At 43.3% G+C, this 72089-nt stretch overlaps 4 protein-coding genes and 2 pseudogenes across 5 annotated transcripts in view; 3 read left to right on the top strand and 3 right to left on the bottom strand.

The window, feature by feature from the left end:
- LOC139024618 (DNA repair protein XRCC4-like) overlaps positions 1-1755 on the bottom strand; it is a 14901-nt gene extending 13146 nt beyond the window's left edge. Inside the window, exon 1 of the mRNA XM_070439504.1 lies at positions 1599-1755. Coding sequence (XP_070295605.1) covers positions 1599-1755 — 157 coding nt within the window. The remainder of the gene's footprint in view (positions 1-1598) is intronic.
- Positions 1756-3341: 1586 nt separating this feature from the next.
- Positions 3342-7688, top strand: LOC111960882 (protein kish-A-like). The gene is made up of 4 exons (XM_070439499.1): positions 3342-3365; positions 4619-4728; positions 7253-7287; positions 7444-7688. The coding sequence occupies exons 1-4, from the start codon at positions 3342-3344 to the stop codon at positions 7686-7688; spliced, it is 414 nt and encodes a 137-aa protein (XP_070295600.1).
- A 15208-nt stretch (positions 7689-22896) lies between these two features.
- LOC139024611 (ubiquitin-like-conjugating enzyme ATG10) lies at positions 22897-27853 on the bottom strand (annotated as a pseudogene).
- Positions 27854-32919: 5066 nt separating this feature from the next.
- On the top strand, positions 32920-45288 carry LOC111961784 (acetyl-coenzyme A thioesterase). The gene is made up of 12 exons (XM_023984309.2): positions 32920-33490; positions 34175-34200; positions 34372-34378; positions 34480-34731; positions 37066-37243; positions 37443-37562; positions 37662-37932; positions 38686-38769; positions 38917-39050; positions 39130-39258; positions 39370-39496; positions 44851-45288. Exons 1-12 carry the CDS (start codon positions 33163-33165, stop codon positions 44989-44991), a joined length of 1797 nt encoding a protein of 598 aa, XP_023840077.2. The 5' UTR covers positions 32920-33162; the 3' UTR covers positions 44992-45288.
- A 553-nt stretch (positions 45289-45841) lies between these two features.
- LOC111960881 (zinc finger CCHC domain-containing protein 9-like) lies at positions 45842-47636 on the bottom strand (annotated as a pseudogene).
- Positions 47637-52024: 4388 nt separating this feature from the next.
- On the top strand, positions 52025-57077 carry LOC111961112 (low choriolytic enzyme). Of its 2 annotated transcripts, XM_023983226.2 has the most exons (11): positions 52025-52181; positions 52329-52394; positions 52562-52618; positions 52763-52831; positions 52958-53007; positions 54678-54759; positions 54867-54981; positions 55136-55308; positions 56223-56304; positions 56576-56697; positions 56807-57077. In XM_023983226.2, exons 1-11 carry the CDS (start codon positions 52148-52150, stop codon positions 56809-56811), a joined length of 855 nt encoding a protein of 284 aa, XP_023838994.1. In that variant the 5' UTR covers positions 52025-52147; the 3' UTR covers positions 56812-57077. The 2 variants fall into 2 exon arrangements, with proteins under 2 accessions (XP_023838994.1, XP_023838995.1); XM_023983227.2 differs by lacking the exon at positions 52763-52831 and having other exon boundaries at positions 52026-52181.
- The last annotated feature ends 15012 nt before the right edge of the window (positions 57078-72089 follow it).

The raw sequence follows: 72089 nt of genomic DNA, 5'->3' as shown, positions 1-72089 counted from the left end.
TGTTGCAAGGGCTGAATGACCAGACATTAGACATGGACCCTTTAATAATAATGAGTCATATCTCTATGATGAATTAATTCATATTTATTATTAACTGTTGAGCAACAGAAAAATGTTAGGCGCTTTTTCCTCAGGGATGATACACCACAGTGTGTTCTGTGAACGGCCTTGTCCAAAACTCTCCTTTCTGAAACAGTCAATTCTATTCATTTCCATTTTCTACTGAAACACATGCACTAGGATTTCCATTCTATCATGACATTATTACTATGGCAACACAGCACGAAGCAGATGTGTGTGTGTGTGCGTGTGGTCGACCTCTGAGCACACTGACCGTCACTAAGCTGTTAGTTGGCTGTGTGTGTGTGTTTACCTCCATAGTGATAGTACTGTATTCTACTTTACAACGTGATGAGGATAATTTTCCTGTCAAAGCACAGAGTGGGAGGAAGACATGAATATCTTAGGATGACATCACAGAGCCTTATGTTAGCACTCGGAAACAACAACAAACACTCCTGAATGATCCATCAACTGTAGTACCAATACAACCCTGCTGTTGGTATGATTGCCTGACTGACTTGTGTGTTTTAATATAATGTGAAGCTGCAAGCCGAATTTCCCAAGGTTGCGATAATAACATACCGGTATTGCATCACACCACTGGCCTACAGGTATATGACACTCTTAATGAATGGCAACCTCCTAGAGCCTAGTGGTACTTCACCACATTAAAATGCCTTCCTGGGTTCAATGCCTTCCTGGGCTCAATGCCTTCCTGGGTTCAATGCCTTCCTGGGCTCAATGCCTTCCTGGGCTCAATGCCTTCCTGGGTTCAATGCCTTCCTGGGCTCAATGCCTTCCTGGGCTCAATGCCTTCCTGGGCTCAGTGCCTTCCTGGGCTCAATGCCTTCCTGGGCTCAATGCCTTCCTGGGCTCAATGCCTTCCTGGGCTCAATGCCTTCCTGGGTTCAATGCCTTCCTGGGCTCAATGCCTTCCTGGGTTCAATGCCTTCCTGGGCTCAATGCCTTCCTGGTATCAATGCCTTCCTGGGTGCTAGTTAGAGCTCAATAAGTGCTTGTTAGAGGGTCCTGAGAAAACAATGAGGACATGAGATATGATATAAGATACGACATAAGGTTTTCGGCTACACAGTTTGGTCTCACGTCCATTAACTTCTCTTAAAGATAACATCATATAAAAACATCATAAGTGTTGATTCTCATGATGAAATCACATTAACCTGAAAATGTATTTGACACTGTACACAGATTCGATATCACATGACAAATGGCTATCTTGCTAACATAAACATTTAAGGAGATATTTTGCCCAAATTACAAAATTACAGTGGTTTCCTTACCTTATAAACAGTCTTTGGACAAGGTTTGACAGCAATCCATACTTTGGTTTTATTTTCCCTGGCACTGTTTCCAAATGCTAATATTTTCACGTCATGGTTCCGATATTAGCATTTTTAAGCATCATGTCCAAGGGTTAAGTTTCGGGAAGGGTTACAGTTCGGGAAAGTCATTAAATCCCTTAACTTGTTGGGGCAGAAAACACAGCCTATGTTATGACTTGCCACACCACTCACGGAATAGGCCGGGGTTAGAGGTCAAGGTGAAGCTGTAGTCAGTAGAGGAGGTTCCAGTCCCACTCAGGGCCTGCTGGAGGTCTTGGATGTAACATTCTGTCTGCACTTCCAACTCCTCTGCCTCCTCCCTCTCTGCATCCTCTGATACTACAGACATGAACAGAGGGTGGGAGGTAGGTTGTAAGGAAGGAAGGGAGGGAGATTCAGGTGATTATTTAGATAGGTGTGTGTGTGTGTTTGTTTACCTGCTCCTCTCCATGTGTTATGTCCGCCAGTCAGCGGTAACAAAAAAACAGAACCTAAGTCCCGCCCCCTCCACTCACAGGAAGTATCTGACTCTGAGAAAATACAGACCTCACACACCATCACACGCATCTAACACACACACACCTGCAGAAAAACAACTGTCTGTAATTCTGTTTAAGTAACAAAGTATTGAGAAAAAAATCCACAGACATTATTTCATAATTTTCCTGGCAGGGAGGTAGCACAGGCTGCGTTAGACAACAGCCAAACAGTAAAACGCTCTGCCTCACCTTGGACAAGCCAGCAAACCACCATCAAATACACTACTTCTCACACACAAATACCTTCTAGCCTAGTACTTCCACAGTGCAGTTGTTTTTCATAAACACTTTTTATATAGCATTGCTGTATTTACTCAAAAAAAACTTAGCAGCTGCACTATCAAAGACTGTACCGAACCCACAGGATGGGTCTGCTAGGGACCTGGATAGGGTTTGGGGGGCTTAAGGGGGTGTGGGGGGGGGTATCAAGGGGGGTAATTAGAGAGTGGTATCGAGGGGGTTTGGATCTGTAAACCATCAGGCAGTGACTGGCAGCCCCACTGGATTTGTCATCACAGCTTCAGAAACTGTAACAGGCCCTTATGTTTCCTTCCTAACTACGGAGCTGAGAGGAGAGTTGAGAGGAGAGTAATTAACGGTTCCCCTCAGACTCTCACTAGGCCTATACTCTGTTACACCAAGAAGTTGCACACAGTAGAGCTCAGTGACCGTGATGTAAGTTTAGATGTGCAGCATTGTAAATGTGGACCATGGAGCTTAACCCACCCTGTTGTAAAGTCATTCATTAACCCCTAGTAACATAGCATCTACACACTAGCCGGCCAGTAATGACAGACAGACTGACAGACACACACCAGCCGGCCAGTAATGACAGACAGACTGACAAACAGACACACACAATCTGTAATAAAACACACAGACACCTTCACAATCACATGCACGCACAACCTCTGAATAATGACAGACACAATGACAGAAAGAGAGAGCACAGGAACTTCAAAAGAACAGGAGAAATTGAAAATACTAAACACAGGTGCTTCTATTTCAGCCACCAAACAATCCACAGCTATGTACAACTCTGTAATAGCAGGCGTTAGCTTCTCCTACCCATCTAACAAAGTCACAATTCATGAGTTTGTCCACCACTTAGTGCCACTGCCACAGACTGAAAACGCCACACTCCTCTGTTAAAATGTGTGTTTTTCTGTCCCTCCTCTTTCCTGCTCACACTGGTCCTGAAACAACCTCTGTTCTCCGAGTTTCCTCAATCCCTCTTCTCTTGGTAATTAATAGATTCTGTCACTAAAACAACACCATTAAAGGAGAGAAGGAGAATGTAAATGCACCATCTTGGCTTCAGATATTATCTTGGCTAACATAGCTATGGATTGTTCTACATCCTACCCTGATTCAGATATACACTCATTGTCTTGGCATGCTTGATTCAATAGCTCTTGAGGTGAGAATATATAAAACTAACTTTACCTAGGTGCCGAACCAAAACAAATACCGACCGGCTCTCTAAAAAGTCATGTAAACAATACTTTCCTATGGATATTTTGCCTCAAATTTCGAGCAGCCGAAGGACAAAGCGCACAGAGAACCGGTAAAGTAAGTTTAAATATAATTGTATCCAACATTCTGGCTTGTAAGGAACATATACACGATTTTGAAGGCATTCGTTTCAGGCTGTATATACCAATGAATTGTGTATTACAGCCTGATTAATCAGACTATTGTAGGGTTCGGGTAGACTAGACTAAAGTGAGGTCTAGGTTTTGGGACTGGGCCATTGACAAGGATCAGGGCTGTACAGCAAATCCCCCATGTGGAGGTGGTGAAGTGTTGAAGGGACAAGAGGCCACAGTTCCGAAGAAGATATGGCGGTGGATGAACCACAACCAGTTGCAAATGTTATATGTTAATCATGTGATCTGGATACACTTATTGTGAATAAGGTGGATTTTGTAGCATTTATAGCCACAGTTATTAACGGTACAAGTGTCCTAGAAGCTAGACATTATATCTGCAGCCGACAAGTTTCCTTAACGGCAGAAGCACTGCAAGGACTACTGTCGCCAGGAAATGTCCCGCCCTCACAGGATCCTTTGGAGCCTGTGTAGGGACCTGATTAAAACAGAAAAGCAGGCTGATTTAGTTTAATGAAAATGTCATTATTGATAGTTATTATTATTGATGGCAAAGCGCCGCGGTTTCAGTTCGTCTCTTGTTCCGTTCACGTCATCTGTGTGCGACGCTACGGGAATTGTGAGGTGGCAGCTAGTTAGTTAGCGGACCTACCTCCGACATGGTGAGTTGTTGAATTAAAGTCTTAAACATCAGCATAGATGTAATAACGTCAATCGCCGCATTAAGGTATGTTTTGTGTATTATTGTTAAGACGAGGTTTCCCTCAAACTGTCAGGAACGTGTCCCACTGAAAGGTCGAGGCTAGCGTTTAGCACAATTACATAAACCTGGAAACCTGTGACAACTTAAAAAACCTCCAACATCCAATTGTAGTAACAGACTTGAAGTAGCCTGTTTGTATTTAGCTGTGATCGAACTAAACAATTTTATGACTTTACAATAGCTATGTCATTACATTAAATAATGTATAATTTAGCTACCCTGCTTATGTGGAGTCATAAATGCATCCTAGAAAGATGATGGATGTTGAACCAGCGATAACCGCTCTCATTCCCTCTCTAGTCTGCCATATTTAACTTCCAGAGCCTGCTGACAGTGATCCTATTGCTCAGCTGTACCTGTGCCTATCTCAGAGCCATGGCACCCAGTCTCCTGGACAAGAACAAGACCGGGTACTTACTGACAGTATTAGCCCGCTGAACTAAAGCTCTAGGTCTTACCTCAGAAACCTAGCTGGCCCCTAGCCTGCCAGAGAAGAATACAACGGGGTATGTACTAGAGCTGGGCGATATATGGACAAATGTCCATATTATGATAAGTTGCCTGAATTGATGCGATAACGATAAATGGAAAGATACGTTTATAACATTAATGTGCACCAATTTTTTTTTTTTTATGATCCTTTAAACTACTACGTACTACTAGTTTGATTAACAGTCACCCATATTAACAAATGTATTTAATTTAAAACATCACATTTTTCTAGTATAGGCTATTTATCGTAATGAACAGTATCAGCAAAATGCCAGCGATATGTTATGGTTGGTGTCTAAACTTTTGGTTTATTGTCCCAGCTCTAGTATGTACTGACAGTGTTATCCCACTGAGCTAAAGCCCTAGTTGTTAACTACCCATCCACCGTCCTGGACTTAGCCTGCTAGAGCCAATGTCCCAGTATTTTTCTTCTCTATCACACTAAAACACCCACACAGACAGTGATGTTCATCCACTGAGTTAAAGCCTAGAGGCCTATATTTGTTAGCTTCTGAAAGACAACATTCAGGGAAAGCGATGTTACCCCAACGGCCAACTTTAACCCCAGCAGTAATCCATCTCTGATACACTAACATCATTGCTCAACCCATGATGCCTGTCCAAGCACTCTCACCATTCTGGGAACCCATAACCAAATCTCACACTTGGTAGCCAGCTAACTACCTCGAGAGACTATTCTGTCTGTCACTGACTCTTCGCATGTGTAGGTCTCTACTCAGATCCTCTGGCTGTGTTGACTATTCCACTTCATCCATGTAATGCTCTGGGGAGGAGAGTAGAGCTTTGTGTTTTTATGTGTTCCTTTAGAGGATAGGAAGTGTTTGCAGCTACTAGCGGTGATAAACAAGATTATATCACTATCATAAACTAGACAAGTGACTGTTTCTGAATCTGAGTGGGTTTGGTATTTGGGGCCACATCATACATACACATCACATTAGTTCAATGTTGTTCTTGGTGGGGGGAACCTAAGTGCTGATAACATCACAACAGTTCAGTCTTTCTTTCTCTCTTTTCACAACTGTGTTTTCCCTCTTTCCTCTGAGCGATGGAGGCTAAGGCAACAAGCTGTGTGCCACATGTTGGGTTAGGGGGAAATTAGGGGATTGTGAGCCAGTGATCTGAGCTCGGAAAACACACACTCTCCAAGACAAATTAGAATGACACACTGCCTGGGCATTACAGTGCTGGCGTTAACGCACATCTTTTCCACTTTCTAAATGTGTTCTACTAATCTAAATATTGGATATTGTTATTTGTGTTATTTCTAAGGGGACTGGTATCATTCAGCAGTGATATGGTGCTGAGTGTGTTTAGACAAGCAACTGAACCAGCTCTTCTCTTCTTTTGGCTAAAGAAAAGAAAGGGAAAGGAAGGGAAGAAAAGACAAGATGGGGTAAAATAGGAAGAGTGCTGGCTGAACCAATGTGAGTCTCTCCAGTAGCGGTTCTGGTGGGCTAAAGCTTTTCTACACAGACAGAGATGAGTGATGGAGAGAGAGGATAGTGTGTTCTGTTGTGGGTTTAAAACTCCAGTGCAGACCGACTCCGACTGCAGTGCAGACCGAGTGCTTACACGCAGTCTACACTCTGACCTCTGACCTTTGTCACAGAGCAGAGGTTGTGCTCAGTCCCAATTCTCTCACATGGTTTCTTGTCTGTTCTTCCTCATACATACATGGGACTGGGTTTTATTTTCCCGCTGCACTTCTTTCGCATATCTGTTTTTATTTCTGAGGTCAAGAAGAAAATGAGACATATGCCGGGGGGGAGCTCTGACTGGGGAAATAGTTTTGAACGGTCATCAAACTCGGGCATCTTTCTAGAACTCAGACTTTCTGACCTGAAGATCACTGAAGTCATGATTTGACCTAGTTTCTTTCCAAGTTCCCAGTTGTCTTGAAAGCACCAAAATAAATAAACTAAACACAGGAAAGGAGAAAAGGAAGGAAGCTGTTTGAGGTGGTTGGGACATGACCTTGGAGACAGTGGGTGGTTAGTCTGGAGAAATTGTCCTACCAACCCTTTAGGCCTGTCATGGCCACTTCAGACTCGGTCACATTCTCTCTTTTACTAACAATACTTAACTCTGCCTCCCCTCTCCCTCCTCCTCTATGGCCGCTACTGAGGGGAAGGAAATTAATTCAACTGTCTGATCCCCCTAATCATCCCCATCAAGATATGGACACACATCATTTCCATCTGCCAGTTCAGTTGAGGGCTAGTGGGCTAATTAGTAGCCTCTAGCATCACCTTACATTCACCCACTCAGTCAGTCCACATGTGTGTTTACTAAACTGAGGACCCCCTGATGTGTCAGTTCACTGACTGTCCTCTTCCTTACAGTATATATGGACTGTCTGTATCTCTCTTGATCTACTCTTTACCTAGCTAATTCAAATTACTTCTTTCTTTTTTTCAGCCTCTTGGGTATCTTCTGGAAATGTGCTAGAATAGGTACGTTGAACCCAGATCTAGAAGACATGTGCTGATGGCCATCTATAAGTTGTTGCACTTTTATAACCCAGTGTTGAAATACTGTGGCCAGAGGTTTTTCTGTTAGCTTCTGAAATCTCCAGTCATCACCTCTGACCTCTACCATCTGCCCCCCAGGTGAGAGGAAGAGTCCGTACGTGGCGGTTTGTTGTGTCATCATGGCCCTCTCCATCCTCTTCTCCAACTACCCACCCTGCCCCGCCCTGCACACTGGGATTCCTAGTGGCGGAATAAAGAAGACTGAGTCATTCAGGAGAAGCAGCAGCAGTATCTCCACTCTCACAGAGGAGGCCTGTACGGGACACAGCTGTGTTTCTCTTCGGTGGGGGGCCGCGGGGGTCGCGGTTAATGGACTGTTGTAACACATAGGGACCCACTCTGGAGAAAAACACAAGCCTCCCTCTTCCATCCCTCCTTCTCCATCACTCCCTCCATCCTTCTCCTGGTGGCCATTTCACAGTTTAGCCTCAATCAGTTGTTAACCAACGGCCTCCTGGATCTCTCTGTAAACATTGACAGTTGTTGTCCTCTGGTATTAACCGTAGGGATTGCCCCATGTTTTTCACTGCACTCTGATTTGTAATGAGGTCCATATGGTAGATGGACAGATTTTGGGCAGGAGTGTTTTGATAGTTGACTGTTTTTCTGTACATAAGACTCCATTGATTAGACTATTGGACAGTTGTGCCTTACTGTAACCCAGGATTCCGTTTTTTCATTGATCACTGGGGGTATGTCACGAAGTGGCTAAATTTCAGAAACATTAACCCTGTATTCAACTTAAATTCTCATTCAGAAAATAAGTATTTGATTAGTGTTAACTAGCTAACTGATTGATCTTGTTTTGGTGAAACGCGACCCTGTGGTAGTGTTCCAGGTTGTCTTTATTGCAGTCGTTAGATCTGATGGTCTGTGCAGGGCGACAGGCCGTGAGGCCGATACGTAAGCTTATTAAAGATCAGTGATACTATCAAGAGCAGTGTGCGGTTTCCTTTTTCCCTCATCTTGTCTAATTGTTACCATGCACCTGCAAAAAAGGTTGCTCAGATGTGCGAGTGCCTTTTGAATTACTGTGTAGCGCGACTGAAATCAATAGGACCTGGAACGTGCCCATTATGACACCACTACAGCCAAACTGTCATTAAATCTGAAGTAAAGACAACTGTTGTTGTCTCCTGAGGGATTCTCTTCCTGTTTGACTTGTTGCCTGTACATACAACAGACAGAATCTCCTAATACACATTAAGAAACTGGAAAACAGGCCAAATCTCTACTACATAATGGCTACACACACACTGGAGCCCGACCCTTAATCAAAGCCTGGTATTCTAGAACAATGGTTGTATTTGCAGTTCTTTAGTATAGTTTTTCCCCCTCGGAAGGCTGGGGTGATTTGCGTTAGGGGGACTGTTCTCGAGGGATTGGCTTTAGGGGGACTGTCGTGGAGGGATTGGTGTTGAGGGGGACTGTCCTGAAGGGACTGGTGGGATTGGTGTTGGGTGGGGGGCTGGTGTGGAGGGATTGGCAGTGGTACTGGAGTTTGTTAGGTTGATGTGGGTCAACAAATGAACTCAACTCCAGCCAACGTCTGGATAATTTATTGGATAATTTATTTCATTTGGCAGGTCAGACGTGTCTCCCATCTAGGTATGGTCCAACAGCAGAGACGAACATCTTTTAATGTCAGTAGGCTAGTCGATGATGCTTCGGAGGGGGGTCAGGTAGTAGTGGTGCGCGGGGCGGCAGGTAGCCTAGTGGTTAGAAAATTGGGCCAGTAACCAAAATGTTGCTAGATCGAATCGCCGAGCTGATAAGGTAAACATCTGTCGTTCTGCGCTGAACAAGGCAGTTAACCCACTGTTCCTAGGCCGTCATTGAAAATAATAATTTGTTCTTAACTGACCTGCATAGTTAAATAAAGGTTCAATTAAAAAAAGAACCCGCACGACTACGACTATGCAATAACCTGAAAATCTGAGGCCCGCACTCGACTGTAACCCTCTAATTTAGAAAATGCGTGGTAGGCTACAGTCAGACGGCGGAACAATGCTTTTTGAATCTTTGTCTGGTTTTTAAATGTTTCCGCTTAGGATTTCAGACGTTTTGGTAGGCTATTTGTTAGTCAACTTAGATACATGCAACTTCTCTTCTGCTATTGTTTCCCTAGTCGCAATAAAACCTTGCTCACCAGAATGTCATAAATCAATAGAATGAATGTTTCAATCTAGTTGACATCGGTAAAGTAATTTTATCTCTGCTTCTTTTGCAGCGCAAAGATGTTTAGGGCTCGTGGAGAAATTGCAAACAAAAAAATTGAAAGATTTTTTTAGCAAAATGTCCAAATGACAACAGTTTGACTGGTTGTTTGGAAATAGAAAGCGGTGAAAACAAGCCAACATGTTTCTGATTAGATTTCAGTTTGGCTTGGATGCATATTTTATGTGGTTGAAATACTATCAGCTTTTATGATGCTGATAAAGATAGTCTCTGTAGAGGTGCTAGCTGTGCATCCGCATTCTCTCTAGATGCTGAAAGAAAGAAATCCTATTTCTCCACTCCTGTTCCCTAGCCTACATTTGGTGTATCATTTTACTGCAAGAAATGCTTAATTCTGCAGGAGTTAATATTAATGTGAGAGGTTAGACCTACAGTCAGTGTCCAGATTTGTTTCTACACATGCACACACTGGCAAAGATTTCTAGCTGGAAAAAGTGAGTGATAGAGGGCTTTGCATAGGCACTTTCTTGTGTTTTTTTTTGTGGGACTGGGAAAAAAATGCTTGGAATGTAAAATAACATTATTAACCAGTTCCCATGCTTTTAAAATAATGGTTCTGTTCTGGAACAGTATAGATCACTTCGGTTCTGATTCTGTTCCTCATGTTCTTATTTTCTGGGTGTTGATTCTGTTTCCTGAAACGGTTCCAACCCCTACTGCTAACACAACCTACTGCTGATTGGTTTATTGAGTTCATAAGTTCTCTGTTACTTGTGCAGGGAATCAGTTAGTTAGTTGACAGGAGTGGACCCTTTGAATACTGGGTTGACTGACTGTACTGTAGGGGTCCTGCTGTATACTGTCATTTTTGTGTCAGAGAGGCCTACAGTGCTGTGACCTACCTAACCTAAATCCTGTTGAATATTATGCTGACCAAACACATCAACTACAGCATGTTTACCACTGGCCTACAGCAAACAGCCTGATGGACAGAATAAGCTTAAACACAACACACCACACACACACACACACACACACACACACACACACACACACACACACACACACACACACACACACACACACACTTGTTAACCTCGTTAACCCTGGCAGAACAGGGTCTGAGTGTCTGATCTCGACTCCAAGCTCCTCACTTTCATCTCTCTTCCTCTCTTCTGCCCAGGGGAACCTTCCTTCCGTCTCCATTTAGCATCACTCCACTCACAGGCCCTAAACTATCCTTCCGCCCCTGATGGCTTCACACATACACACATATGTGTGTACATATATATATATACACACACACCCTGGTCTAAATGGCTTCCAGGATGAGCTGGAGGTAATGAAGACTTTTTGTCGTCTGCCTCGGGTCTCAGGGGATGAAAGACATGTACAGTCACTATCTAGCCATTCTAGAAAGAATAAATGTGGCTAAATTGGCCGTATCATCAGAGCTGATGAGCAAGTGTAGTAAGAGCTATCTGATGTTAATTTAATTGTAATTGGTGGTTTGAAGTTGCAGTGGTAATTCTGTGTGTTGTAGACCCTGTTTGTAGAACTGACTCACTGGTCACCTTGCACTCCTTTATTCCTTTGGCTCAGAGGAACATGCACTTCCATGGCTATTTATGCTGATGGGGATGAGGACTGACTTATGTACTTTTCACCATGATTAATTCCAGGGTTCAGGGCTAATGTTTCTGTTTTGGATTCACCATTTTATTTTAAGTTCAATGAAGAGTTCCCTGTGGTGAAACAGGGCCATTTTAATGATGAGTTCCCTGTGGTGAAACGGGGCCATTTTAATGAAGAGTTCCCTGTGCTACTGTGGTGAAACAGGACCATTTTAGAGCTAGGGAGTTAGAACACTGCTACTTGTTACTGTGAGAAACAACAGGGCAGAAGTAGTGGGCCAGAACGCACACACCACCTTGGCTACTGCTAAGCTGTGAGGATAAATTCTGCTGACATTAACTACCTTGTTTGTCCAGTGTCTTTAGCCCTTCTGTGCAGTGTGAGGGTAGAATGATGGGCACAGACACCTCTAGAGTCAGCTCAGTGTGTGTGTGCGCTTGCGTGTGCATGCATGCGTCTGTTACTCCTTACTGTGTAGAGTTAGAGTGACTGCCTATTGTGGTGACAGAACTGGACTCAGACTCAGCCATTGGCTCAGCAGATCTAGTAACTTCAGCCTTCAGACACCACGGAGAGGGATCTGTAAAGAGATGGAGTTTGGAATCATGTGTAAGCTCTGTAACCCAGATACAGTGCTGTCAGATCTTGCAGTTTCTATCTCTTTCCAGGGTCTGTAGTGTGTTTGCCAGTGTTTATGTATGTGACTTAAAAGAGAGGGTGATGGATACAGAGGGAGCCAGGTCAGACAGACTTTTAGGCAGGGTTTTAGACAGCTAGCTACACAGCTGGGAGAAATGAGGCTGACCTAGCACCCCTGACTCTGCTCTATCCCCCCTCCAGTCTCTAACAGACTCCACTAATAACGGTTTCACTGAGACTATGGGACTCTATTAAACCTTTCTTCAGTTTTTAACAGTGTTAAACAGTAACAGAAGAAGGCGTTCACTGTGGTTTATCTGGCCAGTTAGTTTCTCAAAGCAGCACTGTGTCCACATGTCTTTATTAAACGTACTTTAACACAGAGGCCTGGGATGGAGCATCTGAGGTCTACTGTGTGTTCCAGTCCCATTAGTCCTTGCTGACTAACACACGTACATGCACACCCACTTACACAACGCTAGCTAATGTTCCCATAACGCTTCCCTAATGTTTGCTAACGTTATAGGAGAGGATTCTGGGCCAAGGTGATTAAGCTGTGAAGTTTGGCCTACTCAACAGATTCTCATCTCCATCAAACTCGCCAGTCTTCTCTCGACCTCTCTCTTTCTCTCTCTCGGGGAAACTACAATAGTTTAGAGTCTAGAAACTGAAGCTGGGGACTTAAGACCATCCTCGATTCTAGGAATGGAAAGGTATGTAGTAGGTTTTCACCATAATAGAGAAATCCGAGGGACAGAGGGAAAGAAAGAGATGGGAGAAGGAGCAGAAGGAGGGAAATTATGGCTTTGGGGAGACATCTGGGGGTACTGCAACTTGTCTTAAATTAAACCACGAAACCTGACAAGGCCTCTTCCTTAGTGAATGGACCCTCTGTGCTTTTGTTATGAGCCCCCCACCTCAAAACTCCTCACCCCATCTGGACCCTCCCCCACCACCCCTGGATGAAACGTTTGGGTGAGTTGCTTAATCAACATCACAGATATGTGAGCTGGCAGGAACCTCTGGCTTGACTCCAGCCTTGATTCCCCCACCCACCCCAGCCCACAGTTTCACTTCTCCACACTGAGGGTGTGCATTAGGCCTTGTGAAACTCAACAGTGTGGTGCCCATTCGGGAGTGCACTCCAGGACTCCATCTTGGCTCTGAACCAATATAGTTTGTTTGATGATGGGGACACTGACTGCCAGAGAAATAGATGGGACTGGAAAAGAGCTTCAAGCTGTCTCGTGGTTATGCGCATGCACACAAACATGCGCTCACAGACACGCATGGATGTACGCACGCACTCACACACACACACACGCCGTTGAGGGTCTGAAGAATTCTCAGGTCATCTGGCCTTTGATTTCACCAATCTCTGCAAACACTTTTCCCCACAAAGGGTGATTGTGCTGAATAAGGGAGGTAAAATGTGTCATTGGCCAACACTAAACAGCTCAACTACTCAATTGAAGTCATTTGAAGCCATTACTGTATACCAGAGTTGGGGGTCAATTCAGTTTTCAATTGAAATACCTAGTGAGTTTCAATCCAAGGTGCATTATAGAGCAGCACATTGCCCTAGACTTTTAAAAGTAATGTATGCCGACACATGCAGTTTTTACCTTGCAAACATCTGAGAAATTGTCTTTAAAACCTCTACGGGATCGGTGTCACTAAACTGGGATGGTTGTTGCTAACGTTCGCTAATGTGACTAGAATGACGTTGTATACAACAGCCAACTTTCCAGGACATAGACATGTCTTATGGGCAGAAAGCTTAAATTGTTGTTAATCTAACAGTGTCTTATTAACAGTAGCTACTACAGTGAAAAAATACCATGCTATTGTTTGAGTGCACAACAACAACAACTTTTATCACATCAACTGGTTTGATGCATTCACCTCTGACGGTAAATAATGTACTTACATTCAGTAATCTTGCTCTGATTTGTCGTCCTGAGGGTCCCAGAGATAAAATGTATCATAGTTTTGTTTGATAAAATCAATTTTTATGTTCAAATGTAGGAACTGGGGTCTACAGTCTGACCCCATTGTTGTCTCTGGCTCCACACCCACCCTGCCTGGCCATCTAGATGTGTGTACGTTAGTGTATAAGCTAATGATCGATCATGTGTGACATTCCTGCGAGTGTGTAAACTTAAATTTTTTATTACCATAGCAGTTTTGTATGTTCTCTATAGTTATGTAATTGACCAATTTGGCACATTTGGGCAAACTCCTGGCAGACGTGATACAAAATATTGTGCACTTATGTAATTCTTCACTGGTCAGTTTAAAACTTTGCACACACAATGCTGCCATCTGGTGGCCAATCTAAATTACACCTAGACTCCTATCTGAAAGTATGGCCTTTCTCTTGCATTTCAAAAAAATTAACACATTTTTTCTTTGTATTATCTTTTACCAGACCTAATGTGTTATATTCTACTACACTAACTTCCCTAATGTTTGCTAAAGTTATAGGAGAGGAGTCTGGGTCAAGGTGATTAAGCTGTGAAGTTTGGCCTACTCAACAGATTCTCATCTCCGTCAGAAATTCGCCCGTCTCCTCTCGACCTCTCTCTTTCTCTCAGGGGGAAACTACTACAGTTCAGAGTCTAGAAACTGAAGCTGTGGACTTAGTTAAGACTGGCCCCAAGGTTGAGGTAATCATTGAGGGCCTGGAATTTGGGACCAAATACTAAACTTTGACTACTTTAATACACATTCTGTATAAGCAAATTTGACACAAAACTTTGTCCCCTAAAATGGGGGGGATTATGAACAGTGCATTCAGAAAGTATTCAGACCCCTTGACTTTCCCAAATGTTATGTTACAGCCTTATTCTAAAATAGATTTTTTTTTAATTAACTGAAATCACATTCACATAAGTATTCAGTACTTTGTTTAAGCACTTTTGGCAGTGATTACAACCTCAAGTCTTCTTGGGTATGTTCTTGAGAGTTTCTCCCATTCTTCTCTGCAGATCCTCTCAAGCTCTGTCAGGTTGGATGGGGAGTGTTGCTGCACAGCTATTTTCAGGTCTCTCCAGAGATGTTTGATCGGGTTCAAGTTCGGGCTTTGGCTTGGCCACTCAAGGACATTCAGAGACTTGTCCCAAAGCCATTCCTGCGTTGTCTTGGCTGTGTGCTTAGGGTTGTTGTCCTGTTGGAAGGTGAACCTTTGCCCCAGTCTGAGGTCCTGAGCACTTTGGAGCAGGTTTTCATCAAGGATCTCTCTGTACTTTGCTCCGTTCATCTTTCCCGCAATCCTGACTAGTCTCCCAGTCTCTGCCGCTGTATAACATCCCCACAAACATGCTTCACCGAGGGGATTTTTTGTACCCTTCCCCGGATTTGTGCCTCGACACAGTCCTGTCTCTGAGCTCTATGGACAATTCCTTCAACCACGACCTGGTCTTTGCTCTGACATGCACTGTCAACTGTGGGACTTTATTTAGACAGGTGTGCCTTTCCAAATCATGTCCAATCAATTGAATTTACCACAGGTGGACTCCAATCAAGTTGTAGAAACATCTCATGGATGATCAATGGAAACAGGATGCACCTGAGCTCAATTTCAAGTCTCATAGCAAAGGGTCTGAATACTTATGTAAATAAGGTATTTCTGTTTTCTATTTTTAATAAATTAGCAACATTTCTAAAGTTCTGTCATTGCTTTCTCATTCTGCGGTATTGTGTGTAGATTCCTGCGATTTTGAATTTATTTAATCCATTTTAGAGTAAGGCTGTAACGTAACAAAATGTGGGAAAAGTCAAGGGGTCTTAATACTTTACAAAGCCAAAAATATAAATGCAACATGCAACAATTTCAAGGAATTTACTGAGTTACTTCATAAAAGGAAATCCAGCAATTGAAATTAATTCATTATGCCTTAATCTATGGATTTCAAATGACTGGGCAGTGGCGCATCCATGGGAGGTTATAGGCCCACCCACTTGGGAGCCAGGTCCAGCCAATCAGGAGTTTTTCCCCACAAAAAGGGTTTATACAGACAGAAATACTTCTCAGCACTCTGGATGTGGAGGTCCTGGGCTGGCAGTTGTGAGGCCGGGTGGATGATCTGCCAAATTCTCTAAAACGACATTGGAGGAGGCTTATGTTAGAGAAATGAACATTTCATTCTCTGGAAACAGCTCTGTTGGACATTCCTGCAGTATGTCAATTACACGCTCCATCAAAACTTGAGACATCTGTGGCGTTGTGTGACAAAACTGCACATTTTAGAGTGGCCTTTTATTGTCCCCCAGCACAAGGTGCACCTTTGTAATGATCACTCTGTTTAATCAGCTTCTTGATATGCCACACCTGTCAGGTGGATGGATTATCTTGGCAAAGGAGAAATGCTCACTAACAGGGATGTAAACAAATTTGTTCACAAAATGTATGAGAAATAAGCTTTTTGTGCATATGGAACATTTTGTGGATTTTTTATTTCAACTCATGAAACATGGGACCAACACTTTACATGTTGTGTTTTATATTTTTGTTCAGTATACAAAAAGTGCTGTAAAATTACCCTTAAATGAAAGTTGACAGTCTGCATGTTAACCTCATAGTGATTGTATTATGTGTGTTTTTGTTTAACCATCCTTGTGGGTACCAAGGATGGGGGTTAGGGTTACAATTAGGGTTATGGTTAGAATTAAGGTTAGGAGTTAGGGTTAGTTATAGTTTTAAGATTAGGGGTTTTTGGTTAAAGTTATGTTCGGTTAGGGAAAATAGGATTTTGGATGGGAATCAATTCTTTGTCCCCACAAGGATAGCAATACAAAACGCTGTGTGTGTTTTAGTACAAAGCCGTTGGTGGTTCTGATGTATTCAGACATGAATTCTGAGATAGTGAGAGAATAGGAGAGATGATGATATGGCAATGATGATATGGAAAGAAAGAACTAAAGGAGTAAAATGAAGATGTGTAATAAACGAGACTATACCGTCCACAGATAAGGTCAGTGTCAGCTGTCTGTGTCTGTCTGTCGGGTTGGAACCTAAATTACTTAACAATCGTTCTGAGCAGAACCCCTATGTATTTATTTCCGTTCCAATATTCAGACCAGAATTCTAAAGTTCTGAACCGGGTCGAACGGTTCATATAGTTTTTATTTAGCTCATTAATTTACAACACCAATTAGTGTGGATAGAGCAGCATGCTATGGAATGGCCAAGCTAGTTGTTTACATGTTTGATGGACAGATAAGTACAGGCGTGCGATGCGATTGCAATTCCACGGGTGGGGAAAGAGAGCGAGAGAGGGGTGGGGCATGGAGGGGGCTCGGCTTGAAGCACTGAGCGTCATGATATGATGTGTGTTGGAATGTGTTTAGGCTATTACATAATTTCTTCAATGCATTACAGAAGAGGGTCCACAAATATATATATAAAAAAGTGGAATTTCTATTTTCTTCAATGTTATTATGAATATTGATTAGAGGTCGATGGATTAATCGGAATGGCCAATTTAATTAGGGCTGATTTCAAGTTTTCATAATCGGAAATCGGTATTTTTGGACACCGATTTGGCCGTTTTTAATTTAATTTTTATGTTTTAGATGAATTTTTTTACACCTATTTAACTAGGCAAGTCAGTTAAGAATTAAGAACACATTCTTATTTTCAATGACGGCCTAGGAACGGTGGGTTAACTGCCTTGTTCAGGGGCAGAACGACAGATTTTTACCTTGTCAGCTCGGGGATTCAATCTTGCAACCTTACGGTTAACTAGTCCAACGCTCTAACCACCTGCCTTACATTGCACTCCACGAGGAGCCTGCCTGTTACACGAATGCAGTAAGAAGCCAAGGTAAGTTGCTAGCTAGCATTAAACTTATCTTATAAAAAACAATCAATCAATCATAATCACTAGTTAACTACACATGGTTGGTGATATTACTAGTTTATCTAGCGTTTCCTTCATTGCGCACCGCATATATGCATTCGCGAAAAAGGACTGTCGTTGCTTCAACGTGTACCTAACCATAAACATCCATGCCTTTCTTAAAATCAATACACGAGTATATATTTTTAAACCTGCATATTTAGTTAATATTGCCTGCTAACATGAATTTCTTTTAACTAGGGTAATTGTGTCACTACTCTTGCAACAGAGTCAGGGTATATGCAGCAGTTTGGGCCGCCTGGCTCGTTGCGAACTGTGTGAAGACTATTTCTTCCTAACAAAGACAGCCAACTTCGCCAAACGGGGGATGATTTAACAAAAGCGCATTTGTACCTGACCATAAACATCAATTCCTTTCTTAAAATCAATACACAGAAGTATATATTTTTAAACCTGCATATTTAGCTAAAAGAAATCCAGGTTAGCAAGCAATATTAACCAGTTGAAATTGTGTCACTTCTCTTGCGTTCATTGCACGCAGAGTCAGGGTATATGCAACAGTTTGGGCCGCCTGGCTCGTTGCGAACTAATTTGCCAGAATTTTATGTAATTATGACATAACATTGAAGGTTGTGCAATGTAACAGGAATATTTAGACTTATGGATGCCACCCGTTAGATAAAATACGGAACGGTTCCGTATTTCACTGAAAGAATAAACGTTTTGTTTTCAAAATGATAGTTTCCGGATTCGACCATATTAATGACCAAAGGCTCGTATTTCTGTGTGTTATTATGTTATAATRAAGTCTATGATTRGATATTTGATAGAGCAGRCTGKCTGAGCGATYGTAGGCAGCAGCAGGCTCGTAAGCATTCATTCAAACAGCACTTTCGTGSGTTTTGCCAMCAGCTCTTCGCAATGCTTCAAGCATTGAGCTGTTTATGACTTCAAGCCTATCAACTCCCGAGATTAGGCTGGTGTAACCGATGTGAAATGGCTAGCTAGTTAGCGGAGTGCGCGCTAATAGTGTTTCAATCGGTGAAGTCACTCGCTCTGAGACTTGGAGTAGTTGTTCCCCTTGCTCTGCAAGGGCCGCGGCTTTTGTGGAGCGATGGGTGACGATGCTTTGAGGGTGGCTGTTGTCGATGTGTTCCTGGTTTGAGCCCAGGTAGTGGCGAGGAGAGGGACGGAAGCTATACTGTTACACTGGCAATAATAAAGTGCCTATAAGAACATCCAATAGTCAAAGGTATATGAAATACAAATGGTATAGAGAGAAATAGTCCTATAATAACTACAACCTAAAACTTCTTACCTGGGATTATTGAAGACTCATGTTAAAAGGAACCACCAGCTTTCATATGTTCTCATATTCTGAGCAAGGAACTTAATCGTTAGCTTTCTTACATGGCACATATTGCACTTTTACTTTCTTCAACACTGTTTTTGCATTATTTAAACCAAATTGAACATGTTTCATTATTTATTTGAGGCTAAATTGATTTTATTGATGTATTATATTAAGTTAAAATAAGTGTTCATTATTGTTGTAATTGTCATTATTACAAATACATTCAAAAAATCGGCCGATTAATCGGTATCGGCTTTTTTTGTCCGCCAATAATCGGTATCGGCGTTGAAAAATCATAATCGGTCGACCTCTAATATTGATAGCAACAGAAGAAACACATTTTGAATGACATACATACAGTATAAAAGATGAGAATCTCTTTCTAATGATGGCAACTTTATTTCTCAACTCCTAATATTGAGCAGATTACACTCACTGGAGTATCTGACATAGGCTTTGGAAAGCACCCACGAATGCCACTGGCTGCCTCTAAGCTTTCATGACTTGGACATACATTTTGGCCAACACATGGCTAACCTGATTTTAAACAGCTGCTCTTAGCGAAAATGCGTTTGGAGTTACTTTTCTAGACATTAGGAATATTTTGTGACAAAATAACATTACTAACCGGTTCTCAAGATTTGAAAATAACGGTTATGTTCCATAACACTAGACATCACTTTTTTTGTTGTTTTTGGTTCTGTTCCCTGAACCGGTTACAACCCCTAGTGTGTATGTCTGTGTGTCAGTAACTCTCTCCAGATGGGTCTCTTCCGTGTGCTGTAGTCTGGATCAGAGGGGGGGGGGGGGATGTGTGTGTTTTTGTTAACACAACCAGCATGACTCCCAACCTCCTGTATACCACTGTGTTTGTGTGTATGTTGTGACCAAGAGAATGACAAAGAAATAGGGGGATAAAAAGAAAGAGGGACCAAATAAGAAAGGCGGAGAGAAAGTGTCCTGTATGAGAGCTCTGACATCATCAGTGTCATGGGACTCTTTTCTGGCTTCAATGGGACTAACACACACACACACTGTGTCTTCTGTGTCTCAGCGTGCTAGCAATGGTATAATCCCCAATAGTTTGTTTCCCACAGTAAAGAGGTTAGAGTGGAACCAGGAAACTGATTATCTGCTGTTTCATAAAGAGAGGAAGAGATGTCATTATCACAGCACTTTATTAAAGGAAACAAGTCTTAGAGAAAATGAAAATATTGTCAGAAGATTATAGCATTCATTGAAGCTAAAGCTTACTTTGTTATCAATGGAAAATCTAATCAGGTTATAAAAGCAGGAAGGAGAGCGAGACTGAGAGAATTGTTTCACTCTGTATGTGAAAAGCTGTGTGCTTGGCTTACTGAGCCTAGTGTCTGTAGGCTGTAGCTCGGTGGGCTAACACTGTCTTGAGTTACATGATTTCCACAGGTGAACCCAGTGGGTCATATATGCAGAACTAAATCTGCAGTGTATCGGTATATAGTAGTGCATACATACAGCCTGTAGTACAGTAACTACAGTTCACTGGTGCTCATCCATCCTATTCACTGTTTCCCAGGCTCAAAATCAGCTACGGCTCAGTCACAAAATCTACTGTTTATTTTTTTTCTCTGCCGTTGATTCGGGAATCAGTGCTCTGAAAATCACCAGGACCTCTCGCTAAGTTCATACTTTGTGTGTGTGTGTCAGAAACAGCCATGTGGTACCAATTGTTGTTTATCCAGGGTTGGCATTGAGCAACTCCTGCCCTTAAATGTTCACATAGCGCTAACATGAATAATATGCATGTCAATCTCTCATGGCTCAAAGGAGAGGAGCGATTGACTTCATCACTACTTGTTTTTTGTAAGAAGTATTGACATGTTGAATGCACTGAGCTTTCTGTTTAACCTACGAGCACACAGCTCAGACACCTATGCATACCCCACAAGACATGTCACCAGAGGTCTCTGGTGTCCAGAACAGACTATGGGAGGCACACAGTACTACATAGAACCATGGCTACATTGAACTCTATTCCACATCAAGTAACTCACACAAGCAATAAAATCAGATTTAAAAAAAACAACTGATAAAAATACATCTTATGGAACAGCGAGGACTGTGAAGAGTCACACACACAGGTACAAACACACATACAATCACACATAACATACAAACTATACATACACATGTACACCTGGATTGTGTGTTGTAGTGGCTGGAGGGCACACACGTAATGTATTGTGAAATATGTTGTAAAATCTATTAGAATATTAATTATTTTTATTATAATGTATATTGCTGCCTTAATTTTTGCTGGACCCCAGGAATAGTAACTGCTGCCTTGGCAACAGCTAATGGGGATCCATAATAAATACAAACAATGCATTATTTTAAAACATGGATAACTGATTACACACACACTAATCTAACATTGTCAGAGCTCCACTGGGACATTTATATTAGCATTTATGTGTTAGGGGCAGATTGGACAGATTGTGTGTGTGTGTGACTAAGGGCCCCATAGTCATTACCACAAGAGTGGCTGACGTACTCTGTATTTACCTGATGACTGACTTCTGCTCCTTCTTAAACATACAATATCGCCATCTTTGCATTAGCTATAACAGCCCTACTGTATCTACTGTGTTCATTGGCATGTAGCTTCACTAGATGCAATCATACATGCTGTGTTATTTCAGGGCTTGAGATGGGAGAGTTTCCATTATACACAGCCGTTATTGGTGTTACAACATACAGTGGGGAGAACATTACTTAAAAATCATACAATGTGATTTTCTGGATTTTTGTTTTAGATTCCGTCTCTCACAGTTGAAGTGTACCTATGATAAAAATGACAGACCTCTACATGCTTTGTAAGTAGGAAAACCTGCAAAATCGGCAGTGTATCAAATACTTGTTCTCCCCACTGTATATACATTCAACATGCAACAATTTCTAAATCAATGCAAATCGACAATGTTGTTCTATGAGAAACAGGCCTGGCTCTCAATCAATGGAGACAATATGTTAGAAAACTTTATTCCCAAGAAATGTCAAAGTTACAAAATGATTGTTGGCCATGTTAGGTGATAATGAGAGGAGTATTTATAGAGGTTAGAGGACATCGGAAACACATCTGTAATGGCTGATTTCATCTTCAGTCCCCCAGACAGAGATACAATATACTTTATTTGTGTTATTCCAAAACAAATTTGACGAGGATAGAGTTGCTCCCATAGAAATGAATAAATATCTCTTTGATTGCTCCATGGTTGTCTAGTCTCCTATGACCAGGTCTGCTCTGTCTCTGACAGAAGGAAAGGTGTCTGTTTCCTTTTCACAGAGATCAGCGCTCATGCACATAGTGGACTCTGTTCCAATCTACTTGTCTTCGGGATCCCGCTCCTTTAATCCATCACCCGGCTGAATCATCCTAGCAGTTCTGACATGGCTGAAACATTGTAATGTTTCTTTCTCAACAGTAGGTGTCAGCAGTGCGTCACACTGGTTCTCTACAGATCTGCTGGGCATCGGTCTCTGTCACTGGTTTTGACCAGATGGAAGACAGTTTTTGTCAGATTTGACTTTTTGTATCCGATTAGGAGAATTTATGCAGCAGGTTAGGATAATTAACGTAGCAGGTTAGGATAATTGGGTTAAGGTTAAAAGGGTTTGAGTAAAAATGCAAAACAATTACACTTGATGTTATTTTGACAAAAACTGTATCCCTTCTAGCCATGACTCTCCTCTTCTGCCCACTGGACAGGCCACATCAACACGCCTCTCCCAAGCTGTAGCCGAATGTGGTTCCAGTGGAAATTCACTTTCGTGTCACGTGTTGTCCACGCTAGATGTGACGCTTGTTTGTGAGAGGTCCACTCAGTCTGTCTGTGTCCCTAGGGCAGGGGGCTGTGGAGGGAGGGAGTGTGTGGTGTGCAGCAGATACCTGTTTACAGTAGCTGAAAGGAATGTCAAGTCCCGCTATAGGACCCACCACACTGAGCCAGCTCACTATGTAGTTCACCTGTCTGTACAGAGAGAGGAAGAGGGAAAAGGTCACACACAATATACAGGTGTAATACTCAGCGGCAGGTCGCTTAGCCGTTAGAGCATTGGGCTAGGAACCAAAAGGTCGCTAGTTTGAATTCCCGAGCCAACGAGGAAAAATCTGTCTATGCCCTTGAGCAAGGCACTAAACCCTAATTGCTCCAGGGTCGCTGTTGATAATGGTGGTTTCATGCATGTTAACATTAGAAGCCTACTCCCTAAGTTTGTTTTGCTCACTGCTTTAGCACACCCAGCTAAACCGGATGTCTTAGCCGTGTCTGAATCCTGGCTTAGGAAAACCACCAAAAACACTGAAATCTCCATCGCCAACTATAACATTTTCCGCCAAGATAGAACTGCCAAAGGGGGCAGTGTTGCAATCTACTGCAAAGATAGCCTGCAGAGTTCTGTATTACTATCTAAGTCTGTACCCACACAATTCAAGCTTCTACTTCTAAAAATGCACCTTTCCAGAAACAAGTCTCTCACTGTTGCTGCTTGCTATAGACCTCCCTCTGCCCCCAGCTGTGCCCTCGARACCATATGTGAATTGATTGCCCCCCATCTATCTTCTGAGCTCGTGCTACTAGGTGACCTAAACTGGGACATGCTTAACACCCCGGCCATCCTACAATCCAAGCTTGATGCCCTCAATCTCACACAAATTATCAATGAACCTACCATGTACCTGTCTCTTATACACATCTAGATGTGTATAAGAGACAGTAGATATAGTTCTTGGTTCACTCCAGACCTGTCTGCCCTTGACCAGCACAAAAACATCCTGTGGCGTTCTGCAATAGCATCGAACAGCCCCCGTGATATGCAACTTTTCAATGAAGTTAGGAACAAATATACACAGGCAGTTAGGAGAGCTAAGGCTAGCTTTTTCAAACAGAAATGTGCATCCTGTAGTACTAACTCAAAACAGTTCTGGGACACTGTAAAGTCAATGGAGAATAAGAGCACCTCCTCCCAGCTGCCCACTGCTCTGAGGCTAGGAAACACTGTCACCACTGATAAATCCACTATAATTGAGAATTTCAATAAGCATTTCTCTACGGCTGGCCATGCTTTCCACCTAGCTACCCCTACCCCGGTCAACTGCCCGGCACCCTCCACAGCAACCCGCCAAAGCCCCCACCATTTCTCCTTTACCCAAATCCAGATAGTTCTGAAAGAGCTGCAAAATCTGGACCCCTACAAATCAGCCGGGCTAGACAATCTGGACCCTCTCTTTCTAAAATGATCTGCCGAAATTGTTGCAACCCCTATTACTAGCCTGTTCAACCTCTCTTTCGTATCGTCTGAGATTCCCAAAGATTGGAAAGCTGCCGCGGTCATCCCCCTCTTCAAAGGGGGTGACACTCTAGACCCAAACTGCTACAGACCTATATCTATCCTACCCTGTCTTTCTAAGGTCTTCGAAAGCCAAGTCAACAAACAGATTACCGACCATTTCGAATCCCACCATACCTTCTCCGCTATGCAATCTGGTTTCAGAGCTGGTCATGGGTGCACCTCAGCCACGCTCAAGGTCCTAAACGACATCATAACCGCCATCGATAAGAGACATTACTGTGCAGCCGTATTCATCGACCTGGCCAAGGCTTTCGACTCTGTCAATCACCACATTCTTATTGGTAGACTTGACAGCCTTGGTTTCTCAAATGATTACCTCGCCTGGTTTACCAACTACTTCTCTGATAGAGTTCAGTGTGTCAAATCGGAGGGCCTGTTGTCCGGACCTCTGGCAATCTCTATGGGGGTGCCACAGGGTTCAATCCTCGGGCCGACTCTCTTCTCTGTATACATCAATGATGTCGCTCTTGCTGCTGGTGATTCTCTGATCCACCTCTACGCAGACGACACCATTCTGTATACTTCTGGCCCCTCTTTGGACACTGTGTTAACTAACCTCCAGACGAGCTTCAATGCCATACAACTCTCCTTCCGTGGCCTCCAACTGCTCTTAAACGCAAGTAAAACGAAATGCATGCTATTCAATCGATCACTGCCCACACCTGCCCGCACGTCCAGCATCACTACTCTGGACGGCTCTGACTTAGAATACGTGGACAACTACAAATACCTAGGTGTCTGGTTAAACTGTAAACTCTCCTTCCAGACTCACATTAAGCATCTCCAATCCAAAATTAAATCTAGAATTGGCTTCCTATATCGCAACAAAGCATCCTTCACTCATGCTGCAAACATACCGTCATGAAACTGACCATCCTACTGATCCTCGACTTCGGTGATATCATCTATAAAATTGCCTCCAACACTCTACTCAACAAATTGGATGCAGTCTATCACAGTGCCATCCGTCACCAAAGCCCCATACACTACCCACCATTGCAACCTGTACGCTCTCGTTGGTTGGCCCTCGCTTCATATTCGTCGCCAAACCCACTGGCTACAGGTTATCTACAAGTCTCTGCTAGGTAAAGCCCCACCTTATCTCAGCTCACTGGTCACCATAGTAGCACCCACTCGTAGCACGCGCTCCATCAGGTATATCTCACTGGTCACCCCCAAAGCCAATTCCTCCTTTGGTCATCTTTCCTTCCAGTTCTCTGCTGCCAATGACTGGAACAAACTGCAAAAATCACTGAAGCTGGAGACTCATATCTACCTCACTAGCTTTAAGCACCAGCTGTCAGAGCAGCTCACAGATCACTGCACCTGTACATAGCCCATCTGTAAACAGCCCATCTATCTACCTCATCCCCATACTGTATGTATTTATTTATCTTGCTCCTTTGCACACCAGTATCTCTACTTGCACATTCATCTTCTGCACATCTACCATTCCAGTGTTTTAATTGCTATATTGTAATTACTTCGCCACCATGGCCTATTTATTGCCTTAACTCCCTTATCTTACCTCATTTGCACTCACTGTATATAGACTTTATGTTTTCTTTTGTTCTACTGTATTATTTAGTATGTTTTGTTTATTCCATGTGTAACTCTGTTGTTGTTTGTCGAATTGCTATGCTTTATCTTGGCCAGGTCGCAGTTGCAAATGAGAACTTGTTCTCAACTAGCCTACCTGGTTAAATAAAGGTGAAATAAAATGTTAATAAAAAAAAATAATGGCAGACCCTTGCTGTGAACCCACTCTCCAAGGGTGTGTCAGGGGGAATTGTATATACAAAAATTCACACATGCATATTAATAAACACTTGTGAAATAGTACAAATATAAGCCCCCTTCTAATTATTATTATTATTATTACTCTCAGATATAATGTGGGTTGAGTCTGACTCATAGCTTTTCCTCCAGGGCAGCTTGACCTACAGGCTTCATAAACACTTCTGTCCTGCAGGGTTGGAGCACAAAGAATGACTGGCAAATGAGAGTCAGGAGAAAAAGATAACCAAAGAAGTGTTGAGTGAGTGAAAGGTAGATGGGAGGGGGGGGGGATAAAGAAAGGGATTGGAGAGATATGTGTAGAGGGAGGAAAAGGAGGAGAGCGGTACCAACCTGTTGTGTGATGATATCCCAGGGTCTATTCTGTAGTCTATCTGTAGTTAGTATTAACACTGTCCCATACCTCCTCTAAACACACCCTCCTACCCTTAGAGAGATGCATCAAAGCAGAATCTTCACAGAGAGATGGAAAGAAAGGGGGAAGAGAAAGACTGGATGAGAAGAAAATAAAACTTTCTCTTGTAAATCAGCCAGTGTTGTCTGGCTGCATACCAGGGGTTGAGGCTCTGAAGTAGAGGACAGGAGTGAAGTAGCTGCAGGAGTAGAGGATGTGGTGTTCATACTGAACAACACCACTACTGCTGCCCTCCTGTGTACAACACACTGATCCACCATCTTCATCATCATCATAGAGGTGCTGGTGCCGGTCTGAACGGGTTCCTTGCTGGTCCTGGTCTCTGTTAGATCTGGTTCTGCCGGTCCCCAGTGCAGTCTTCCTCAGGTAGCCATCCTCAGAACCCTTGTATCAGTTACATGTATTTTATAAAACCCTTTGTACATTAGTAGTTGTCAGAAAGTGCTTTACAGTCAGTTACCCAGCCTAGCACAGTGGTCAGGAAAAACTCCCTAGAGGGAACAAACCTAGAGGAAGCCAGTTTAGGGGTGGCCCATCCAGGCAGTCTTAAAACAGGACTCTAACCTTTCCTTATTCAGAAAACAGCTACTCATCTCTGAAGAGGAGATGGGGGAGATATGAAAGAGATGAGGGCGATATGAAAGAGATGGGGTACAGGAGGAGATGAGGGAGATATGAAAGAGATGGGGTACAGGAGGAGATGAGGATGAGAGAGATGGGGTACAAGAGGAGATTGGGGAGAGGATGAGAGAGATGGGGTACAGGAGGAGATCAGGGAGATATGAGAGTTGTGGTACAGGAGGAGATGAGGATGAGAGAGATGGGGTACAGGAGGAGAGATGAGGAGATATGAGAGAGTTGGGTTACAGAGGAGAATGGAGATATATGAGAGAGTTGGGGTACAGGAGGAGATTGGGGAGATTGAGAGTTGGGGTAACAGGGAGGAGATGAGAGAGATGGGGTACAGGAGGAGATCAGGGCTGGTAGTTTACTGTACAGCTGGTAGTTTACTGAAACTACGCTGAACAAAAACATGCAACATGCAACAATTTCTAAGATTTTACTGAGTTACAGTTCATAAAAGGACATCAGTCAATTTATGTAAATGAATTAGGCCCTAATCTATGGATTTCACATGACTGGGAATACGGAAATGCATCTGTTGCTCACAGATATGGTGGTCACACTATCTGGTGTGACCACCAATTGCCTCATGCTGCACAATACACTTCGCATAGAGTTGATCAGGCTGTTGATTGTGGTCTGTGTAATGTTAACCCACTCCTCTTCAATGGCTGTGTGAACTTGCTGGAAATTGGCAGGAACTGGAACACGCTGTCTTACACGTCGATCCAGAGCATCCCAAATATGCGTAATGGGTGACATGTCTGAGTATGCAGGCCATGGAAGAACTGGGACATTTTCATTTCAGCTTCCAGGAATTGCGTACAGATCCCTGCGACATGGGGCCGTGCATTATCATGCTGAAACATCTCTGTGCATTCAAATTGCCATCGATAAAATGCAATTGTGTTCATTGTCCGTAGCCTATGCCTGCCCATACCATAACCCCACAGGCACCATGGGGCACTCTAATCACAACATTGACATCAGCAAACCGCTCGCCCACACGACGCCATACACGCCGAACTACAGTCAGGTCAAGACCCTGGTAAAGACGACGAGCACGCAGATGACCTTCCCTGAAACGGTACACTGGCACGCTTCTCCAGCGTCGGCCATCAAAGGTGAGCATTTGCCCACGACGCTGAACTAGTCAGGTCAAGACCTTGGTGAGGAGAACGAGCACACAGATGAGCTTCCCCGAGACGGTTTCTGACAGTTGTTGCAGAAATTCTTCAGTTGTGCAAACCCACAGTTTCATCAGTTGTCCCGGTGGCTGGACCCAGATGATCCCGCAGGTGAAGAAGCCAGATGGGGAGGTCCTGGGCTGGCGTGGTTACACGTAGTCTGAGGTAGTGAGGCCGGTTGGACGTACTGCTAAATTCTCTAAAACAACATTGGAGGCGGCTTATGGTTCAGAAAGGATCATTCAATTCTCTGGTAACAGCTCTGGTGGACATTTCTGCAGTCAGAATGCCAATTGCACACTCCTTCAAAACTTGAGATGTGTTGGGTGACAGAACTGCACTTTTTAGAGTGGCCTTTTATTGTCCGCAGCACAAGGTGCACCTGTGTAATGATCATGCTGTTTAATCAGCTCCTTGATATGCCACACCTGTCAGGTGGATACATTATCTTGGAAAGGGAGAAATGCTCACTAACAGGGCTGGAAACACATTTGTGCACAAAATTTGAGAGAAATAATATTTTTGTTCAAACTTTCTGGTTTGTTTTATTTCAGCTCATGAAACCTGGGACCAACACTTTACATATTGCATTTATATTTTTGTTCAGTGTAGCTAGCTAGCATGCATGCTTTGTGTATTCTTGTCGCAATATTGCGGTTCTACATTGATGTAGCTAACTAGCTAGATTGTAAACCTTAAAATATTTGACCAACGTTCAACAATCCTGGAAGTGAGAAGGCAATATCGGTCTGCTTTCAAGCTTGTTTGACACCGAAGCGACATCAAGTGATCTGCTGTGGGAGGGGCAAACAACAGAGATTTTATAACAGAGATTTTGGTTGAAAGCAGAACTTAAAAGTTAACACAGACATCAGCTTTAGGGAACGGTAATATGATGGCCAACAATAAAGGTTGCAAATGACATCAGCTGTGCGGGTGATTTTATGTGATTTGTTTATTAAGGAGAGATCAGCTGGCAATAACCTGGTAGTCATCGATGTTTGCAATAGGCCCATTCTGTTCAAGGTTTTCAATGTTTCTGAGGAAGTTTAACAAACTAAAAGAGCACTCTCAAAACAAAACACGTTTCTTACCAAGGCTCCGGGATCTCGTTTGCGGAGGGGGAATGAGACAACAGCCAATCAGATTTGGAGGTTACACCGTGCCCCTTCTCCTATACTGACGGAGTTTCAAGATAATGTCCCCAACAGATGGTTTCACTAATTTATCTTTCAGGATGAGGGAATTAATTTAATTCCTTCATGTATTAATTTGCCTAGATAATTTAACAACACAGAGTTTGTCATTCCACAGCTAGTGTTTGTTTTATTGCTATCTTGATCAGGGGCCTGGATGATAGCGAAGAGCACCTTTTGTTTCGCTGGGCACATACTCTATTCAACATCTAGTCCTCGTTGTTTCAACGTCATTTCACTGTAAATGACTTGGAAACAATTTTGATTCAACCAGTGTGTGCCCAGTGCGGTAACCTGCCCACTTGACCCAGTTCCTGACCAAACAGTAGATTGAAGATACACTACATGACCATATCAGCCTCCACTCTTCTGGCAAGGCTTTCCACTAGATGTTGGAACATTGCTAAGCATTAGTGTGGTCGGGCACTGATGTTGGGTGATTAGGTCTGGCTCGCAGTCAGCGTTCCAATTCATCCCAAAGGTGTTCGGTGGGGTTGAGGTCAGGGCTCTGTGCAGGCCAGTCAATTTCTTCCATACCAATCTCGACAAACCATTTCTGTATGGACCTGGCTTTGTGCATGGGGGCATAGTCATACTGAAACAGTAAAGGGCCTTCCCCAAACTGTTGCCACAAAGTTGGAAGCACAGAATCGTCTACAATGTCATTTTATGCTGTAGCGTTAACATTTCCCTTCACTGGAACTAAGGGGCCTAGTCGGAACCATGAAAAACAGCCCCAGACCATTATTCCTCCTCCACCAGACTTTACAGTTGTCACTATGCATTGGGGCAGGTCGCGTTCTCCTGGCATCCGCCAAACCCAGATTTGTCCATCAGACTGCCAGATGGTGAAGCGTGATTCATCACTCCAGAGAACACATTTCCACTGCTCCAGAGTCCATTGGCAGTGAGCTTTACACCACTCCAGCCGACGCTTGGCATTGCACATGGTGATCTTAGGCTTGTATGCGGCTGCTCGGTCACTCCCCAAGAACAGTTATTGTGCTGATGTTGCTTCCAGAGGCAGTTTGGAACTCGGGAGTGAGTGTTGCAAACGAGGACAGACACACTTCAGCGGTCCCGTTCTGTGACCTTATGTCGCCTACCACTACGCGTTGCTGCTCCTAGACATTTCCACTTCAAATTAACAGCACTGACCGTTGACTGGGGCAGCTCTAGCAGGGCAGAAATTTGACAAACTGACTTCTTGGAAAGGTGGCATCCTATGACAGTGCCACGTTGAAAGTCACTGAGCTCTTCAGTAAGGCCATTCTACACTGTTTACCTATAGAGATTGCATGGCTGTGTGCTAGATTTTATACACCTGTCAGCAACGGATGTGGCTGAAAAAGCCGAATTAACTCATTTGAAGGGGTGTCCACATTTGTATATATAGTGATTTAATAATTCTCAGTAAGCAATGTCCAACTGATGGCCCCATGTCCCCTACAAGTTAGAATGACACTCCATATCACAGGGTCTCTGCTAATAAATGTTTCAAATTTGAATAAAAAGTCTGTATGAATGAAGAAAACACCACTTACAAAGATAGCTTCCAATAGGAAATTAGATCAGTGATTCTTGAAAGCTGGGACAATCCTTTTCCGACAGGGAAAAATGTTTATAGTTGAAAAATATACATATCTTGTTGCATTATTTGAGCTTAACATTTTAATTTAGGGGAATCTATGAGGGAAAATATTTTTTGGGGATATTCTCAAAATACTGGTGATATTATTAATTTCCATGTTGGCTCTGTGCATGGAAATACCCTTGTCCGGAGCAAAGGATACCAATTTCTAACTCTCCCAAAAAGGGTTTAAAATTCTAAAACCTGTCAATAATGGATATGAACAGAAAAATTATCATATGTAGTTTCTTGCAATAGCCCCATTTGACTTTAAATAATATTTCTCTCCAAATGTTGATTCCTAAAAGATGTGTTGGGAGATTTGGTTAACTCCATCAGATTTGCCTATAACCCTAAATTAATCAGAATTGAGCAGGGTCAGCCATACCGTAAGGACCCCTTTTGAATAATCTAATTTTAGAATTAAATAATCAAGGCATTTAAACACTTGTTGAACAAGAATTGTACAATTCTGACGGAGTGTGTCTGACGGAGTGTGTCTGACGGAGTGTGTCTGACGGAGTGTGTCTGACGGAGTGTGTCTGACGAGTGGTCTGACTGGAGCGAGGGGCGGAGGTGTGTCTGACGGGTGTCTACGTAGTGTGTCTGACGGAGTGGTGACGCGCGGACTAGGTTGGGATGTGTCTGACGGAGTGTGTCTGACGGAGGTGTCTACGAGTGTGTCTGACGGAGTGTGTCTGACGGAGTGTGGTCTACGAGCAACGGGATGGTCTGCCGGAGTGACTGTCTGACGAGTGTGTCTGACGGAGAGTGTGTCTGACGGAGTGTGTCTGACGGTGTGTCTGAGTGTGTCTGACGGAGGTGTCTGACGGAGTGTGTCTGAGTGTGTCTGACGGAGTGTGTCTGACGGAGTGTGTCTGACGAGTGTGTCTGACGGAGTGTGTCTGACGGAGTGTGTCTGACGGGGTGTGTCTGACGGAGTGTGTCTGACGGCAGTGTGTCTGACGGATGTGTCTGACGAGTGTGTCTGACGAGGTGTGGTCTGACGGAGTGTGTCCTGACGGAGACCTGAATGTGTCTGACGGAGTGTGTCTGACGGAGTGTGTCTGACGGAGTGTGTCTGACGGAGTGTGTCTGACGGAGTGTGTCTGACGGAGTGTGTCTGATGGAGTGTGTCTGACGGAGTGTGTCTGACGGAGTGTGTCTGACGGAGTTGACATAAATCCAGTTAGTTGCATTTTATGAGAGAAATGTGGAGGTTGTTCCTTTACATGGTGTGATAGCTGATACTTTGGTCTATCTTCAAGGTCTGCTTGCTAGCTAGCATCCGAAGTTGTATGTAAAAAATAAAAAACAAGCTGTATGATTTAATTTTCTCTGTTTCTCCTAAAACTCCATGATAAGGTAGGCTATAATCATCCCTTGTAGTTACTGCAGTCTGCAGATAGATATTATTGGTCTATTCTGGGGTCACGAGTACTATCAGCACACCGGGCTGTCAGAGTCCATCTGTAGTGTGTGTTATGTATGTGTGTGCGCACGCACGTCTGTGTACCAGCCAAGTCTCAGGAATGTAGAGGATTGTGTGTCATATCATATGACTGAGTTTAGCGCTGTTTGGTGACAGTTTCCTGTCCAGTTTTCCATCTCCCTTGCCAGACCCCCCAAAGTCGGAGTGTGTCATCAAATTGAGCGAGAACTATGATTGAAACTCATTGCCACAGTGTGTAACGGTGTGTGTTTACGTCATAGGGCTTAGAGCCGCAGATAAGATTTACCACAGATAAGATTTACAGACGGAGAGAGGGAAGGAGGGAGGGACAGAGTGGTGTTACACTGCCATCTCACTCACTTGCTCTCACTCAGGGACTCAGATAGGCTGGTATACTGATTTTCTCTACACTTACTCAGAGAAGCAACAGGGTCATGATGACCCAAAGCCTCCAGAATGGCTTCACTCTGGACAACCACTACCTCCAGGATCTGAAGGGGCCTGTCCCTGTGCCCACTCAATATGCTCCGAGCCTGGGTGTACACCGGGGGTCATGCCCTGTGGAGCCCCATAAGGACCAAGAGATCCAGAGGCATCGGTGTGCTCAGGCTGCTCCTCTCCTGGGTTCATGTCGTGTGCAAACCCCTGCTCCTATGGAAGTCCAGATGTGTCAGTCTATACAGCCATGCCATGCAGATCACCAAGGAGACCTGAGTGCTGGGCAGCTACTCAAATGGATGGACACAATCGCCTGCCTCGCTGGTCAGTATTGTGTGTGTGTGTGTGTGTGTTTCCATGCAAAGAAGACAGAAAAGTAGACGATGTAAAGTTCATGGAAACTTTACACTGCTATTCCCATCTGTATCTAAATATCAGGTGGAGAGTTTCCTCTGGTGTAAATGCTGAGCAAATGTTAACAATATAGAGACTAGGAACAGTGTTAGAGTTCAGGAATAGAAACTGATTAGATGTCAGGGGTAGTATCTGCCACCTCACACACACACCCCCACACACACCACCTCAGTTACACAAGTAGGGTGTGTGTGACAGAGCTGACCTTCAGTGGCCATTGCTGGACAGACAGGGTAACAGCAGTGCACTGACCCCTCACCTCTAACATTCCCTACGTGTGTGTGGTGTGTGTGTGTGTGGTGTGTGTGTGTGTGTGTGTGTGGTGGTGTGTGTGTGTGTGTGTGTGTGTGTGGTGTGTGTGTGGGTGTGTGTGTGGTGTGTGGTGTGTGTGTGTGGGTGTGTGTGGTGGTGTGGCGCGCACGGCACAATCACACACTAATAAGAGATTTATTGTTTATCCCCCATGAGGATGTTTAAGGATTGGCATGTCATGTATTGTGTTCGGGCCACAGTTGGAGAGATGAAACATAGATACTGTAAAATATAAAGATTAACAATGTCAGATAACTTTGTTGTGTGTGTGTGTCCCTTTAGCTGAGCGTCATGCTGGATTGGTGCATGTGTGAACACTATCATGGATGAATCCAGTTTGAAGAGCACTGGAAGGTACGCGTCAATTCAATCAGTCAATCATAATTGCATATACGTTTTTAAATATTTTTATGTTGTTTTGAGGGTTGGTCAGGTGTCACCATCAAGTCTAAAGTCGAACAGAGCGTTCACTGCACTAGCATGGAGGTAAGATAACACACATGCACACGCCACACACACACTTAAGCAATGCATGTACAAAGTTTATATATCATTGCTTAGTATAATATAACATTGTGTGTGTGTAGGTTTGGCCAAATCGTGGTGTTCAGTGCAGGATGTTGAGGGAAAGGTGGAGAGGTTGGTATGTTTGTGGCCTACTCCACTTTGTTGGAAAGCCAGCGGGACCACGAAGGTGTTGTTGCGGCCAGTGGAGGATCTGTGTTCTGCAGAGGAGGAGCTGAGTATTCACCGCATTCCTGGCCTCAGAGAGCGAGACTTTCGCTTTACAATGAACAGACCTTTAGTACCTGCTACAAGACTACCACCACTAGCCAACGGTCAGTCTCTCTGTCTATCTCGCTCTCTTTCTCTAGACTCTCTCTCTGTATTTCTCTCTCTCTTTTAGACCTTCTCTCTCTAACCCTCCTCTCTCGCTCCCTTCTCACTATCTGTGTGTGTGTGTGTGGTGTGTGGTGTGTGTGTGTGTGTGTGTGTGTTGTGTGTGTGTGTGTGTGTGTGTGTGTGTCAGCCTGGGATATTATATCGTTATCTTGACTTAGGTTATCTTGTTCTGAGAGGAACTATAATTGCCCCATGAACTCATTTTCAATGGGCAAATATAAACAAATAAATACCTTTGTAGCTGAGAAAGAGGAGAGATAGAGAGAGTTTGTTTGATACAGTGCTCTGATGGAAAGGGCGAAGAGTCAGCAAGAGGACAGAGAAAGACATCCACACTCACATACACACCAACACAAAGAGAAGAGCCAACATCTTTTTTTCCTTTCAGATCCACTGGGCACAAACTGGTTGAATCAACGTTGTTTCAACGTAATTTTTCAATGTGTTTTGACGTGAAAACCACGTGGGGAAGAAAAGTGTTTCTAAAAACACTAATCAATGTAAACTGATGTTGTTAGAGTGAAATTTCAACCACAGTATTATGACATCATGGTAACCACATTTCAAAATACAAAAACCTTGTATAAATTGTACTTTTAAAACAATGTCAGATTTTCTAAGTTATATCCACTATCCAGACAAAAACTATAGGCTGGGCAGCACCTCCTACTGGAAAATGTATCTATCTACAGCTACATGTTGGTCTCACATCCAAGGTATTAACTAAGCCCAGCTGTTATATCTGTTACCAATGTGCTATCGTGAGAATGATTGTCGAAAGATCTCCACTTAAAAACAAAATAGATTCACTGTTACCATCAAAGTCATTCCAAAGGGCAGGTTCAACAGAGCAAATGAAATGTGACCATACTTTATCAATCATCAATGATGCTATTTAAGCCTATATAGCATTTACAAAGACATCAACAGGAATTGTTTGATTGAACCCAGTAATCAACTAAAAATAGACAATACAATAGGCCTAGGGTTTCAAGCTTGATTTAAAATGTAGTGATATTGAATTGTGTTTTATTGTCAACGCAACCATATATCAACATTTGAAGGATATGTATCGTCTGCTTGGATAGTTCCATCTGAGCCACTGACTTAGTCTGGCTTTAATTACAGTTTGTCTACAAATTAATAATTTATATGTTGGAGTCACGTCTCCATCTCAACCAAAAATCAAAGTTAGAGAATAGGACTAAATCAAATCAAACTATATTTGAAGTTCATTAAGAGTTTGATTTGATTTAGTCCCATTCTGTAACTTAGATTTTTGGTTGAGATGGAGATGTGACTCCAACATATTAATTATTAATTTGTAGACAAACTGGAATTAAAGCCAGACTAAGTCAGTGGCTCAGATGGAACTATCCAAGCAGACGTTATGTGTTGACAACCAAACATAATTCACAATCACTTTTAAAATACAATAAATAGTGTGTTAACTTGTTGATAAGTTAACACATGTTATATTAGATTCATGTCTCCAACTCAACCAAACATAACAGTGGCTCAGATGGAACTATCCAAGCAGTAGATATGTCTTTTTAATGTTGATATTTGGTTGCGTTGTCAACCAAACACAAATCAATACAACTTTTGTAATAGGGCAAATAGCCTAAAGTTATGTAACATTCAACCTTAAAATGCGTAACACATCCATGGCCACATTTTGAGGTTACTATGACTATACATATCTTCTTATGTAATAATATAAATCATGCAAGTTTAAGATAGCGGGTCTGTGGAGATCTTCACAATTGCTGTTATAATCTGCGCAATATCTCAAACAGCATGATCACTTGCACCATGATGTACTTTTAATGTAATCTCAACTGGAATCCAGGTCATTTGGTTCTGCTATTAGATGAAGTACAGTGATATCACATTAATCTGTTGAATAAATAAACTAAATATCTGACATTTTATTCCCAATTGAACTTTGCTGTGCTTTTAAATGGTTGAAAATGTGGTGATAACACATTTGGAAATTCAACCAACCTTTGGCTGTCTTTTTGAGTGGGTGAATATAGGTTGTAAACTCATTGATCAACGTCTCAACCAAATATTACCCAATTATCCACGTTGAAATGACGCAGTGTGCCCAGTGGGTTATCTATGTGTAATGCTCTCTGTAAGAGCCACATGATGAAACAACTTACATGTCTGTCTGGGGGCTATTGCTGAATTGGTGATTAGTTGTACTAGACGTGTCATTGCATCTCTTTTTAATCCCCATGTCTGTACCTGTACCTCCACATCAGGTAACTATTCCTCTCCAGGTGTGTGTAGCAGGAGAGACCCGCTGTCTGCTGTGTCCACAGAGTTCACGCGTGTAGAGAGCATCGAGCTGGTACTGCCTCCACATGCTAATCACCATGGCAACACCTTCGGAGGACAGATCATGGCCTGGATGGAGAACGCAGCCACAGTGGCAGCCAGGTAGACACACACACACACACACACACACACAGTGCACACACACACACACACACCACACACACAACCACACAACACACACACACACACACACACACACACTCACACTCACACTCACACTCACCTCACACTCACACTCACACATGCACACACTCACACATGCCACACACGCAACTAACCCTCTCTGTCTCTCTCTCTCCAGTCGTCTGTGTGGCTGCTTCCCCTCTCTGAGGTCTGTAGACATGTTCCGCTTCAGGGGTCCTTCCTCTGTAGGAGACAGACTGGTCTTTAAGGCTGTGGTCAACAACACATTTAACAACAGGTAACATGTCTAGTCATCTGTCTTACCTTTCAGATAATGGGATCCTATGGAAATGTAATTAGCACAGTATTTAAAATGTGTGTGCGTCTGTGTGTATAGTATCGAGGTAGGTGTCCGAGTGGAGGCCTATAACTGTGAGGAGTGGACCACGAACAAACCGCGTCACATCAACAGTGCCTTCCTCATCTACCAGCTGGCTAACACACCTGGTGACGTACCTGCCTTCCCCCAAGTCACATACACCACCCAGGACGGGGAGAGGAGATATCTGTCTGCCATTGTCAGGAAGAGAATACGCATGGCTAGAAAGCACATCCTGTCCTGTAAGGAGGAGGCTCCTCTCTCTGTCCCCTGGGATAAAAGCAATCAGGTACTACAACCATGTAATGAACATGACACTACCAGCACCCATTGTTCTAGCTAAGCTAGCCTTGTTACCTGACTGTTCTTGCATTCAACCACATTGCTGCCATGCAGTGGTGTAAAGTACTTAAGTAGTACTTTAAAGTATTTTTACTTAAGTATTTTTGGGGCGTATTTGTACTTGACACGACTATTTATATTTTTGACTAATTTTACTTCACTACATTCCTAAAGAAAGTAATGTACTTTTTACTCCATACATTTTTCCTAACACCCAAAAGTACTCGTTACATTTTGAATGCTGAGCAGGACAGGATTATTGTATTTTAAAAGTGATAGTGAATTAATGGTTGAATTCGCACACTTATCAAGGGAACATCCCTGGTCATCCCTACTGCCTCTGATCTGGCGGACTCACTAAACACAAATGCTTTGTTTGTAAAGGATGTTGGAGTGTGCCGCTGGCTATCTGTAAATTACCCTGGTTTGCTCAGTATAAGGAATTTGAAATCATTTATACTTTTACTTTTGATACTTACGTATATTTAAAACCAAATACCTTTAGACTTTTTCTCAAGTAGTATTTTACTGGGTGACTTTCACTTTTCATTTTCTATTAAGGTATCTTTACTTCTACTCAAGTATGACAACTGAGAACTTTTTCTACCACAGCTGCCATGCCAGATGACAAGTTGGTTGAAGCTGAGGTACACTCATTATTTCTCAGCTGACTGTCTCTCTCTCCTATCGCCCCCTGCAGGTGTATCTGGGCTATAACAACGTAGCAGCTCTGACTGTACTGGCTGGGAAACAAGACTGGGAAGCCAGCAGCATCAGTGACAGAGTAAGAAACACACAAATGCTTGAACGGAGGCAATTTATGGCAATTTTGTAAAGGAGATTCTCTGTCCTTTTTGGAGTTGGACACCATTTTGCTTTTACGTTGTCCTTACTTACCTTACAACTTACTGTTGTATGTTTGTGTATCCAGGTCGCTGTGTATGTCCATGAGGAGGTGGAGCTGCTTTGTGTCCAAGTTCAGATGGAGGTCATGACCTCTGCCCTCCATGCATTCACATTACTGGCTGACCTCACGCTGCGACCTCTTTGGGACAAACACTACCTGTAAGTATGACCGACACAGAGCTTTATGTTCATTAAACTAACTAAACCTTTAACCTCTCACACCCCCTTCTTTCTGTAGGAGCTGTGAGGAGGTGGAGAGGGCGGATGAGGAAGAGACAGTATATCACATTAAATGCCCCCCCATCAATGGAGGCAAGAGCCGCGACTTTGTGTTCCTGCTATCAAAGAGGCAGCCCTGCAAAGACGGGTAAGGTTTCCTTCAGAATAATGTTTGTGTGTGTGTGTTCCTGTCTTCCACAGTGGTGATGGTTATGTGATCATTCTGATTTCTGTAACTATATGTGTGTTTCTTCTACAGTGACCCCTATGTGGTGGCCCTGAGGTCTGTAACTGTGACAACAGTTCCCCCTGTGGAGGGTTTCCTCCGTAGCGAGGCCAAGTGTGCCGGTTTCCTCATCCACAGTCTGGGACTCAACAGCTGCAAGGTGAGGCAGACACACCTACACACTGACTGCCTACGACACTCCCGTGGACCTCCGTGTAGTCTTGCTTTGTATGATTTTGTTTTGGCTTTCTCATTTGCCTAGTTGACACACACTACCTTCTCGTCAAGGTCTATTCCTATCTAGTGATGGGAAGTTTGGCTCATTTTACTGACTTTGATCTTTTTGAGTCTTTCAGTTAAAAGAACAAATCTTTAAACTCATTTTGTTCATTTGATTCAGTAAGACCCAGTGCATGCAAGAGCCCCTACCGGCGAACGATGAACTGAAACCTCGAGTCATGAGTCTACAAGCCTCTCAGTCACATCTCAGTCACCAGAAAAGGCTTATTGGCGCTGTCATTTGTGACAGTCTTGCAAAATTTTGCTAGTCATACATATACGATTATTCCTTGATTCCTTTGAAACGAGGTCTAGTTGTGGCCACAACAGGACTAGATTGTGAATGATTCTTGGTGTCGTGCAACTGCTTGACTGCTGTGAGGGTGATAAGCACAATATCGTTTGCGAACTGCAGAAGCCCCCCCAAACGATTCAATCTCCAGTTCGAGTTTGTTCAGCAGAGGCTGTGTATGTTTCGCTTCGACAAAGCTGTGTCCATCATAACATTCCATAATCAATTAATTGCATTCATATTTGCACCATGAGATCAATTATCAGTTCTAAACATGTATTTTTCTTCTCTATGCTACCTGCAGCATGGCCTATTGTCCTACGTGCATATGTGTCAGACAGTTGTTGGTGAGAGCACGTCTCCAGAGCCACTGAGCTGGAGGAGCGCTTATCAATCCTGCTGTAGAATTCATTGCAGCCAGCAGGTCAAACAAATTACTACGGCCAGCAGGTCAAACAAATTACTACGGCCAGCAGGTCAAACAAATTACTACGGCCAGCAGGTCAAACAAATTACTACGGCCAGCACGTCANGGTCAAACAAATTACTACGGCCAGCAGGTCAAACAAATTACTACGGCCACCAGGTCAAACAAATTACTACGGCCAGCAGGTCAAACAAATTACTATAATGAATGTGTTACTCAGAAAAACGAATCAGGACTCTCGATTCAGTAAAAAGCGTTGTTGGCGAACTGCACATCACTAACACGCACACATACACGGCAGAGGCCATTAACTCCTACAGTCCCAACCCTGACACCGGCACATTTTGGACTTCTAACCCCTTTAAAACATTGTGTGTTTGAGCTACAGACTTCTGGGTTGGATTTGTCTATTTTTTTCTGCATCCATAGGTACCAACTACTAGTCTGTGTGATTAACGGAGGCTGAGTTAGAGAGGTGTTTGTGAGACAAGGGCGGATTCCGAAGGGGCCAGGACATTTTACAAAAACGTCTGTAGAGTCCGAGTGGTTTGCGCTACAAACTATTAAAAGCTATCTATGAAAACCTGAGACTCCCTCGAGATCACACATGTTTTGCTCTATGACTCTCAGAAGCCACACAAGAGTCATTAGAAGGTAAGGGGTTCCTCTACGTAGAAGATCATAGGAAATCCCAGGACATATCAAATAAAATCAAAGTTTATTTGTCACGTGCGCCGAATACAACAGGTGTAGACCTTACAGTGAAATGCTTACTTACAGGCTCTAACCAACAGTGCAAAAAAGGTATTAGGTGAACAATAGGTAAGTAAAGAAATAAAAAGACAGTGAAAAATAACAGTAGTGAGGCTATATACAGTAGGGAGGCTATAACAGTAGCGAGGCTATATACAGGCACCGGTTAGTCGGGCTGATTGAGGTAGTATGTACATGTAGATATGGTTAAAGTGACTATGCATATATGATAAAGAGAGAGTAGCAGAAGCGTAAAAGAGGGGGTGGCGGGTGGTGGGACATAATGCAGATAACCCGGTTAGCCAATGTGCGGGGGCACTGGTTGGTCGGGCCAATTTGAGGTAGTATTTACATGAATGTATAGTTAAAGTGACTATGCATATATGATAAACAGAGAGTAGCAGCAGCGTAAAAGAGGGGTTGAGGGGGGGCACACAATGCAAATCAAATCAAATCAAGTTTATTTTATATAACCCTTCGTACATCAGCTAATATCTCAAAGTGCTGTACAGACACCCAGCCTAAAACCCCAAACAGCAAGCAATGCAGGTGTAGAAGCACGGTGGCTAGGAAAAACTCCCTAGAAAGGCCAAAACCTAGGAAGAAACCTAGAGAGGAACCAGGCTATGAGGGGTGGCCAGTCCTCTTCTGGCTGTGCTGGGTGGAGATTATAACAGAACTATGCCAAGATGTTCAAAATGTTCATAAGTGACAAGCATGGTCAAATAATAATCATGAATAAATTTTCAGTTGGCTTTCATAGCCGATCATCAAGAGTTGAAAAATAGCAGGTCGGGACAGGTGGCGGTTCCATAACCGCAGGCAGAACAGCTGAAACTGGAATAGCAGCAAGGCCAGGTGGACTGGGGACAGCAAGGAGCCATCACGCCCGGCAGCCCGACGCACGGTCCCAGGGCTCAGGTCTCCGACGAGAAGAAAGAGAGAGAGAAGGAGAGAATTAGAGAGCAAGATTTTCAAAATGTTCATAAATGACAAGCATGGTCAAATAATAATCAGGAATAATGTCAGTTGCTTTTCATAGCGATCATAAGAAATTGAAACAGCAGGTCGTGGACAGGTAGGGGTTCCATAACGCAGGCAGAACAGTTGAAACTGGAATAGGCAGCAGGGCCAGGCGGACTGGGGACAGCAAGGAGTCTCATGCCCGGTAGTCCTGAGTATGTCCTAGGGCTCCGGTCCTCCGAGAGAGAAAAGAAAGAGAGAAGGAGAGATTAGAGAGAGCCAAGATTTTCAAAATGTTCATAAATGACAGCATGGTCAATAATAATCAGGAAATAAAAGTCAGTTGGCTTTTCATAGCCGATCATTAAGAGTTGAACAGGTAGGGGTTCCATAACAGCAGGCAGAACATTTGAAATTGGAACAGCAGCAAGGCCAGGTGGCTGGGACAGCAAGGAGTCATCATGCCCGTTTGCCGTGACGTATGGTCTAGGGCTCAGTGTTCTCCGAGAGAGAGAAGAAAGAGAGAACGAGAGAATTAGAGAGAGCATACTTAAATTCACACAGGACACTGGATAAGATAGGAGAAGTACCCCAGGTATAACCAACTGACCCTAGCCCCCGACACATAAACTACTGCAGCATAAATACTGGAGGCTGAGACAGGAGGGGTCAGGAGACACTGTGGCCCCATCCGATGATACCCCGGACAGGGCCAAACAGGAAGGATATAACCCCACCCACTCTGCCAAAGCACAGCCCCCACACACCTAGAGGGATATCTTCAACCACCAACTTACAATCCTGAGACAAGGCCGAGTATAGCCCACAAGATCTCCACCACAGCACAAACCAAGGGGGGGCGCCAACCAGACAGGAAGATCACGTCAGTAACTCAACCCACTCAAGTGACGCACCCCTCCTAGGGACGGCATGAAAGAGCACCAGTAAGCCAGTGACTCAGCCCCTGTAATAGGGTTAGGGGCAGAGAATCCAGTGGAGAGGGGAACCGGCCAGGCAGAGACAGCAAGGGCGGTTCGTTGCTCCAGAGCCTTTCCGTTCACCTTCACACTCCTGGGCCAGACTACACTCAATCATATGACCTTACTGAAAGATAAGTCTTCTGTAAAGACTTAAAGGTTGAGACCGAGTCTGCGTCTCTCACATGGGTAGGCAGACTATTCCATAAAAATGGAGATCTATAGGAGAAAGCCCTGCCTCCCGCTGTTTGCTTAGAAATTCTAGGGACAATTAGGAGGCCTGCGTCTTGTGACCGTAGCGTACGTGTAGGTATGTACGGCAGGACCAACTCGGAAAGATAGGTAGGAGCAAGCCCATGTAACGCTTTATAGGTTAACAGTAAAACCTTGAAATCAAGTTTCAAGTTTATTTTATATAGCCCTTTGTACATCAGCTAATATCTCGAAGTTAGAAATCAGCCCTTGCCTTAACAGGAAGCCAGTGTAGGGAGGCTAGCACTGGAGTAATATGATCAAATTCCGGGTAGTCCGGGTAGCCATTTGATTACCTGTTCAGGAGTCTTATGGCTTGGGGGTAAAAACTGTTGGGAAGCCTTTTTGTCCTAGACTTGGCACTCTGGTACCGCTTGCCATGCGGTAGTAGAGAGAACAGTCTATGACTGGGGTGACTGGGGTCTTTGACAATTTTTAGGGCCTTCCTCTGACACCGCCTGGTGTAGAGGTCCTGGATGGCAGGCAGCTTAGCCCCAGTGATGTACTGGGCCGTACGCACTACCCTCTGTAGTGCCTTGCGGTCGGAGGCCGAGCAATTCCCGTACCAGGCAGTGATGTAACCAGTCAGGATGCTCTCGATGTTGCAGCTGTAGAACCTTTGAGGATCTGAGGACTCATGCCAAATCTTTTTAGTTTCCTCAGGGGGAATAGGCTTTGTCGTGCCCGCTTCACGACTGTGTTGGTGTGTTTGGACCATTCTAGTTTGTTGGTGATGACACCAAGGAACTTGAAGGTCTCAACCTGCTCCACTACAGTCCCGTCGATGAGAATGGGGGTGTGCTCGGTCTTCCTTTTCCTGTAGTCCACAATCATCTCCTTAGTCTTGGTTACGCTGAGGGTTAGGTTGTTATTCTGGCACCACCCGGCCAGGTCTCTGACCTCCTCCCTTTCGGCTGTCTCGTTGTTGTCGGTGATCAGGCCTACCACTGTTGTGTCGTCTGCAAACTTACTGATGGTGTTGGAGTCGTGCCTGGCCTTGGAGGCGTGGATGAACAGGGAGTACTGGAGGGGACTGAGCACGCACATCTGAGGGGCTCCAGTGTTGAGGATCAGCGTGGCAGATGTGTTGCTACCTACCCTCACCACCTAGTGTCTATAATACTGCAATAAGCTCACATAGTTGCTGTCACAAACTCCAAACAGTTGTCACTCACTAGTTGGATATTAATTTCCCAGAGCAAACCATCTGTACTTACAGCATTCTTATAAATTATTTTTTCTTTTTTCTTTGGCGTATCTTTTTTTATTGACATTTTTCAATAAAATTCATGAATGCAACTGTTTATTTCAAATTGGGTTATACTTGTAGCCCTAGTTTCCTGAAAAGAAAATGGTGGAACAATTCATTGTGAGGCTAAATATAAAGTCATGCAGATAAATGAAAGTCATTTAAATGAAATCTGATTTTTGCTGAGGTCTCGGGACTTATAGGGTTAATAAGCACAGTATAATAACTTGTTAGCTTTCATCACGTCTTCATTAGCCCTCCATAGACCTCACAATTCATAAAATGTTAACACCAGGTGTGCATGTCTTATTTTGTGTTCCAGGTGTGTTACTACAACCAGGTGACGTCAGGTGTTTTGCCGTATGTAGCAGGTAACCTGGCAGGCTGGTCCAAGTCTATGGAGGAGACGGCTAGCGCATGTACCACCTTCCTGGAGAGAGACCTCGTCACTAGCCTCTTCTGACTCACACACTAAGCATGAGTCTGTGATGGTGAACTGACACAGCAGCACAGATTCTAACAATATAGAAATGTCCATGGCTGCTAATACAGGTGTTACATTTATAGTTACCCAAAATGTATTTGTGATGTTTATGTAACAATTCAGAGCAAATTTAGCTCATGTATGTTGTGTAGGTCTTATTTCATGAATTCTTCTATAAATATTTCAGATGTTGATGCGAGTAATGTACAGTAACATAATGATACTCATAATGATAAAACCTATTCTGTAAATAACAAATAAAATCTATATGTTTTACTTTAGATTTTTCTCTTTGACAGCTGGGGATGGAAGAGAGAGAATACACTAAACAGGAAACACATAACAAAGAGGGCTAGCAGACATAAACACATCTTTAGATACAGGAGAGGACAGAGGGACTGTTTAACTCCTCCTTTATTAAAAGGAAATTCATCATATACAAAATAAATTCATAATATCAGTTGAACTTATCATATCATTCACATAGATCCAACACACCTCTCCTTCTCCTGTGACATCAGACCAAGGCACTACTCGGGCTGCTCAAGAACGTTTGGGGGAAATGTGTCGTTCAGTACAAGCCATTACGGAACATAGCAAATGTTTAATCGAACTGAACACACCCCTGTTAGCTGGTGTACAGCACACCACAGTCTCCAGTCTAATCTAGTCTAGTCCCATCCATATGAATCATATGCATTCCAAAAACACAGTCCACGTTGTGAGAACACAGAACTCTTTCAAGAGAAGCTATCAATTTCCTCTGACTATGGATCTGTGGATGTTGTTTTTTTAAAGCTCTGAGCGAGAACAGTGACCTTCATGGATTTAGTCCTGGGATGTGCAATCTGCTCTGTGCTAGTCAGTCCTGTCCAATCTGGTGAGTCCTTTGGGTTGATTGGCAGGTCAGAAGACCACTACCATGGCCTGTTTGGGAAGGAGTTTCTTCACAGGCACGTGCACTTCCTCATGGTCAGCACTCATGTTATTGAACAGCCAGCCCAAGGTCACTTGGTTAGCTACAGGAGTATTGGACAAACACACGTCAGTCAAGTAACATCTTGGAGTGCATTAAGGACAGAAACTGTACAGAACTTTCCGATAGAAATAGATGAAATAGAACAGACTAGAAGGACATACAGATAGAAATATATTGTATAGAGCTGACAAGAGAGGGATATTCAGAGAGAAATATATTGTAGAATATGTTACTAACATGCAGCCTGGTACTCAGGACAGTACTTCTGGAAGTGTTCTACTGAACCACACACAAGACAACATCCTTCTACAGATAAGGAGAAGAGACAATGTTATGGATTGTCTGTTTGATGTATTTGCATAGTTTAGTACTGTGAGAGTGTGTGTGTGTGTGTGTGTGTGTGTGTGACTACTGCACCTGCGGTGTACAGTCCTTTGGGGTTGTCTGGGCAGGACCTGGACATGTGACCAGTCTTACCACAGATGAAACTCTTGGCATATGGGCATTCACCAGAGAGAGGGAGATCACAAATGAGTCAGGAGCCGCAACAAAACAGCACACGATTCTACCATTCGTCTCAGACAACACACACACTCACACATAGGTACAACAAACAACACACTGATGGATACATACTCTCCCCCTCTAATATCTCTCCCTTCCTAAGCCCCCCCTTCTCTCTTTTTCCTTCTTATACGATAGTGCGACAGCTTATTGAGGCACACATCCAGGGCTGGGTCTATTTTAGCGTGGCAGCTTTAGATCTCGTGTTCAGTGGATCCACAGATGTCCCTTCCCATATCCTGTCTCTGTCTGCCTCTGGGACAGTCAGCCAATCCATAGCCAGGATTCCTACAGTTAAAACACAGATGGAGAAGGGGAGACAGAGAGACAGAGAGGGAGAGAGAGAGAGATAAGAAGGAATGAAGAGATAGGAGAGGTTGTGTGTCACTATGTCCTATAGTCCAATGTGAATTATTGGGGTAGCCCCGACTGGGACTCGAACGTGCTGTTTAGATTTCTTTTTGCCCGCGCTACAGATGGCTATATCGGTCCGCTAATACAGGACTAGTAAAGGCCCAGTGCACTACTTTTGTGAAATAATATTTTTCTTATAATATATTTTTCTTAAAGTTGCACTATGCAGAAATCGCTACAACTTTCTTGGTTGCTAAAATTCTGATAGTTTGCCTAATTTCAGTTTGTGACAAAATAAGCTAGTATAGTGTAGAGAATCAATCTAAACCACTGTGAAATATATTTTCCATAACCAAAAATATTGTTTTTTTTCAACTGTTTGAAGCTGGTGTACAAAACCTAAAGTAAAATATGCAAAAACAAAACTTAAGAACGGGAAGCATAGAAATAGTACACAAAGAACAGATCTACCACTTCTTAGACTTGCTTTCAAGTAGAATGATAGATTTCTAACTCACATTTCTATGTGAATTTGGTCAGGTCGCCCAAAAAGTTACATATTGCCACTTTCATTTCTGATTTCTCAAGCGGTGCTGCAGCACCCTCAGCACCCCTGCCTCCCACAGCTGTGTCAACCTCCTCTCCCTCCTGTTCTAAGCTGGCTCCCGGGTGTGGCCTCAGCAGGTTTGTATTTGTGGAAGTTGTTGGCTCTGGCCCATCGCGTCATGTCTCAAACACCTGGGGTACACAAATAGAGAGAGATGAGGGAGAGACAGATGAGAGAGATTAGAGAAATGTCCCTCTAGAATAACAAAGGCAGTGATTTATGATTTTTTTTTGGAGCAGAATGTATTTCACAGCATTTCAGAAACTGATACATTTAGTTAAATAATGTGATCAGAATAAATGTAGCTTGAATAAACTATTGCTGCGTTCCTTTGCTAGTCGGAACAAGGTACCTGAAATTTCCGACTTGCTTACAGCTGGAACGCAGTACGTGTATACGGTAGTGTAAAGTACTTAACTCTTGGCGCACGGATCCCTTTAGCGGGACACTTGTCATCAACAACCGCTGAATTGCAGAGCGCCAAATTCAAAAAAAAATTGCTAAAAATATTTATATTCATGAAATCACAAGTGCAATATAGCAAAACACAGCTTAGCTTGTTGTTAATCCACCTGTCATGTCAGATTTTGAAAATATGCTCTACAGCGAAAGCAATCCAAGCGTTTGTGTGAGTTTATCGATCACTAGACAAAACATTACGAACAGCTAGCAGCAATGTAGATTGGTCACGAAAGTCAGAAAAGCAATAAAATGAATCGCTTACCTTTGATGATCTTCGGATGTTTGCACTCACGAGACTCCCCGTTACACAATAAATGTTCCTTTTCTTCGATAAAGATGATTTTTATATCCAAAAATCTCCATTTGGTTTGCGCGTTATGTTCAGTAATCCACAGGCTCGTGCCGGTCATGAAGGCAGACGAAAATTCCAAATAGAATCCGTAAAGTTCGTAGAAACATGTCAAACGTTTTTTATAATCAATCCTCAGGTTGTTTTTAACATAAATGATCGATAATATTTCAACCGGAGGGTAAACTATTCAATAGAAGACAGAAATAAAATGTTGAGCTACAACTTTCGAGCGCAATAACTAATCAAGGACACTGACGCGATTTGATAAATCTCGCTCATTTTTCAGAATAAAAGCTTGAAACTATGTCTAAAGACTGTTCACACCCTGAGGAAGCCATAGGAAAAGGAATCGGGTTGATATCCCTTTAAATGAAGGAAAGGCAGGCAATGGAACAGGGATTTTTCAAAATAAGAGGCACTTCCGGGTTGGATTTCCTCAGGTTTTCTCCTGCAAAATCAGTTCTGTTATACTCACAGACAATATTTTGACAGTTTTGGAAACTATAGAGTGTTTTCTATCCTAATCTGTCAATTATATGCATATTCTAGCATCTGGGCCTGAGACATAGGCCATTTACATTGGGAACGTTATTTTTCCAAACATTAAAATTCTGCCTCCTAGCGTCAAGAAGTTTTTAAGAACTTTTAAAACCAGATACTTTTAGACTTTTACTCAAGTAGTAATTCACTGGGTTACTTTTACTTGAGTCTATTAAGGTATCATTACTTTGACTCAAGTATGACTATTGAGTAATTTTTCCACCACTGTACTTAAGTACATTTAAAACCAGATACTTTTAGACTTTTACTCAAGTAGTATTTTATTGGGTTACTTTTACTTGAGGTACGCTATGAAACAGGTTTGAGGAGTTGGCGAGGTAACTTTGGTGAGCTCAACTCAGGATAACCGGTAGCATGAAAGTGGCTCACCTTTTAGCAAGGAATACTAAACATATACAGTGGGGAAAACAAGTATTTGATACACTGCCGATTTTGCAGGTTTTCCTACTTACAAAGCATATAGAGGTCTGTAATTTTTATCATAGGTACACTTCAACTGTGAGAGACGGAATCTAAAACAAAAATCCAGAAAATCACATTGTATGATTTTTAAGTAATTAATTTGCATTTTATTGCATGACATAAGTATTTGATACATCAGAAAAGCAGAACTTAATATTTGGTACAGAAACCTTTGTTTGCAATTACAGAGATCATACGTTTCCTGTAGTTCTTGACCAGGTTTGTACACACTGCAGCAGGGATTTTGGCCCACTCCTCCATACAGACCTTCTCCAGATCCTTCAGGTTTCGGGGCTGTCGCTGGGCAATACGGACTTTCAGCTCCTCCCAAAGATTTTCTATTGGGTTCAGGTCTGGAGACTGGCTAGGCCACTCCGGGACCTTGAGATGCTTCTTACGGAGCCACTCCTTAGTTGCCCTGGCTGTGTGTTTCGGGTCGTTGTCATGCTGGAAGACCCAGCCACGACCCATCATCAATGCTCTTACTGAGGGAAGGAGGTTGTTGGCCAAGATCTCACGATACATGGCCCCATCCATCCTCCCCTCAATACGGTGCAGTCGTCCTGTCCCCTTTGCAGAAAAGCATCCCCAAAGAATGATGTTTCCACCTCCATGCTTCACGGTTGGGATGGTGTTCTTGGGGTTGTACTCATCCTTCTTCTTCCTCCAAACACGGCGAGTGGAGTTTAGACCAAAAAACTCAATTTTTGTCTCATCAGACCACATGACCTTCTCCATTCCTCCTCTGGATAATCCAGATGGTCATTGGCAAACTTCAGACGGTCCTGGACATGCGCTGGCTTGAGCAGAGGGACCTTGCGTGCACTGCAGGATTTTAATCCATGACGGCGTAGTGTGTTACTATTGGTTTCTTTGAGACTGTGGTCCCAGCTCTCTTCAGGTCATTGACCAGGTCCTGCCGTGTAGTTCTGGCTGATCCCTCACCTTCCTCATGATCATTGATGCCCCACGAGGTGAGATCTTGCATGGAGCCCCAGACCGAGGTGATTGACCGTCATCTTGAACTTCTTCCATTTTCTAATAATTGCGCCAACAGTTGTTGCCTTCTCACCAAGCTGCTTGCCTATTGTCCTGTAGCCCATCCCAGCCTTGTGCAGGTCTACAATTTGATCCCTGATGTCCTTACACAGCTCTCTGGTCTTGGCCATTGTGGAGAGGTTGGAGTCTGTTGAATTGAGTGTGTGGACAGGTGTCTTTTATACAGGTAACGAGTTCAAACAGGTGCAGTTAATACAGGTAATGAGTGGAGAACAGGAGGGCTTCTTAAAGAAAAACTAACAGGTCTGTGAGAGCCGGAATTCTTACTGGTTGGTAGGTGATCAAATACTTATGTCATGCAATAAAATGCAAATTAATTACTTAAAAATCATACAATGTGATTTTCTGGATTTTTAGATTCCGTCTCTCACAGTTGAAGTGTACCTATGATAAAAATTACAGACCTCTACATGCTTTGTAAGTAGGAAAACCTGCAAAATCGGCAGTGTATCAAATACTTGTTCTCCCCACTGTATATATTTTTAAATTAGGCAAGTCAGTTAAGAATAAATTATTTACAATGACGGCCAAACCTGGATGACCCTGGGTCAATTGTGAGCCGCCCTATGGGACTCCCAATCACGGCCGAATGTGATGCAGCCTGGATTCAAACCAGGGACTGTGGAGATGCAGCGCTTTAGACCTCTGCGCCACTCGGGAGGCCAATATAAACGAAACTTCAAAGAATTTATAGAGTTAGTCCATATAAGGAAGTCAGTCAATTGAAATGAATTCATTAGTCCCTAATCTATGGATTTCGCATGACAGTGCAAGGGTGCAGCCATGGGGTGGACCTTGGAGGGCTCAACCGCTTGCAGCCCGGCCCAGCCAATCAGAATGAGTTTGTCCCCACAAAAGGGGCAATATTAGACGGAAATAGTAGCCAGCGTGGTTACAACTTCTCTAAAACGATGTTTGAGGCAGCTTATGGTAGAGAAATGAACATTCAATTCTCTAGCAACCGCTCTGGTGGGCCTTCCTGCAGTCAGCATGCCAATTGCACACTCCCTCAACTTGAGACATCTGTGGCGTTGTGTTGTGACACCTGTGCATTTTAGTGGCTTTTTATTGCCCCCAGCATAAGGTGCACCTGTGTAATGATCATGCTATTTCAGTTTCTTGATATGCCACACCTGTCAGGTGGATGGATTATCTTGGCAAAGGAGAAATCCTCACTAACAGCAATGTAAACAAATGTGTGCACAAAAGATGGCAAAGTACTTAAGTAAAAAATAATTTTGGGGGTATTTGTACTTTACTATTTATATTTTTGACAGTTTTTACTTTTACTCCACTACATTTCTAAAGAAAATATGTACTTTTTACGCCCGTACATTTTCCCTGACACCAAAAGTACTTGTTATTTAGAATGTTCATGTAGGACAGCATTATGGTCCGATTCAAGCGCCTATCAATATATATATTTTTAATTTAACCTCAATATAACAAGTTGTCATACTTTATTTTTTTGTTATTTTTTATTAATTTCACCTTTATTTAACCAGGTAGGCTAGTTGAGAACAAGTTCTCATTTGCAACTGCGACCTGGCCAAGATAAAGCATAGCAATTTAAATTTTGAAGAACTTAAAAGCAAGTGACCACACCAGCACCTGTTACTTTGTGATTGCCGCCCCGCCCACTCTTTGACTGGAAGGAGAGCAAGTGCGTGAATTTGTTTGTGCCGTTTCTTTGGTTATTTTCTTCCAAATCCTGGGGGACGATCATCGTTGCAACATGGTTTGGCTTCTGATTCTCTGGGTTGTACAAGGTAGGACCAGTAATTTTGTTGTTGTGACGTCCTACTTTTTTCCATTTGAGGTACTGTAGTCCAGGCCAATTTCACTGCAGATGCCAATTGGTTGACCATGTTGTTATTATTATGTCACATGTATTATGTTTCACTTGTGTATTTCAGTGGGCAGTGTTCCCATCGCCAATTTCACAAATGCTACTACTTCAAATGCTACTTTCCCTGCCACAGGTAGGCAGGCCTGCATTGGGGACCAGTCATTTCGTTAGGTGATAGGCTGAAAGCTAGGCCTCTTTCCTGTTTTCCACTTTTTTAAATTTAATGTAGGCCAGCCGTACTGCAAAACTATGTTATTGTACTGTTCTGCTTAGTAATATTTTTCTTCTTCTGTGTTTCAGTGGACAACTCTAAAAACCCCATCAACAATTCTACAAATGTGACTTTCTCTGCCACAGGTAGGCCTATACTGTGATTCTCAAGTCAGTCTCTTAGGGTGATGGGGCCCAAAGAAACAACTCAATCTGTTGTCTTCAAGTTTATGGCTTATCTATCAATACACAATGATATTATACATTTAGTTTGTTCACAATTCCCTTCAGGTTCTACTGCCTCGATGGGGCCACGTCACAGACAAAATGATTGGTATAAAACACCTGAAACCAGAGAAGGTAACGCATTCATTAGATGAAGCGTGCAATCCTGGACCTCTATCATGAGGTCCTGACTTTAATGGCACTGGAGGTGGTGACTTGTAACCAGTACATGTTGTTTCAGACCCTCTCTCTCTGTTACAGAGGACTTACAGTTTGACCTTGCTATCATGGAGGGAGACATTCTGGTTTCGGTGAGTCTATGATCCCTGCTTTCTGTCCTGTTACTTGCGTCTTTTAGGCTGATGAATCCGATTGATACCACCTTCTGGTATACACAGCCTGAAGCTAATGACTGCAAAATCATTCAAGCCAGGTTGTTGACTGGAAGTACATTTGAACTTGCTCTACCGGTTGTCCATGGTGTTGGTCCTTCAGATGGTCAAAATTTGAGACCCAAAATATCCACAGGAAAATACACAATGCCGGCATACTACTAAGTGATAGGAATTTCAACTTCAGTACCGCCATTCTAAAAAGTTGTGTTAACAGTACTTTCCTGTGGATATTTTGACCATCTGAAGGATCAACAGCACGGACTACCAGTTTACTAAACATTAGGAACACCTAGTATTGAGTTGCACCCCCCCCCCCTTGCACTCAGAAAAGCCTCAATTCGTCAGGGCATGGACTCTACAAGAGGTCAAGCGTTCCACAGGAATGCTGGCCCCATGATTTCCCCAATGCTTCCCACCGTTGTGCCCAGTTGGCTGGTAGTGGATCTCTAAACCGAAATGGCTCGTTCCATCTCATCCCACAGACGCTTAATTGGATTGAGATCTGGTGACTGGGCAGGCCACTGCACTAAGCTGAATTCACTGTCATGTTTGTGGAACCATTCCTGGACAAACCTGGCCTTGTGGCATTGGGCATTATCCTGCTGAAAAAAATCAATTTTCAGATGGATACACTACTGCCATGAAGGGATGCACCTGGTTTGCAATTATGTTCAGATATCCTGTGGCATTCAAACATTGCTCCACTTTTATCATGGGGCCCAATGTGTGCCGTGAACGCGTCACACTGCCTCTCACCAGCCTGCAATGTTGACTCACGGCATGATGGATGCATGTGGTTTTCTCCATACCCTAGTCCTCCCATCAGCGTGAAATTGCAAAAAACGGGATTCATCAGACCAGATGTTTTTCCAGTTCTCCTTTGTCCACTGCAACAATTTATTTGCTGAAAGAAGTGGAACTCTGTAAGGTTGTCGGCTGCCATACCCCATTTGTGTCAAGGTACTACGAGTTGTGCGTTTTTATGGTCTTAGGGCACAAATGTTGTACTGGACTGTCAATTGACTATAACTGTAGCCCGTCTGTTGCTCTGCACAATTTGTGTCACCAATTTTCGCCACTGGCCAGCCATTGGCTGGATGTCCTTTGGGTGGTGGACCATTCTTCACACACACACACATGGGGGAAACTGGGTGTGAAATACCCAGCTACGTTGCAGTTCTTGACACACTCAAACTGGTGAGCCTGGCACCTACCATACCCTGTTCAAAGGTACTTCAATATTTTGTCCTGCCCATTCACCCTCTGAATGGCATATATACACGACCCATGTCGCAAGGCTTAACAATTCTCCTTTAACCGGTCTCTTCATATACACTGACTGAACAGGTGTCCTCAGTAAGGATCATAGCATTCACTTGGTCAGTCTGTCATGGAAAGTACACTGTGTATATTGCTCCATTATCTTTTCTACATACTTAGTCTGGTTTTAGTCATTTAAGTTTACTTTGAAGTAGTTTTACCATTAAAAAAAAATTCATAGGGGAAACGCTGAAATAACCATTTTAATTTGAGGCCTATACTCTCTAGCGACAGCTGGATTTAAGACTAGGTGTTTTGTTCTACAGGAAGACCGATTAGCTGTGAAGTCACTTTGGCCGGAGAATGAAGGCGTCACTTCTATCCCCTACAAGTTCAACGATGATCTGGGTGAGTGTTGAATACAGTAGGAGAGATGAACACTACCACTAGATGTTTTCTAATACAGTGAGAATGATATGCACCGTCTCATGGTAAATTGTCTCTGATCCCCACAGTGGACAGAAAGGAAACTATGCTAGCGGCGTTCAAGATGATTTCAGACCAGACGTGTATCCTCTTCCACGAATACACCAATGAGATTAACTACATAGAGTTAATCTCTGGGACAGGGTGAGTCCAAAATGGTCACATTAACACACACTCTCCTTCCCAGCAGTTTACAGTTAACTCACAACCTCTCCTTTATTTTTCTCTCTTCCTGTCATATCCACTCTTTCTCCCCCCCACCCCCTTCTCTCACCTTTCTTTCTTCCCTTAACTCTAGCTGTGCGTCGTATGTAGGTTTTCAGGGCGGGGCCCAGCCTCTGTACTTCGGTAGTGCCTGTAACGTGGGGAACCTGTGTCATGAGCTGATGCATGCCCTGGGACTGCACCACGAGCACACACGGCCAGACCGTGACCAATACATCACCATACAGTGGGACAACGTGGTCTCAGGTAACTCACACCAACACATGCTAAACCACCTCACGGGCATTGCATGTGGACCAGGGGCAGGGCTGGTCAATTTGTCCCATGAAGAGCTGCAGTGTGCAGGCTTTTGTACCAGCCCAACACTAGCACACCTGGTTCAGCTTTTTGTGGTCTGGAGTGAAGACCGTATGGAATAACTATTGACATGTAGTATTTTATTAGGTACTGCTAAAGCAGCAGCTGCTCTTCCTGGGGTCCAGACAACATGAAACACTACATAACAAAAATAGACGGTACACCACAAGGACAGAACAACAGGCGTTCATATATTTATGCCTAAACGTTCCATTTATCATGTACTCATTATAACGGAAATACTGCAGCCATTAATTTCCCCATGCATTGCAACCCTGTTCTCTACTGTTGAAATTGCTTTGTCTAAGCAGGTCCTGATAGCCTAATATCATAGCAACCTTGAATCCTGATATCCTAATCTCACAGCACCAGTTCTGTAACCATCAGTGTTCTTCAGTTTGAAACCAATACTATGTATTTCATAGACTAATTTCCAATGATGTGGAATTTAACTGAATTCGTTAACTCCTGCGAATTTCCCCTGGTGTGAACGCAGCAACCTTGTTCGCTAAATTCCCCTTACATGAATAACACGACATTGCCATCTACAATTGCCACCCGTAATGGGTATCCTGGGATAACATGTAAGCTCTTGAACTTGAAGGCCACCCGCTATGGGTTTCATTAGGTAAGATGCAATAGTCATGCCTTGACTCGTGTAGAGTTTCCTCCTGCTAGAGGTTCAACTTAATGGTTTCCATCTCAACACCTTGTCTAGATTTCCACTTTCGTTCCCCTATCACAATCACACCCAGCAGTGTCCACCAGTCACATCTGCCTCTTGTAACTCTTTTAACTTCCAGGAAAAGAAGATAACTTTAAGGTGAAGGAAGGAGACACTCAGGACCTGGCCTATGACTACGACTCCATAATGCACTACGGAATGTCAGTCACACTCCTCTCCTCCTTATTCCCAATGAAGTCTTAATTTTACTCGACTTGTTTTTAAACTGCTAGCAACAAGTAAAGATGAGTTGTACAGTATCCAGTAACATTTCTCTGTGTCCCAAATGGCTCCCCATTTAAGTCACTACTTTTGACCTGGGCTCTGGTCAAACTAGGTGCACTATATTGGGAATAGGGTGACATTGTGATGCAGTCCTTGTGTTAAAGTAGCATTTCCTCAAATACCCCATTGTTGTGTTTCTCCTGGCAGATATTACTTCTCATCAAACCAGAACCCCACTATTGACTCCAAGAAGAGTGGAGTCCAGATTGGACAGAGAAATCACCTGAGCCCCCTGGACATAGCACGCCTTAACAAACTCTATCAATGTGGTAAAGACGTGTGCACACAGACAGGAAAAATATCAGAATTGGGCTGCCTTTGTAAATGCAGTCATTATCACACTGTATTCTAAGCATGTTCCTGTCCTGTCTTTCCCAGAATAACAATGCACAGTTTAGCATTTATTACACCATCGAAGAAGATTCCAACACCCCTGCTGTCGACTGATTCCAACACACATGGCACTGACATCCTAACTTCTCTTCACAACAATGAATAAGTTGGACAAGTCCCTTAAAGCTTTCTGATGTATTATACGTGTGTCTGGCTGCAGGCAGTGGTTTTATTTCTCCTGTGTACTCTTGTTGCCTTGAATTAGGCCTATACCACTGCACTTGTCTTGGAAATAAATAAAATGACCTGAAATGAATCCAGTCTGTGTGATGTTGCTTGCAGTGTTCTATTTCATTCTAGAATGGACCTTCTCAGCTATGCTCATCATACATCCCAAGGTGGGATCAGAGAGGAAGTAGATCTAGTGTACCAGGAGAGACGACTTAAATTAATGGTGATTTATACCTTAAACTTGGCAGAACTGCTAAGCGGTAGATGCAACAAATTATTTAAGACGCCGTAACACAGGACTTAAACAGCAGGGATCATAGACTCACCAAAATCTGAATGTCAACCTCCAGAAGGGTACGCTATGAAACAGGTTTGAGGAGTTGGTCAACTCTTGAGCCTAACTCAGGATAATCGGTACCACACAAGTGGCTCAACTTTTAGCCATGTATACTCAACAAAAATATAAACGCAACAATTTCACAGTTACAGTTCTAATAAGGAAGTTACTAAATTGAAATAAAATAATTGGGCCCCAATCTATGGTTTTCACATGACTGGGCAGGGGTGCAGCCATGGGTGGCATAGGCCCACCCACTGGGGAGGCAGCTCCAACCAGAATGAGTTTTTCCCTTAACTTTGTCTCATTTGATTAGGAAATTATCACAAGTCAGTTATACTTAAACAATCTGTATTCTCTTAAGGGAGCAGGTCATTACAACACACACACACAGTTAATTGAGTGCTCTACGATAATCATGGCTGGTTGACGAATCCCACTCACATGATTCGTTGAGAGCCCTGAGACAAAAGTGCAATGGTCTATTATTGCCAATATACACCCCTTTCAGTCTACATGACAACAGCTGTATGGAATGGGTCACAAGGTTAAGATTTTTATGAAAGATACTTATAATTCACAGAACACAGTATCTGCTGTAAAAATTATCTTTGTATAGAAACCAAGGTCTGGCCCTGGGGGTCATCTCTCCCTAGTACCTTTTACAGAACAGAAACATTAAATCATGCTCTGGAATGCATTCTCTCTTGGTTTTATCACCCAAAAGACATCGTAAATCTCCTGTCAGTGTTATCTCCCAGAGGCACACTTTCAGCTCACACAGACACGAGTTATAAGAACCCTATATTCTGTTGCATTAAACAACCATTTGATGCAATAAAAGTATAACAATCTTGCAATTTTACTCTCACACACCACAAAAGGCCATTATTACAGACAGAAATACTCCTCAGCACCACCCACCCCCACTGCAGGTGAAGAAGCTGGATGTGAAGGTCCTGGGCTGGAATGGTTACACGTGGTCTGCGGTTGTGAGGCTGGGTGCAGATACTGCAAAATTATCTAAAACAACATTCGGGGCAGCTTATGTTAATTTTTTAAACATTCAATTCTCTAGCAACAGTTCTGTTGGACATAACTGCAGTCGGCATGCCAATTGTACACTCAAAACTTGAGGCATCTGTGGCATTGTGTTGTGTGACAACTGCACATTTTAAAGTGGCCTTTCATTGTCCACAGCACAAGGTGCACCTGTGTAATGATCATGCTGTTTAATCAGCTTCTTGATATGCCACACCTGTCAGGTGGATGGATTATCTTGGTAAAGTTCACGCACAGTCAAACTTTTGAATGACTTTATAAAAATGGTATTGATATGAGTGGGGGAAAAAGGTTCTCATGCATTGATAAGCACATCAAAGGCGTTAATGACAGATAATAAAAGACAACACTTTTGCACTTGCACACCAGTGCATCACTGGTGGCCCCAGTGATGCACTTCTGTGCACGCACTCCCTAAAGACCTTTGCTTGAAAAACAAGAATCGGCAATATTACTGTTTGTCTCTCTTAAGCCATTAAGCCACCGTAGTAACAATATAGCTAGAAACACTTCTCAAAATATTCTTCCTCGGAATTCTGTATTGAATTTTTAAAGTTTTGCAGAGGTCTTAGTCGCGCAATTACACATCTGTTTAGTGCAGTACTTTTCAAGTGAATGATAGCAAACACTTCATTGAAGAATCCCATCCATAGTTCCCAACCCTACTGTGAACCAGTCACAGATGAAGGGTGTAGACTACCAAACTTCGACTTGCCTCAAGAAAGAAATTGGGGTACACAAACAGCTGGAAAAAAAACTACCAAACACCAAAACTAACAAAAACTTAGAAGCATAAACTGTTTCGACTTGGAAGCATGTGACAGCCTTTTGCGGCAGGTGGACGAGCAATATCCACCATCGTGGTACAGATGAAACCTGAGCTGGAATGTGAAGCTAACTGAAGCTGGCTAGATTTAAAAGACCCTGTGTAGATCTAGCTTGCTTCTTGGTATACCACTCTGGGAACACCCTGGACTTAGCATACGACATGGCCTCTATACTACATTATGGACAGTACTGTTCACTACTCTATACTATGGATGCACATTAACACTGTCTATAATGCACTACGCATGGACACTAACACTGTCTACACGGTTTCCCACTACAGCTCTGTATGTTCTGTCAATGGGGAACCCACCATCATAGCCAATATCCACAACAGGATATCAGAGATGGGCCAGAGAACACATAGGACTGAACTAAACATCCAGAAAGTCTGACCGCTCTACAACTGTGGTTGTATCAAATCAAATTTTATTTGTCACATGCGCCGAATACAACAGGTGTAGTAGACCTTACAGTGAAATGCTTATTTACAAGCCCTTAACCAACAATGCAGTTTTTAAGAGAAATACATCCAAAAAATAAGAAATAAAAGAAACAAATAACTAAAGAGTAGCAGTAAAATAACAATAGCGAGGCTATATACAGGGGGTACCGGTACAGAGTCAATTTGTGGAGGCACCGGTTAGTTGAGGTAATTGAGGTAATATGTACATTTAGGTAGAGTTATTATAGTGAGTATGCATAGATAATAACACAGAGTAGCAGCAGCANAGAGTAGCAGCAGCATAAGGGGGGGGGGGGGCAATGCAAATAGTCTGGGTAGCCATTTGATTAGATGTTCAGGAGTCTTATGGCTTATGGGTGGAAGCTGTTTAGAAGCCTCTTGGACCTAGACTTGGCGCTCCGTTACTGCTTGCCGTGCGGTAGCAGAGAGAACAGTCTATGACTAGGCTGGCTGGGGTCTTTGACAATTTTTTGGGCCTTCCTCTGACACCGCCTGGTATAGAGGTCCTGGATGGCAGGAAGCTTGGCCCCAGTGATGTACTGGGCTCTAGGCACTACCCTCTGTAGTGCCTTGCGGTCGGAGGCTGAGCAGTTTCCATACCAGGTCGTGATGCAACCAGTCAGGATGCTCTCGATGGTGCAGCTGTAGAACCTTTTGAGGATCTGAGGACCCATGCCAAAACTTTTCAGTCTCCTGAGGGGGAATAGGTTTTGTTGTGCCCTCTTCATGAATGTCTTCGTGTGCTTGGACCATGTTAGTTTGTTGGTGATGTGGACACCAAGAACCTTGAAGCTCTCAACCTGCTCCACTACAGCCCCGTCGATGCGAATGGGGTGTGCTCGGTCCTCCTTGTCCTGGCATCACACGGTCAGGTCTCTGACCTCCTCCCTATAGGCTGTCTCCTCGTTGTTGGTGATCAGGCCTACCACTGTTGTATCATCTGCAAACTTAATGATGGTGTTGGAGTCATGCCTGGCCGTGCAGTCATTAGTGAACAGGGAGTATAGGAGGGGACTGAGCACGCACACCTGAGGGATCAGCGTGGTGGATGTTTTGTTAACTACCCCTACCACCTTGGAGCGGCCCATCAGGAAGTCCAGGATCCAGTTGCAGAGGGAGGTATTTAGTCCCATGGTCCTTAGCTTAGTGATGAGCTTTGAGGTCTCTATGGTGTTGAGTGCGGTCTTAGTGCCAGCATCGGTCTGTGGTGGTATGTAGACAGGTACGAAAAAACAGATGAAAACTCTCTAGGTAGATGGTGTGGTCAAATGAATAGCATTCTCACATAGGTGTTCCTTTTGTCCAGGTGGGAAAGGGCAGTGTGGAGTGCAATAGAGATTGCATAATCTGTGGGTCTAGGGTTTCTGGGATAATGGTGTTGATGTGAGCCATGACCAGCCTTTCAAAGCACTTCATGGCTGCAAACGTGAGTGCTACGGTTCAGTAGTCATTTAGGCAGGTTACCTTACTGTTCTTAGGCACAGGGACTATGGCTTGAAACATGTTACAGACTCAGACAGGGAGAGGTTGAAAATGTCAGTGAAGACACTTGCCAGTTGGTCAGCGCATGCTCAGAGTACACATCCTGGTAATCTGCGGCCTTGTGAATGGTGACCTGTTTAAAGGTCTTACTCACATCGGCTGAGGAGAGCGTGATCACACAGTCGTCCGGAACAGCTGATGCTCTCATGCATGTTTCAGTGTTACTGTTCGTGCCTTGAAGCGATTATAGAAGTAGTTTAGCTTGTCTGGCAGGCTCGTGTCATCCTGGGAGCAGCTTTGCTGTTGCTTCCCTTTGTAGTTTGTAATAGTTTGCAAGCCCTGCAACGAGCGTCGAAGTAGTAGATTCGATCTTAGTCCTTAGTTATGATGCTTTGCCTGTTTAATGGTTTGTCGGAGGGCATAGCGGGATTTTTTTAAAGCTTCCAGGTTAGAGTCCCGCTCCTTGAAAGCGGCAGCCTCTACCTTTAGCTCAATGCGGAATCTGTAATAACATGGCTTCTGGTTGGGGTATGTACGTACAATCACTGTGAGATGACTTCAGATTCATTGTGCACTTATTGTGAATGTACAGATGACTATAGTTGGTAGTACGTGCCTCAATGCCATCGGAGAGAATCGCCGGAACATATTCCAGTCTGTGCTAGCAAACAGTCCTGTAGCTTAGCATCTGCTTCATCTGACCATTTTTTTTATTGACCAAGTCACTGGTGCTTCTGCTTTAATTTTTGCTTGTAGGCAGGAATCAAGAGGATAGAATTACGTATGGTCAGATTTGCCAAATGAAGAGCGAGGGAGAGCTTTGTACGCATCTCTGTGTGTGGAGTAAAGGTGGTCTAGAGTTTTTTTTAACCTCTGGTTGCACATTTAACATGCTGGTAGAATGAGGTAAAACGGATTTAAGTTTCCCTGCATTAAAGTCCCGGCCTCTGGATGAGCGTTTTCCTTGTTTGCTTATGGCAGTTATATCTATTGAGTGCGTGTCTTAGTGCGCCATGTCGATCGGTCTGTGGGGTATGTAGATACAGGTAAGAAAATACAGATGAAAACTCTCTAGAGGTATAGTGTGGTCTACAGCTTATCTATGAGATACTTCTACCTCAGCGCAGCAAAAAACCTTTATACTTCCTCAGATATCATGCACCAGCTGTTGTTTAACAAATATACATAGAGCGCCACCCCTTGTCTTACCAGAGGCTGCTGTTCTATCCTGCCGATAAGTGTATATCCGCCAGCTGTATGTTATTCATGTCGTCGTTCAGCCACGACTCGGTGAAACATAAGATATTACAGTTTTTAATGTCCCGTTTAATCTTGTAATCTATTTTCCAATGATTGCATGTTGACCAATAGAACGGATGGAGTGGGGGTTTACTCGCTGGCCTACGAATTCTCAGAAGGCCTTCCACCCCACCCCTTTTTCTCTGTCTTTTCTTAATGCAAATGACGGGGATTTGTGCTATGTTCCTGGGAAAGCAGTTATATTCCTTCTTATGTTGGACTCGTTAAAGGAAAAAGCTTTCTTCCAGTTTGTGGTGAATATCGCTGTATAGATGCTTTTCGGTCATAGGAGACGGTAGCAGCAACATTATGTATCAAAATAAGTACAAAATATGTTACAAACAACGCAAAAAAGACTAACAAAATAGCACAGTTGATTGGAGTACTATTTTTAACCAGACAGCATCAGATACATGGGCTACAACATACTGAGACAGAGGGCCCTGCTTTGCTGTCTCGGATGCTTTATCTGAGATTGATTGCGTCTTTTGTCAATAGCGTACATCTGCAGGAACACCCCCACCTCGAGCATCCCATTGGTTTCCTTCATGAACATCCCCACTCCTTCATGAATATCCCCCATTGATTCCTGCATTAACGCCCCCCCCCCCGCCTCGGGACCGCATTGGTTCCTGTTTATACCCCCCACCCCCCTCGAGCACGACATCTTCATGCTTGTGACACTTTTGAATGTGAATCAAAAGGTAAATAAAAGTTTTATCTGAGTTTTTTTTGCCCCCGCCTCTCGGAATCCTCCTTGCTAGCTAGCGGGAGTGACACCGGTAAACAGTGTCCTCACCGTTATTAATAGAACTGTTTAAATACAGTGCCCGACAGGACACTGTCTAATGGTCGCTCCCGCCTCCCGCTAGCATAGCATATGGGAGCAACACCATGTGCTAGACACTGTGTGCTAGCTTGCTAGTTAGCTAGCACAAGGTGGTTGCCCTCGCCTGCTTTGTGCCGGAGAAAACATTGCCTGATAGGCGGGGGCCAAGGACATTGTTTACCTGTCGCCACCTCCTCCCGCTAGGTAGTTAGGGACACTGTACGCTAGCTGCCACACTAGCTGGGTAAGCTAGCACACAGCGTCCCGCCTGCCGAACATCTGCCCTTGCCGTCATTAACAGAACTGCGCGAAAACTGTGCCGGAGAGGCGGGGACGACAGACACCGGTGTCTACCGGTCTACCTTTCTTCTGTCGCCCTTTCTTCTGTGTGGTTTATCCGCGGCTGGCATCCGATGTTATTGTGTATTAACGCCACCTACTCTTTTATTTATTTTGTAATTTTACCCCTCTTTTCACCCCAATTTCGTGATATCCAATTGCGATCCAATTCCGATTTTGTCTCATCACTGCAAATCCCCAACAGGCTTGGAAGAAGCGAAGGCTGAGTCATGCGTCCTCCGAAACATGACCCGTCAAGCCGTGCCTCTTAACACCTGCCCGCTTAACCCGGAAGCCAGCTGCACGAATGTGTCTGAGGAAACACCATTCAACTGATGACCGAAGTCAGCCTGCAGGCGTCCAGCCCGCTACAAGGAGTCGCTAGTGCGTGATGTGCCAAGTAAAGCCTCCCCGGCCAAACCGTCCCCAAACCCGGATGAACCCAAGACTGTAGTGACGCCGCAACACTGCAATGCACTGCTTTAGACCACTGCGCCACTCGGGAGGCCCAAATTGCAGATGCAGGAAAGCCCAAATGCAGGCCGCAATTGCATCCTTCCCCTTTCTGTCGGCACGTCTTGGTCAAATAAATGATCAAACAGGAAACTGTGAATGGCGACACCCCAGAGAAACCAACTACAACTGGAAACGACATGCCTCACAACACCCCGATGGCCAAACAGCTACTCCGGGTTGCCACCGCTGTCATTATACAGCACAGTAAAGTAGCTAAAACGTAGTAAGTGCACTGCTAAAAAATATAAATGCAACATGTAAAGTGTTGGTCCCCTGTTTCATGAGCTGAAATAAAATAGCCCAGAAATGTTCCATAAGCACAAAAAGGTTGCGTCATACTGCTATGATACAGCACACCTTGCGTGCTGCTGCATCATTCTGTAGCAAATCCTTTAATTGTCAGACATTTTTTCTGTTACTGCAAGTTATTGCTAGTTTGACCATCCCTCTGATGGTCTTTGAGAAGCATTTGATAGTATTCCGTAATGGCATTACCAGAGAATTTAAAACCTTTTTTGTAATAACTTAATCTATGGGATTGATTTTAATAAATTTGTCTTAATTTGATTCTTATTGTGGTGTTTCTATTCAGAGAAAAATGAAAAACTAAACCCTCAGGGTTTCCGTTAGGATGGAATGGAAAATATGGCACTGTACAATGTGACGGTCGGGAGTAGGCTACAGGATTGGAGGATTCTAAATTGTTTGCCTTCATTAGACAACTTTGTTTCAATATTTCTGTAAATCAGTGATATTTATTCCCATAGTAATTCGTTATGGATCCATAACTAAATCAACATCTGCATTTTGAAAGAGTATTTTTTATGAACGAAATGTGTTTTTTTGTTTATTATGCTACTGTGCAGTCTACAATACATACTGTAGTAAACATGGGAAATTGCCTAATTCCTTACATAAGGGAGACCAGGCCATGTCTGTACTACAGAATGCAGGGCATGCGGGAGGCCGGTGTTATTTCATAGTCGTGTACAATGTAGAAAATAGTAAAAATAAAGAAAGATCCTGGAATGAGTAGGTGTGTCCAAACTTTTGACTGATACTTGCTTAATTAATTTGATTAATATTATGTTTTTTCTATTCCAAGAAAAACGAAAAACCCTTTGGGTTTCCATTAGGATGGAATGGAAAATATGTTGCTGTACAACATGACGGTCGGCAGTACAGTACTGGGCTATTTAGCTAAAGAATCCCCGCAGGGCACGAGGAAGGAGTAGGCTGTCTTTGTAAATAAGAATTTGTTCGTAAATGACTTGCCTAGTTAAATAAAGGTTATACTAAGAGCATAACATTTCTGCACCCTAATTTTCTAATTCTTGTCTAACCAATACCCAAACGGAGATTAAGTGAAAATAAAAATCTCATTGATTGCCATGCTTGTCTCAGAGCAGCGTGAAACGATGCTAAAATAATTGTAGGCTTTTGCTTCTGACTTCAATATGCTCTTTAAACAAATAAGACCTACGCCATTTTTAACAGCACATTACTCAACACTAGTGAGACTCATTGGTAGGCCTACATGGTAGGCCTACACTATATCGGATTTTTTTTTTTTTTTTCAATGACGTGATTCTCCGCCAATAATTACATTTAGAGGATTGGAGGACTCTAAATTAATATATAAGGGGCATTTTCCATTAGATATTCTCCGATATTCTCACAGATCCTAAGGGGCTTTAATATAATTCTAAATTAATAATAATAATCGCTTTGTTTAAAAAGTAACAATATTTTGGAGATTTCGTTTTCATTTAACCTAGAGTAAGCGAGAAAAAGGCAATTCTTGGACATGGGGTGAGACATTCTCACTCATTTGTAAATAGAGAAACCTAACATGATTATTTAGCAGACATCACTTGCTTATATTCAGTCGACACATATCTCAAGAATATCATGGAATATTTGAACAAGTAATTTGTTTGTTTGGATCCATAACTAAATAAACATCAGCATTTTGAAAGAGTATTTTTATCATTATTTTATTAACGAAAGCATAAAGATGCTGATGAAGAAATGCAGTACTGTACAGTATATGCTTTTACATTTGGATAATAAAGCATTTTGAGGATATAAGCCACCTGCATTTGTTTTTTAGGCTACTGTGCAGTCTGACAAGTAAACATAGCATACAGTACATACTGTAGTAAACATGGGAATTCCTTACATAAGGGAGAGCAGGCCATTTCCAGACTTTCTCGGTGACCTCAAGTACTCATTAACTCTGTCTTTAATGCTTTTTCGGGTTGCATCAGTCATGGCCGGAAACTTCTGAGACACAGTATTACTGATGAACACCCGGAGGTTCACTGGTAAACCACATTTGTCTCGGGATCCATCCCAGTTTGTATTCTGTGCCCACTCGTGGTATCTCTCTTCGGTTACACATCCCTGGAATAGCGGCCCTTGCTGTGCCTGGTGAGCAGTTGGTCGAGTTCTGTTGTCAGAAGAGGAATAGAAATGTCAGGGTGAACCGACGACCTGACGAACCCGCCACGTATGTTGACTCTGCCTGTCAGAGGTGGAGTTCCAGAGCTCAGGGGTGTTTGTCAGGTCGTCGGTGCAGCCCGTTGTCCAGCCCTTTGTCCACTGAGCAGGGTTGTAAGCTCTGCAAAAACACATTCACGTTTTTAGTACACAATTATCGATTTCATACACAGTATGCCTACAGATTGAAGTTGAAGTCGGAAGTTTACATACACCTAGCGAAATACATTTAAACTCAGTTTCACAATTCCTGACATTTAATCCAAGTAAAAATTCTCTGTCTTAGGTCATTTAGGATCACCACTTCATTTTAGGAATGTGAAATGTCAGAATAATAGTATAGAGAATGATTTATTTCATCTTTTATTTCTTTCATCACATTCCCAGTGGGTCAGAAGTTTACATACACTCAATTAGTATTTGGTAGCATTACCTTTAAATTGTTGAACTTGGGTCAAACGTTTCGGGTAGCCTTCCACAAGCTTCCCACAATAAATTGGTTGAATTTTGGCCCATTCCTCCTGACAGAGCTGGTGTAACTGAGTCAGGTTTGTAGGCCTCTTTGCTCGCACATGCTTTTTCAGTTCTGCCCACAAATTTTCTATAGGATTGAGGTCAGAGCTTTGTGATGGCCACTCCAATACCTTGACTTTGTTGTCCTTAAGCAATTTTGCCACAAATTTGGAAGTATGCTTGGGGTCATTGTCCATTTGGAAGACCTATTTGCAACCAAGCTTTAACCTTGACTGATGTCTTGAGATGTTGCTTCAATATATGCACATAATTTCCCTCCCTCATGATGCCATCTATTTTGTGAAGTGCACCAGTCCCTCCTGCAGCAAAGCACCCCCACGACATGATGCTGCCATCCCCGTGCTTCACGGTTGGGATGGTGTTCTTCGGCTTGCAAGCCTCCCCCTTTTTCCTCCAAACATAACGATGGTCATTATTGCCAAACAGTTCTATTTTTGTTTCATCAGACCAGAGGACATTTCTCCAAAAAGTACAATCTTTCTCCCCATGTGCAGTTGCAAACCGTAGTCTGGCTTTTTTATGGTGGTTTTAGAGCAGTGGCTTCTTCCTTGCTGAGCGGCCTTTCAGGTTATGTCGATATAGGACTTGTTCTACTGTGGATATAGATACTTTTGTACCTTTTTCCTCCAGAATTTTCACAAGGTCCTTTGCTGTTTTTCTGGAATTGATTTGCACTTTTCACACCAAAGTACGTTCATCTCCAGGAGACAGAACGCGTCTCCTTCCTGAGCGGTATGATGGCTGCGTGGTCCCATGGTGTTTATACTTGCGTACTATTGTTTGTACAGATGAACGAGGCGTTTGGAAATTGCTCCCAAGGATGAACCAGACTTGTGGAGGTCTCCAATTTTTTTTCTGAGGTCTTGGCTGATTTCTTTTGATTTTCCCATGATGTCAAGCAAAGAGGCACTGAGTTTGAAGGTAGGCCTTGAAATACATCCACAGGTACACCTCCAATTGACTCAAATGATTTAAATTAGCCTATCAGAAGCTTCTAAAGCCATGACATCATTTTCTGGAATTTTCCAAGCTGTTTAAAGGCACAGTCAATTTAGTGTATGTAAACTTCGGACCCACTGGAATTGTGATACAGTGAATTATAAGTAAAATAATCTGTCTGTAAACAATTGTTGGAAAAATTGCTTTTGTCATGCACAAAGTAGATGTCCTAACTAGTCTTGCCAAAACTATAGTTTGTTAACAAGAAATGTGTGAAGTGGTTGAAAAACTAGTTTTAATGACTCCAACGTAAGTGTATGTAAACTTCCGACTTCAACTGTATATATATATATTTTTTAATGATCAGAACATTAACCATGTGTGTTCGCTTGTTTTGTACTGTTCTGTAGTTTCGACCCAATGATTCGTCTGGCAAACAAATAACTTTGCGTCCTGCAGGCCCAGATCACAGCTGGCGAGACATTTAATAATGTCATCTTCACAGACAAATCAACCGTGGCCCTTGAGCAATTTGCTCAAAATTGCTACAGAAAAAAAGGAAGAAGATCAAGCAAGCCGAGTCCCAAGCACCCGCTCAAATTTCAAGTGTGGGGGGAAATTTCTAGCCAGGGACCAGGCCCATATTTGATTTTTGATGGTAAGTTTGGCTATTTACAAAGCAAAAGGTACATCGAATATTGTAGCCTACACCTCACGGACTGTTATGTGTTCCACAATAATTCACTCTTGCCTCCTTTTTCAGGTATCATGGCTCGAGATTTCTTTGAGGAGAAATCATCAAGAGATACTCTGGACCCTATGTCAGAGAGGTGTTTCTGGGTACACATTGTTTCTTTCAAGATAGGATTATTGCAATATTTTGTTACATTTAGGCCTATTTACATGTATATTTCTATTATTGTACCTAATTTTGGCTGTTAGGTGTCTTGTTTTGCACACTTTGTACAAAATAATAAAATGCAGTACTACAGGATATTTCTTAACGTAGTTCTTTATTAGCTAGCTATAACTGGCATGTTCACGTATCGCCAACCAGGATCAAACTGACCATGACCTAACCATTTGGGTGGTCTTAACCAATCATAGCACAGTATGATATGGCGGTAAAATGCATCCAATTATAATTCAGTATGTTTACACATATGAATATTACATCCCCCTTCTTTTAAAACAAAAGAAAAATGTTTACATGTTCTAAGCGTTTCTTTTGAAAACATGCTCTGCAGTTTGAACTCAAGGTAAGTAACCATTTATATTGCATACTACACCAACTGAATCAACATAGACTCTGAAACAATGATCCAACATACTGTTACTTTTCGAACAAAGGATTCTCACCAACTCAGCTTTCACAGTAGAAATACATCTTAACATTTCAAACAAATAAAATACCAAAGCATTTCAAGTGAACTTCCAATAACAAGTTTACAGTCTGGAACTCTTTTAGGGCAGCGATCCGCCTACACCCTTTGACATTTCACAGGTCTAGGACAGCTCTGGGCTTGACCTCTCTTCCTGACCTTGTGCGATATGATGCTGAGCATGCTTCTGTGTCAGTCAACAGTTCTTGTGGTGTTGCAGGTAAGTATGGTCTATGTTGTGCTGTGTGTGTGTTTAGTCCATCATGTTCTCTTTCAGGGGAACAGTTCATCTCATCAGTGTGTTGTTCTTTTGTGTTCAGTAGGTGCCGACGATTGCGGCGGTACACCGCTCCTTCTGCGGTGCGGACGTGATATGAACGTTCAGTGTCAGCTGGCTGGATGACGACTGCTGGCTTCCAGAGGCCATGCTCTTGGATTCTAACTGACTCTCCGTCGATCAGTGGTGGCAGTGGTCTAGCTGACCTGTCGTAGTATCGCTTTTGTTGTTGTTGTCTCTGTGCACGTTTTCCATGCATTTCCTTGTAGCTGACGACCTCAGGTTGCAGCTGCTGGTTGGTGCTGGGAAGGATTGAGCGAAGTCTACGGCTCATCAACAGCTGGGCTGGTGATTTGAAGTTGTCAACTGGAGTGTTGCGGTATTCAAGAAGACTGAGGTAGGGGTCTCTCTTGTCTGCTTTTTCTTTATCCATGAGTGATTTAGCAATCTGCACAGATTTTTCAGCAAGGCCATTACTTTGAGGGTAATGCGGGCTTGTGGTGACATGTGTGAACTCCCATGCTTTTGTGAAGGATTCAAACTCATTTGATTTGTAACAGGGCCCATTGTCAGATATTAAAGTCTCTACAATGCTATGCCTGGCAAAGGCTGCTTTCAGCTTGTGTATCACAGCTGCAGATGTGGTGCTGTGAAGCTTGTCGAGTTCGAAGTATCTGCTGTAGTAGTCCACTGTTACGATGTAGTCCTCGTTGTTCCAGGTAAACAGATCGGTTGCCACGATCTGCCAGGGTCGGTCTGGGATACAGTGAGGTAACATTGGCTCTTTGGTGTTTGAGGGGCGTCGTTCAAGACATATGGCGCATTTACCAACAATGTCCTCTATTTGCTTGCACATTCCGGGCCAAAACAAAATGTCCCGTGCTCTCTGTTTGCACTTTTCCATGCCCATGTGTCCAGCATGGATCTTTGTCAAAATCTCTTCTCTGAGACTGGTAGGAATAATGATTTTCTCTCCTTTGAAAATTATTCCGTTGATCTGTGATAGTTCATCACGATGGTTCCAGAATTCTGAGACGCTCTGAGGGCATTTTCTCCTCTCCTCAGGCCATCCATCCTGTATGACTTTCCTCAGCTGTGCGAGTTGTGAGTCCATTTCTGTTTCTGCTTGGATCTCCTTCAGTTTTGTGTAACTAACTGGTAAGTTGCTGTACACAGTGTGCACTTGCATGTCCATGCCTTCACTGAGGCTGCTGTCCTTATAGGTAAGAAACTTCCTGGAGAGTGTGTCTGCGACAGGGATGTCTTTGCCTGGACGGTGAGTGATTGTGAAGTCATTTTTTGTAGTTGAAGGATCATTCTCTGTAGCCTTGGCGGGGCTGCGGCTAGTGGTTTCCTCATAATTGACTCAAGGGGCTTGTGGTCGGATTCCACAATGACTTGTCGTCCATATATGTACTGATGGAAACGTTTACATCCGAACAGAATGGCGTAGAGCTCCTTTTCGATTTGAGCGTAGTTGATTTCACAGTCTGTGAGAGATTTGGAAGCGTAGCCGATGGGCTTTCCTTCTTGCAGTAGCACTGCACCTAGTCCATACTTCGACGCGTCCACTTAGAGTCTGAGCTCTTTGTCGGGGTCGTAGTAGGCAAGGATTGGTCCTGGTTCTCTCGTGATCAAGTCTTTCACATTCTGGAAAGCAATGTCGTGTTGCTTGTCCCAGAGAAACTCACTGGACTGCTTTAGCAGTTGACGCGGGGGTGCATTAGCATTGGAGAGGCTGGGTGCGAACTTGACTAAGTAGTTGACCATGCCAAGCACTGTTTCCAGCTCTGCACGGTTCTTTGGTGGCTCCATTTCTTTTATGGCTAAGATCTTCTGTGGATCTGGCTTGATTCCAGTCACTGTAAGAAGATGTCCGAAGTAGCTGACCTCTGTAGCGCCGACTGTGCTCTTCTCGGGGTTGAGCCTCACTCCTCTCTCGCGGGACCTTTGCAGCATCGCGCGGAGGTTTCGGTCATGCTCCTCTTTGGTTCGACCATTGACAAGGATGTCGTCCACAATTGCCACAACTTCGTCGAGGCCTTTGTACACTTCATCAATCTTTCGCTGAAACTCGTCTTGGGCTGAGATAATCCCAAAAGGCAGGCGACGGAACCTGTAGCGTCCAAACGGTGTGTTGAATGTTGTGAGCTTAGATGACTCTTCTGTGAGCTTGATAACCCAGTAGCCTGATCTAGCGTCCATGACACTGAAGTAGTGTGCTCCCGCTAGCTTGTGTGTGATGTCATCTAGTGTCGGTAAAGGATAATGGGGGCGTTTGATAGCCTTGTTCAAGTCTCTTGGG

Source organism: Salvelinus sp. IW2-2015, linkage group LG4q.1:29 (genome assembly GCF_002910315.2).
Source record: "Salvelinus sp. IW2-2015 linkage group LG4q.1:29, ASM291031v2, whole genome shotgun sequence".
NCBI lineage: Eukaryota > Metazoa > Chordata > Actinopteri > Salmoniformes > Salmonidae > Salvelinus > Salvelinus sp. IW2-2015.
The sequence above is the reverse complement of the archived record's forward strand: the minus strand, read 5'-3'. Positions and strand labels throughout refer to the sequence as shown.

Coding starts and splice junctions, on each gene's coding strand:
- LOC111960882 (XM_070439499.1), top strand. CDS start 3,342: ATGCTTGATTCAATAGCTCTTGAG. Junction 4,729..7,252: donor CTGGACAAGAACAAGACCGG/GTACTTACTGAC, acceptor TCTTTTTTTCAG/CCTCTTGGGTATCTTCTGGA. Junction 7,288..7,443: donor CTGGAAATGTGCTAGAATAG/GTACGTTGAACC, acceptor TCTGCCCCCCAG/GTGAGAGGAAGAGTCCGTAC.
- LOC111961784 (XM_023984309.2), top strand. CDS start 33,163: ATGATGACCCAAAGCCTCCAGAATGGCTTCACTCTGGACAACCACTAC. Junction 37,563..37,661: donor AACAACACATTTAACAACAG/GTAACATGTCTA, acceptor CTGTGTGTATAG/TATCGAGGTAGGTGTCCGAG. Junction 39,497..44,850: donor TGGGACTCAACAGCTGCAAG/GTGAGGCAGACA, acceptor TTTGTGTTCCAG/GTGTGTTACTACAACCAGGT.
- LOC111961112 (XM_023983226.2), top strand. CDS start 52,148: ATGGTTTGGCTTCTGATTCTCTGGGTTGTACAAG. Junction 54,760..54,866: donor CAAGTTCAACGATGATCTGG/GTGAGTGTTGAA, acceptor TGATCCCCACAG/TGGACAGAAAGGAAACTATG. Junction 55,309..56,222: donor GTGGGACAACGTGGTCTCAG/GTAACTCACACC, acceptor TTTAACTTCCAG/GAAAAGAAGATAACTTTAAG.